This window comes from Ursus americanus, chromosome X (genome assembly GCF_024610735.1).
Source record: "Ursus americanus isolate L20-20 chromosome X, mUrsAme1.1.p, whole genome shotgun sequence".
NCBI lineage: Eukaryota > Metazoa > Chordata > Mammalia > Carnivora > Ursidae > Ursus > Ursus americanus.
Genome location: NC_142164.1, coordinates 46,235,339 through 46,307,427, shown reverse-complemented (window position 1 = coordinate 46,307,427; position 72,089 = coordinate 46,235,339).

Here is a 72,089-nt window from a genome sequence, read left to right as displayed (position 1 = left end):
TCGTGCAGAGTATTAAGTGATGCTTTACAATGTTTGCAAAACTTTCAATTGAGGACTTTTTTTTCTAAAATGCAAATGTCCCTGCATTATAGCTTTTCACAGAAACCTTATTTATGAGCATTTGCTTATCTTCTCCCATCTCTATACTCTGCCTAGACTCGGCATGATTGTGATATGAACATAGATGGCAGATGGACTTTTGATGTAGTTAATCATGACTGGAGGCATTCCAAGATATTGGTCCTGAAGAAACATGGCAGGGCATTTGTGTAATGATATATAAAGCAATGGAGTTCCTGCACAGTTTCTCTTCTCATTAAAGCCTTTGAATTTCACCCTTACTGCCTTTGAATAATTGCTATTAAGTAGATCTCTTTAATAATAGTGAGAGAAAGAAAAAAGCTATTTCTGAATAATATGTTTATTGTTGCTCAATACTTAATCACTGGAAAAGTCAATTGCCTGTTTTCTATACCCGATTGTAGAAAATTATTTGGTTAATTGTTTTTATATGTAAAATGTTGATAAATCATCAAAACCACTTCTGCAAGTATTAAATGTTTTCTTAATCCTGATAGTGAGAGAATAAATTTATAATAAATCCAAAAATAGAGGGAAATATAGTGACTGTTCTTCCTGAAATTAAAACAAGAATAACAATCAACTTTAGACGATTCTCATTTATGTAAAATCTCATTTTCTTGAACAATTATATTTAACCAGTTAAAATATTCATCCATTATCCTAATGTAATCATTCTTCCCATTAACTGACAGACCAAGTCTCCCTTTAAGGAAGCCAAAAAGTCAGGCTTTCCTCTGAATTTCAGACTTTTCTATGAAAGTTAGCAATATTTATGGTCAAACCGATAACAGAATAGAAAATAGAGGATTATAACACCAAAGTCAGGGACAAAATTCTTAGGGGAATAAATTCAAAAAGCAAATGTGTACTGAATAAAGTGGAGATATTCCTGCTAAATCAGTGGCATTAATAGACATTATTTCAAGCTTAGTCCTTTTATACAGCAAACATCCTGCAAGTTGCCTTTTGGAGCATTCCCTATCTCATAAAAAAACTGTGTGATTTCAAAGACTGAAACAACAAAAAGGCCAGAGCAACTAATGTAAAATAGAAGACTAATGTACAGAGATGCCACTTCACTATGGAAATATCTTAAAAAGAAGTGTCAGAAGCTGAGAAATGAATAATAAATATTGTTCAGTGAATATGACCACCAAGCCATGACTTGCCAATTTCAAGAAGTTTCGTATTCTTCAAAAATAGGGTCAATCTGCTGCTAATTGATTTGGAAGTTTCCATTTCTCTAAGTCACATTTCTTTCTTCATCTGATGTACAGTTCTTAGTGTATTTACTTTTTTTCATTTGTAATAAAAAGCTCTGATATTAAAAACAAAACAAAAAGCTTATTGTTTCCATTGATCCTTGATGCACTAGCTTAATATTTGTTTCTATTCTTTTAATATAGATTTTTCTTAGAGCTATCCTCCTGCTTATCACTTTGGTTCCTGCTAGAGCAGCCCTTTGCCTCTGCCTTCTTCTCTGGTTGTTTGTTTAACATTTGTTAACGCTTTCCTCTTTGAAAGATATAGCTGCCTTCAGGATTCAAATTAAAGGAAGTATTATTTTAAGAGTAACTTATCTTGAAGGCTATGATCTACATATTTTCACCTGGCACATTCTGGAGTATCAATTTCATATATCTATGCACTTAGTAATTTCAATATTCTTCTCCTTTGAAATATGACTTTATCCAAAGCTTGGAATTTAGGACAGAGTTTGTCTATGTAGAGATAGCTGTAGTATAGAATTGACATGCTTAGCACAGTAATAGATGATACAACTTCACTATGCATAACAATGTAGCACTGAATAAGTGGTCTCTTTTCACTTGTCAAGCTAATTATTTCTCAAACCTTCCTAATTGTCTTTAAAGACACCAAGTGATGGGTATTAAGGAGGGTATGTGTGGTGATGAGCACTGGTGTTATACACAACTAATGAATCATTGAAAGCTAAAATAAATAAATAAAATAAACAAATAATAAGAATGAAAAATAAAGTAAAATGTTAAAAAAGACAAAAATGGTTATAAAACTAAGTCATCTGTTTAATTTTCTCATAATAAAATATGTTATATAATCAGAAATATTTTTCTTAAATCTATTTCCTGGAAATTTATGTCCCCTTCACATTATGATCCTATAAGAAAATGAAACATAAAAATGAAACATAAAAAGTTCCGTAGGAAAGATTTGTTTGAATTCTAATATTGTTATACTATTATGTATTCTATGATTGTACACCCAGTAGTTGCCCTGAAATCTGGCTAAGAACCAAGAACTAATGTCATCCTACCATTGAGAGGAAATGGAACAAAAGTTTCAACTCCCTTTGATATAACTTATCAAGTTCCTTCCTCAACTGCCCCCAAGTGAGAATCCAAATGTATTCTCCATTACACTCCTCTCCCCCCCACACATATATTTAGCACAGATAGCTCTTTTCCTGTCCTCCATAATATTAAACTTAAGTTTAATTAAAGGTCTGCCACACATTGAAGGAAAGACTGTTTGGTTTTCAAAATGGACTTGCCTTTTCCAAAAATGTCAGTAGTTCATCTTTGTTTCTGAAATTGGATTTTCATACTTCCCCATTTGTTACCTCTAAATTAAACTACTAGGACATAACATATATTGAATTCTGTTCAGAAACATTCTTTTATTACTAAAGTGTGATCCTCTTTTTAAAAGGTAAAAGAAATCATATGCATGAGTGTGTATGCACAAACAAAATGTATGTGGGAGTAAAATGTGCACCGTAGAGTTTGCCTGCCAGCATCCCATTAATTGAAGCTTCCTTGTTTTTCCAAATTCTGAATAAGTCCCATCTGCCTTGCCTCTCTCTGAGCATGAAATCCAAATCCCTAATGTGGGAGGGGGGAAAGCTGCAGACTAAAGAACTGAGACAGTTTAAGAATGTTAGTTTTGCTCCATGGGGAATACAGAGCAAAGGTTTCAAAGGACTTTTGGAAATACTTGCCTGTCCCCTAAACAACATACAATTACTAATGTTACATGATAATATGCTGCTCTGATTATCAACTATGTATTTGCACACATGGGTTTGTTTTGTGCAAATATTTTCTCCCCAAAATGGTACAGGTGTGCTGTAATCTTTTGCTACATATGACTAAAAATAGCTTTAATTTTTGTGCCGCTGTTATAATTTAGTTCCTGTATATAACAGTTTGTCACCTCCATTCATATAAAGTTCCTCAATTTTATATTCCCAGGGTTATCTTATAAAATTTTACCACCCCTCTCTTCAACCACCCTATTTGCTTTTTCCTTGAAAAGAATATGGGATCTCATTCTTAAGTCAGCAGCTTTTTAATTCATTATTTACCCTATTGGACTTTCAGGTTTTTAGCAATAATAGCTCTTCAATTCCCATACACAGAGAAAATCGGTGCTTTGTGCTCATTTCTTTTTGGAGCTCTACATGAGTTTATGAATTTCCAAAACTTAATACCAACAGATAATGACCCACTATTACTTTACTGCTCATTATAGGTGAGTTTTCAGGACCACTGGTCTTTCAACTTTCTCTTTTCAACAGCATACTTTATGTAATACCCTTTCCATCCAAATTGTATATTTCATAGCCTTTTGCCTCTAAAATCTTGCTCTATAATAATATGCCATACTGATCATATATCTTCTTAAAAGTGGGTTATGCTTTGGATCACTCACCTCTATCAAAACACATCATAGGTATTTCTCTTGTATTCCTCTACTTTTCAACTTAAGAAAATTGATTTTTGCAAAAGAAAATATTTTTCCCATGAAGACTATGGAGGTTTGCCTTAAGTTCACTTAGAACATAGTTAACATTTATAAGCATATAACAACATCCTGCACTAGGAACATGAAGCATATAACGTTATTTTCTTTAAAAATGTAGTCATTCTGGTCTTTTGCTCCTGAATTTATCTTTCCCTCTTCTCCCAATTCTCTCCCCACCTTTATATGTGCTCTCTTCTGATATTGACATAGTCTGTACTTGAGTTAAGAATATAGTATTATTGCAGTGACTCATACTTAAGGAGCTTGAAGAGGAGAGATGTCATGCAAAAGAAGAGACTTTCTCTTAGTTGAAAACAAAAGTAGCTATCAAATATGATACTTCCAAGCAGTGTTCCATTAGGCTTTCTATAACAGGCTGGAGACTCAAAATCTTTTCAAGGATACTAAAGTGTGCCATCAAGGGGAAAAAAAAGGTTAATGCCATTCTTTTATTTGCTTCAAATGCAAGTTTTTTAGTACAAAGTGGGCTTTGTGTTCTATGAAGTCGCCAAGTGGGTTCTACGTTCTATACAACTTCAGTATAAATAATATTATAGGTTCTAGTTGACATATGTCTCAAATGAGGTGGGGGGCATAAAGAGGACTCAAACTGATCTGAGAAGTGAGGGTTTTTGTTCTGGTTTTGTTTTGTTTGTTTGTTTTTTAAGGACACACTGGCAAAGGACATGCTAGCCTCTTCTTATTTCCTCTTTCAAAGAATAACATTTAGAGTAGGGAAATCTTCCAAATGAGAAAAATTGGGATTGTACAGTTAAATCTCTAGCAATATTAAGGTGAAAAAAAGTTCTACTGTGATAGAGAAAAAATTATGATCCTTGAAGAAGTTTTTCAGACTGGATTTCACCAACAGTGTAGGGACAACATTGTTTTGCCCTGTGTACTCATTCAAAGTGTAACAAGTCATAAACAGTTAAGGACTTAGCTGAGGAAAGTTAGCTACCATAGAGGTACCTATTGGAGTAAACTGATTACTTACAAATGAACACTCTGAATTATTTCTGAAATTATATCTGTCTTTTGTGTTCTTCTTTATTATCCAGGTATTTGCTATTTTATTTCTAATCACATATGAGAAAAGGGGAGTAATAAAAACCTTAATAAAAGCTATAGAAGTCTTCCCTGTAAGCAGTTGAAGACTCATTATTGGCTTGCATTATCCCTGCACATAACCCTGTTTGGCCTACTCATTTCTATTAGGACTGGTGTCATAACATCAAATAAAGTTCCTTTTTGAGGGGAGCAAATGGAAGTAATCCAGATCTCTAGCTGAGGAAAGCTAATGTGGAATACCACCTACATCCAGGAACTGGCAAAAGATTGTAATCTGATGCCATAGCTTTTGTTTCTACCTCTTGTTAACTATTTAAAAAGTTCATTTTGTTAAGTACTTTGAAGGGTGTCTGGCATGTAATGACTTCTATTAACAGCTTGCTGCTGCTGCTGTTGATATTATTATTATTATTATTATTATTATTATTATTATTATTATTAAACTGACCTAGCTTACTTTGTAGAAAGTACACTGGGGTGCCTTAAAGGGATCTAAGGAAATTATAATCAATCTGGAAATTATTGGGAGACTATTATTTTGCCTTTACAAAGATGATGGAACATCTAGTTGACATTAAGGACAATGTTGTCTTCATAACTTGTCTCCATTTTTTTCCTTTTCAGTGTGAATTCTGAGGGTGAGTAGGTTACAAAGAATTACTTGAGATTGGGTTGAAGGAACAGAGAGGAAGCAATGAAGTAATGTTATTAATATTATGAGCTTCAGATGGAAGCTCTATAGCTGAAATAGTTCATATCAAATAATTTGAACTGAGTATAATTTGATTTAAACCGCTCCAGGATAAAGTTGAGATCAAAGCAACCTCTTGTTTCTATTACTCAATGTGCTAAAATACAGCAAGAGCCTGATTACAATTCTTGAGCCCAGGAGACATAACCTATGACCTGGGTTAAAGCTGTGTTTTTAGAACAGAGTAAGCTTTCAATTGATCATTATTCTTTCTATAAATTGATCTTGGTTAAATTTAAAAAAAAATTAGGTATATTTTATTCTACCACTAAGCATTTACACAATAGGTTGGAGAAACCATGAAAATGGTAGCCACAGAAGATCAGCAAGAGGAAAGTATAATTTACCTTTAGACAAAAATGACTGTTTGAAATTTTTAAAAGGCACTGCTTCTGACACTTAGAGAATGAATCTTTTATTTTCATCCATTGTTATACTAATTTTTAAAATGTTCCCTTCCCAAATAACTCAAATTATTTATTCTCCTAAACTAATTTATCCTTCATTCTTCATTTTCTAGCCGTGATCAACAGTTTCTACCTAAATATTTGGTCTCATTCTTTGAGAAAGGCCTAGAACTTTTTTTTTAATTGCTCTATCTCAGAAAGTATTATCTTAGGGGAAAAAAAAGAAAGAAAAGCCCATTAGTAAGATGTCCAGAAATTGTCAGAAGTTTTACACAATTGACCTTCTGTTTTTTGTTTTTTGGGTTTTTTTTTTTTTTGCTTTTTTTTTTTTTTTGTTTGTTTGTTTTTTGGTTTTTGGTTTTTTGGTTTTTTTTTAAGCCAATCTGCTGCTAGGAAACATCCATGTAACTAGGAAGAGGAGTTGTCTACAAATTATAACCAATCGTTAATTGAAAGAAAGACAGATTGGTAAACCATCTGTGGCCTGACTAGCATTGAGAAGAACTAGATCAGCTGGTTCTCTGTCATTGCTCTAATTTATAATTCCCAGCAAATAACCACACTGCCATTTCCAGGCCAGTTCTTATGACTCGCCATCTAATTACTGCCACTATAGGCAAGTCATTTAACCCCAATATTCTTTGCGTTTCAGTTTTCTTATCTGTAAAATTTTGGTAATGGACATACCTATCTCACATCGTTGTATCAAAACTTCCTGAGATAAAGTTGGTATGATTCTGTAAACAATAAATAATGTACCTGTTAAAATGCCTAGCATAGTACAAAATAAATATTAGGTGCTGGTATTGTTTTAGTTACTATTAGTACCTAATATTTAATCTAAAGTAGTCAATTAATCTTGCTGTATTTACTTCTTTATTTTACTAGATATTACATTTTTGTTAATAATTTTTTTCTTCTCCTGACTATAATCAAGGTATGTGTCTTGCTAAATCACACATTCTGATAAGTTTCACTTTTCATTTCACAAGCCTAACATATAGGTGTTTCTACAAAAACAGTGCTTTATATCCTAGTTTATTTAATACTTATGACTATCATCAAGATATAAAGTAAAATATTTAGTCAATGATTAAGATAGAAACAACCCATACTTGTGTGTGTGTGTGTGTGTGTGTGTAAGGGGAAGAGAGAGAAAATGATTTTTTGTCTGAATAATCCAAATCTGTCTCCTTAGTTATGTAAATCAGTCTTTTCACCTGTGAATATCAACCATGCCATATAGATTTCTAATCTGAGAAAGAACTCCTAAATCTGCTTCAGCATACAGAATTCTTTCATTTTTAGTTTGTTTCTGTAGTCTATTCCATTACATATCATAATCTGTTGTTTCTGATCTGATCAGCCAGGCACTAAATGTAACACAGTTGTTTGCATCACATATTTGAAGACCCAAAACAAAACACAAACCAGACATGTCCCTAGTAGCTGATTATTTAACATGGACTAGTGGAGAAAGTCAAGCACCTAAGCTGACAAATAGCTGTCATCAGTGTGCACAGCAAATGACAACTATTTGGTACTTACTTACTATTCAATTCCATAAACAATGTTAGGTTTCCAAAGTATGTTACAATGAGAAACCTTTAAATGTAGTAAAAAAAATACCTTTCTATTACCTCCCTTCAAACATTACAATGCTACCATATCATCAAATCCAGCTGCTGCTTATTCATGACTTATTTAAAAAGAAAATTCCTAGGGGTACCTGGGTGTCTCAGTCAGTTAAGCATCTGCTTTCAGCTCAGGTCATGATCCCAAAGTCCCAGGGTGGAGCCCACATTGGACTCCCTGCTCAGTGGGGAGTCTGTTTCTCACTCCCCCTCTACCCCTCCCCTAGCTTGTGCTCTCTGGTGCTCTCTCTCTCTCTCTTAAATAAATAAATAAAATCCTTTAAATAATAAATAAATAAATAAATAAATAACTCCTGCATAATACAAAGCACGTTCTAATCACTGCATCTAATTATCAAGAACAGTAAATAAATTTCACACTAATTGTCTTAAACATAGAAAAATGAATAATTAACAATTACAGAATGAAACTTCAACGAGGCACTGTCAAACAAGACAAAAGCCCACAAACTGTGACCCTACCTACCCACTGATTCAACCTACACTCTCCATGGACATTTTGGAGAAAACATCTGTTATTAGATATGCCTGTTTCAGTGAGATTTCACTGGACTTTAAGCTAATGTTTGTAATATATTCTGAATTAAAAGGATGAACAGTATTAAATATTAATAAAATATCAGCAGTATAAAAGTCTTAACCTTATTAACTATCCTTTCCATTAGCTAATTCTCTCTCTCTGTATCCCACTTTGCTCTCTCTCTCTCACTACATCTCATTCTTTTCTCAAAGATCAGAAAACATGTGTATTTGGAATTCCCTGATTTTTTTTTCCTTCTTAATTCTCAAATGACAACCCATTCTTCTTTGTTAACTAAGCTGAGTTGAATAACTACATTTGGAGCCTAGTGAATATATCTGAAAGGACCAATCAAGGAACAGGTTTTGAACAGAAATATCAAAAGTTGGAAAGTGGTACTATTTTGTCAAAATGCAGACGTTTATTTTCTATTTGACATCCTCCTCATTCCTTAGTGAGATGGATTTCTTAAAAGTTTGCCGTCACATAGGTGTACTCTTATCTTAAAAGCCTCCATTTCTTGAGAATTAGAGGAAGATGGCAATGGAGTAGAGGGACCCTAGGCTTGATTCATCCCATTAACACAGCTAGACAACTATCAAATCATTCTAAATACTCCAGAAATTGACCAGAAGACTACCAGAACAAATTCCACAACTAAACAGGGAGAAGAAGCCACATCAAAGAAATAGGAAGTGAAGAGATATGGTTTAGTGGAGAAACGGATCATGGAGGCTGTGGAAGGGAGGGAGCCATGGTTGCAGAGGCAGGTGAGAGAGAGAGAGAGAGGATCACACAGGGGAATACACAAGGAGAATGTTTCCATAAAGCCTTTGGCTGGGAAAATGAGCCGGGCTGATTATGGTGAGTTTTTGCAACCAGCAGGGCTTAAAGACTGGAGTTCTAAAAGTCAGCTGGCTTGGTTAGATAGAGCCCTGATAGCACTGCACTGCTCCCGGGGAGAGGGAAGGCAAACAATGCAGGGGCAGACAGTGTGGAAATGGAGATCTGAGGAGATGCCTGAGGCACACGGAGGGGGAGGGATTTTTTTTGCTCTTCTTGGAGTGTGTCCCTGACAGGCAGCATTCACAGAGATGCCTCTCTAGGAACAAAGGAGCTGGCTTGTGAAATTTCCCTCCCCTGACCCTCAGCATAAACACAGAGTGAACAGTGGAAGCAGCATAGCACTGACACTGGTTTCCTAACATGCTTATACCAAGCCCCACAATCATGTACTTTGGTGGCACTGCTCTTCTCTGTCAAGCTTGCTTCAGTCCCAGCACAGCAGGACACACCCCCCAGTAGACCAGCAGAAACTCCTGCCCACATGCCATGTGCCAATCAGAGAGTTGTGCAGGGCCTTATTTCCAATGGAGGTGGTGACAGGTCTCATTTCACAAGCAGACCAAAGCACACCAAGTTAAAACTCATCACATTCAGGCCAGGAACCAAACACTGCCCACAGCAGGCAAGGGGAATCTTTGCAGAAGACTGGCCTGAAAGATAGAGCACCCAGAACACAACAGCAGAGAGCATGAAGCACACACCAGGGACAATCCCTGAAGAGCCAGGCTCTGGGCACCACAAGACCTCTTCTTCATAAGGCTATTACACTCAGAAGCAGGAAACATAACTGCCTTTTCTAACACAGAGAAGAGGCAGAGACTTAGACAATTTGCCAAAGTGGAGGAATTTATCCCAAATGAAAGAACAAGGTATGGTCTCAGACAGAGATTGAAGTGAAACAGATACAAGTAACATCCATGATGAATTTAAATACTCACTGGGCTTAAGAAAATAGTGGTAGACATCAGTGAGACCCTTACCACAAAGATAAAATAGTTAAAAAAAGAATCAATCAAAGATGAAGAGTTCAATAGATGAGATTAGAAACAGACTTGATGGAATGAACAGCAGGCTGGAAGGACAGAAACCAATAAGTGACCTAAAAGACAAAGTAATGGAAAGAAATGAAGCCAAACAAAGGAGAGAAAAAAGGAATTATGCAACACAAAAATAGACTTAGGGGAACTCTGTGATTCCATCAAACATATAAATACAAATACAATTTGTATTATAGGAGTCCCAGAAGAAGAGAGAAGAAAGGGGGCAGAAAATGTATTTGAACAAACAATAGCTGAAAACTTCCCTAATCTGAGGAAGGAAACAGATATTCATATCCAGGAGGCACAGAGAACTCCCATCAAAATCAACAAAAGCCAACACCAAGACATATTGTAAGTAAATTTGCAAAATAGAGTGATAAAGAAAAAAATCTAAAAAGCAGCAAGACAAGAGAAATCCTTAACTCACAAGGGAAGACCCATAAGGCTAGCTAGAGATTTCCCAAGAGAAACATGTCAAGACAGAAGGGAGTACCACGATATAGTCAAAGTGCTGAGTGGGAAAAATTCTGCAGCCAAGAATATTCTTCCAGCAAAGCTATCATTCAGCATAGAAGGAGAGATAAACAGTTTCTCAAACAAAAACTAAAGGAGTTCATGACCATTAAAGCAGCCCTGCAAGAAATATCAAAGGGAGGGGCACCTGGGTGGCTCAGTCTGTTAAGCAACTGCCCTCAGCTTGGGTCATGATCGCATCGTCCTGGGATCGAGCTCTGCATTGGGATCCCTGCTCAGCGGGGAGTCTGTTTCTCCCTCTGCTTCTCTTGCTCCTCCCCCACTCATGCTGTCTCTTTCTCCATCCTCTCTCAAATAAATAAATATTTTAAATGAAAATATTAAATATTAAAGGGACTTCAGTATTTAATGCAAATAAGAGACCAAAAGTGACAAAGACAACAAAGTATCAGAGAAAATCTCCAGAAATAACAACAAAACAAGTCATAAAATGGCAATAAAGACATATCATTCAATAATTTCTCCCAACGTAAGTAGACTAAACACACCAAAGACACAGAGTGTCAGAAGGGATAAAAAAAAGCAAGACCCATCTCTATGCTGCCTACAAGAGACTCATTTTAGACCTAAAGACACCTGCAGAATGAAAGTGAGGAGCTGAAGAAACATTTATCATGTAAATGGTTGTCAAAAGAAAGCTGGAGTAACAATACTTACATCAGACAAAGTGGACTTAAAACTAAGACTCTGATAAGAGACAAAGAAAGCCATTAAATAATCATAAAGGGGACAATCCAACAAGAAGACATAACAATGGTAAATATTTATGGTCCCAACATGGGCGCACCCAAATATATAAAACAATTACTAACAAACATAAAGGAACTAATTGAAAATAACATAATAATAGAAGGAGACTTAAACACCCCACTTACATCAGTGGACAGATCATCTAAACAGAAAATCCATAAGGAAATGATTTCTTTGAATGATACACTGGACCACATGGACTTAGCATATATATTCAGAACATTCCATCTTGAAGAAAAACAACAAAAACAAAAACAAAAGAAAAACAAACAAAAAAATCCAAATACACATCCTTTTCAAGTGCACATGGAACATTCTCCATAATAGATCATATATTACATCACAAACATAGGCCTCAACAAACACAGAAAGACTGAAATCATACCTTGCATCTTTTCTGACCATAACTCTAGAAGTCAATCACAAGAAAAAATTTGGAAAGACCACAAATACATGGATGTTAAGCAGCATGTTACTAAGCAATGAATGGGCCAACTAGGAAATCAAAGAAGAAATTAAAAAAAAACATGGAAACAAATAAAAATGAAAACACAATGGTCCAAAACCTTTGTGATGCAGGAATAGCTGTCCTCAGAGAGAAGTATATAACAATACAGGCCTACCTTAAGAAGCAAGAAAAATCTTAAATAAATAACTTAACCTTATACCTAAAAGAGCTAGAAAAAGAACAACAATCAAAGGGTAAAGACAGCAGAAGGAAGGGAAAAATAAAGATTAGAGCAGACTAAATGATATAGAAAATTAAAAAAAAGAAAATAAAATTTAAAAAAGAACAGACCAATTAACCTAAGACCTGAATCTTTGAAATATTAATAGAACTTATACACCTCTAGCCTGACTTATCAAAAAGAAAATGGAAAGGACCCAAATAAATAAAATCAGAAATAAGAGAGGAAAAATAATAACAGCCAACACCACAGAAATACAAACAATTGTAAGAGAATATTATGAGAACCTATATGCCAAAAATTGGACAACCTGGAAGAGATGGATAAATTCCTAAAAACATATAAATTTCCAAAACTTGAACAAATAACAAGCAAAGAAATTAAATCAGAAAAAAAAATAAAACACCTCCCAACAAACAAAAGTCCAGGGCCAGATGGCTTTGTGGGTGAATTATGCCAAACACTTATTTTTTTTTAAGATGTATTTATTTATTTTGAGAAAGAGAGAGCAAGAACAGGGAGCCAGGCAGAGGGAGAGAATCCCAAGCAGGCTCTCTGCTCAGTGCAGAGCCCTACACAGGGCTCAATCTCAGGACCCTGAGACCATGACATAAGCCAAAATCAAGAGCCAGACACTTAACCAACTGCGCCACTCAGGGTGCCCCTCTGCCAAACATTTAAAGAAGACTTAATACCTATTCTTCTTACATTATTCCAAAAAATAGACACAGAAGGAAAACTTCCAAATTCTTTTTATGAAGCCAGAATTACCCTGATATCAAAACTAGATAAAGACTCCATTATAAATGAGAAGTACAGGCCAATATCCTGGTGAACACAGATGCAAAAATTCTCAAAAAAATACTAGCAAACCAAATCCAACAATCCATTAAAAATCATTCACCATGATTGCAAGAGTGCTCCAATATTCCCAAATCAATCAATGTGATACATCACATCAATAGGACAAAGGATATAAGCAGCAATCATATGATCATTTCACCAGATACAGAAAAAGCATTTGAAAATGTACAACATCCACTCGTGATAAAAACCCTCAACAGGGGCGCCTGGGTGGCACAGTCATTAAGCGTCTGCCTTCAGCTCAGGGCGTGATCCCGGAGTTCTGGGATCGAGCCCCATATCGGGCTTCTCCACTAGGAGCCTGCTTCTTCCTCTCCTGCTCCCCCTGCTTGTGTTCCCTCTCTCGCTGGCTGGCTCTCTCTGTTAAATAAATAAATAAAATCTTTAAAAAAAAAAAACCCTCAACAACACAGGTTGAGAAGGAATATACCTCAACATCATAAAGTCCATTTATGAAAAACCCATAGCTAATGTCATCCAAAATGGGGAAAAACTGAGAGCTTTTTCTCTATGGTCAGGAAAAGACAGGGATGTCCACTCTAACCACTTTTATTCAACATAGTACTGAAAGTCCTACCACAGCAATTAGACAAGAAAAAGGAATAAAATCATCCAATTTGGCAAGGAAGAATTGAAACTTTCACTGTTTGCAAACAACATGATTTTCTATGTAGAAAACCCAAAAGACTCCACCTGCTAGAACTGATATACAAATTCAGTAAAGTTGCAGGATACATAATCAATGTATAGAAGTCTGTTGCATTTCTACACACCAAAAATGAAGTAGCAGAAAGAGAAATTAAGGAATCAGTACCATTTACAATTGCACCAAAACAATAAAATGTGTAGGGATAAACTTGTGATAAGCACTAGGTGTTGTAGTAGGTGATGAATCACTAGATTCTGCTCCTAAAACTAATACGCTCTATATGTTGGCAAACTAGAATTTAAATAAAAACTTGAAACAAACAAAATCATAGAAAAATAATGATATAAAATGTAAAAGAATAAACAAAAGGAATAAACCTAACCAAAGAGATGAAAACCTGTACTCTGAAAACTATAAAACACTGAAGATGAATTGAAGATGACAAAAAGAAATGAAAAGACACCCCATGCTCATGGATTGGAAGAACAAATATTGTTAAAATGTCTATACTACCCAAAGGAATCTTCACATTTAATGCAAACACTATCATAATACCAACAGCATTTTTTCACAGAGCTAGAACAAACATTCCTAATTTTTTTTAAATTTTTATTTATTTGACAGAGAGTAAGAAAGCACAAGCAGGGGGGACAGTAGAGGGAGAGGGAGAAGCAGGCTCCCCACCAAGCGGGGAGCCTGATGCCGGGCTCGATCCCAGGACTCTGGGATCATGACCTGAGCTGAAGGCAGATGCTTAACCATCAGAGCCACCGAGGCACCCCAACAATCCTAAATTTGTTATTGAACCACAAAGGATCCCAAACAGCCAAAGCAACTTGGAAAAAGAAAATCAAAGCTGAAGGCATCACAAGTCAAGACTTCAAGTTATTTTACAAAGCTTTTGTGATCAAAGCAGTTTGGTACTGGCACAAAAATAGATACATAGATCAATAGAATAGAATAGAAAACCCAATAAATGAACCCACAACTATATGGTAAATTAATCTTTGACAAAGCAGGAAAGAATATCCAATGGAAAAAAGAAAGTTCAGCAAGTGGTGCTGGGAAAACTGAACAACAACATACAAAAGAGTGAAACTGGACCACTTTCTTACACCATACACAAAAATACATTCAAAATGGATTAAAGATATAAACGTGAGACAGGAAGCTATAACAATCCTAGAAGAGAGCACAGGCAGTAACCTCTTTGACATCAGCCATAGCAACTTCTTTCTAGATATGTCTCCTGAGGCAAGGGAAATAAAAGCAGAATAAACTGTTGGGAGTACATCAAAATTAAAAGTTTCTGCATATCACAGGAAACAATCAACAGAACTAAAATGCAACCTAAGAAATGTGAGAAGATATTTGCAAATGACATATGTGATAAAGGGTTAGTATTCAAAATACATAAAGAACTAATCAAACTAAACACCCAAAAGACAAATAATCTGGTTAAAATATGGGTAGGAGTCATGAATAGACATTTTTCTCCAAAGAAGACATACAAATGGCCAACAGACACATGAAAAGATGCCCAACATCACTCATCATCAGGGAAATACACATCAAAACCACAATGACCTACCACCTCATGCCTGTCAGAATGGCTAAAATTAAAACACAAGAAACAACAGGTGTTGGCGAGGATGTGGAGAAATAGGAACCCTTTTGCACTATTGGTGAGAATGCAAACTGGTGCAACCACTGTGAAAAACAGTAAGGAGGTTCCTCAAAAAATTAAAAATAGAACTACTTTATAATCCATCAGTTGCACTAGTAGGGATTTATCCATAGAATACAAAAACACTAATTCAAAGGGATACATGCACCCTGATGATAATAGCAACATTATATGTAATAGCCAAATTGTGTGTATACACACACACACACACACACACACACACACTAGAATATTATTCAATCATAAAGAAGAATGAAATCTTGCCATTTGCAATGACATAGATGGAGCTAGGGAGTATATGTTCAGAGAAATAAGTCAGAGAATGACAAATACCATATGATTTCACTAATATGTGGACTCTGAGAAATAAAACAAATGAGCAAAGGGACAAAAAAAAAAGAGAGAGAGAGAGGCAAGCCAAGAAACAGACGTTTAACTATAGAGAACAAACTCATGGTTACCACAGGGGAGGAGGGTGTAGGGTGGGTTAAATAGGTGATGGTAATTAAGGAGTGCACTTATGAGGAGCACCAGGTGTTTTATGGAAGTGTTGTACACCTGAAATTAATATTGCACTGTACGTTAACTGGAATTTAAATAAAAACTTAATAAAAATAAAAATAAAAAAAATACAGGCGCCCTGGGGGGGGGACGATACCTGCACCAAAAAAAAGGCTTAATTTTTCTAATTATCATAGTTGGCCTTTATTTGTAGCTGGTTGATGACATATATATAGGAGCTGGAAAAAGTAACAGGCAAAGTTTTTCATATTTACCCTTTGCCCAAGCACGATCATAGTTGAGCTCATTCTAAATCATTATTCTATTATAATTTAAACAATGGAGACTAGTATCAGAGGATATAATAGTTCCCTAATTGTAACTCCCACAGCTATAAGCTTGATGGCAGTTCCAAGTCTTTAGTGAGTTAATATGAAAACATAATTGATACCGTGCTTTATTGTCACCAATTGGACATCTGTATCTTTGTCCTACTTTTCTCAGGTGTGTTTTCCTGGATATTGCCTTGACATAGTACAACAATAGCTTTTTCTCAATCACTTCCAGTTCAATGAATTGAATTCTTTGTTTTCTTTAACATAAATCCCAAAGGAAGAGCATGAGAAACCTCTTATATAAAACTGAGATTTTAATGCTTCTGTTCAAAATGTTTGAAAATTCCAGAATAGAAGGGGGACGAGGGAGTGGCTAATGTTACTTTAGGAGGTCTAAGGACTAAAATATACAGGAAAAAAATATTCTGGCTTGAGGAAGTTATTATAATACATTAGCTATTTATTATACAAGAGTACGAAACTACAGAACCAAGATAAGAGAAGCTTACTAACCCAAGCTTCAGTATTGCAAGGAAGGAATAGTTGAACTGTTAGCATAAATATTAAGAAAATTGATAGTCATCTTAGCCTTTTTAAGTTGGAGAAACTCATCGTGGGGGTAATTCCTGATAAATGGCTAGTCTATTATTATATAAACTTCTGTTCACTTCTATTTTTTTTATTTTTAAAGATTTTATTCATTTATTTATTTATTTGAAAGAGACAGAGCAGAAGGAGCAGAAGCAGTGGGAAGAGGCAGAGGGAGTGGGAGGCAGAGAGAGGGATGCGGGGCTCCATCCCGGGACCCTGAGATCATGACCTGAGCTTGAGGCAGGTGCTTAACTGACTGAGCCACCGAGGTGCCCCCTTTTGTTCACTTTTAAACTCTAGACAACACCATTTATAGAAGGGACCCTAGTAGAGGAGACAGGACTAGAAAGGGTCACTGAAGAGAGCAATTAGATTTAATAATAATCAAAAGTTTGATAATGGATTTGTGATGCCAGCCAATTCAGGACCAGAAACAGAATCACTTGTGGGGCTTTGCAGTCTGCAACTCATGGCTACATTCAAATACCAAAAAGCTTGATGGCATCCTTAGATACTTTGGGTTGCATCAGGACTAGAAATTTGCATATAAATTTTAGAACATAAAGTGCAGCCCCTCCTTTTCAGATGAGGAAACTGAAACCCTATGTTATATGGTGGGGAAAAAAAGCACTGAACTAGAATTGGGAAGACCTAGGTTCTAGTTCCAGATATTTGTACAAATTAGCACTGTGAGCTTAGAGTAATTATTTAACCTCCCTAGATCTCACTTTCCAAATTGCAAACCAAGGAAATTGAACTAGACAGGGTCTGTGATGGCTAATTTTATTGTCAGCTTGACTGGGCCATGAGGTACCCAGATATTAGGTGAAACTTTATTCTGTGATGGTGTTTTTGGATGAGATTAACATTTGAATCAGTAGACTGAGTAAAGCGAATGGGCTTCATCCAATTAGTTTAAGGCCTGGATAAAACAAAAAGATGGACCCCCCCCCCACAAGACAAAATTCTTTTTGCCTGACTGTTTTAAGCTGGAATATCAGTTTTTTTCCCTGACTTTAGACTCAGACTGGAACTACAGCATCAGCTTCCCTAGGTTTCCTGCTTAACAACTGCATGCAGATCTTAGAGCTTATCAACATCCATAACCGTGTGAACTTATCAACCTCCTTACACTCTTTCTCTCTCTCTCCCTCCCCCTCTTCTTTTCTCTCATTATATATATATATATATATATATATATATATATATATATATATATATATATATATATATGTTGAGATGGAAGAGGGGATAAATACACACACACACACACACACACACACATCCTATAGGTTCTATTTCTATCAAAAACTGGGACTAAAAGAGTATCTAAAGACTTTTCCATCATTTAAAAAATTCTTCCTGTATACATATTCTCAGAGAAATAACCACTGATGTCCTCTGTGCACTGATATCCTCTTTCCCCTCCATCCAAAGTGAACTTTGAGATCCATGAAAATACATATTTAAAAACCATCTTCCTCAGGAATCAGTGTAGTAAGCAATTCTTTTTTGAAAAAGTGAGACACTGAGGTCAAAGAGAAAGCTGAGTAAAAATCCTGAATTGAGCCCACATGAGAAGCTCTGCAAGTATAGACAGCCAAATGCTTTTGGTATTTTTGCATGTTTCCGTGTCTTCTGCAATTGTTATATATCTTCGTTCCTTTTAAATTGCAAGTTTTTCAATGACAAGCACTACATCCTTTATTTCTTAGATATGCCTTCTCCTTCCTTTAGTGTTACTGGTTAGTTTAGGGACTTGTCCTCATTGGGTGCTTAGTGCTGACAGAGAAAGGATTCAGAGTCATCATAAGAAGCTAGAGTGTATTATGCTAAGGGAAATGTCAGTCAGAGAAAGACAAATACCATATGATTTCACTCATATGTGGGACTTAAGAAACAAAACAGATGTATATGGGGAAATTTAAAAAATACAGGAAAACCATAAAACATACTATTAATAGTAGAGAACAAATGGAGGGTTGATGGAAGGAGGTGGATGGGGTTTGGGGATGGGCTAAATGGGTGATGGGTATTAAGGAGGGCACTTATCACGTGAACACTGGGTGTTGTATGTAAGTGATGAATCACTGAATTCTACTCCTGAAATCAATATTGCATTGTATGTTAACTAACTAGAGTTTAAATAAAAACTTGAAACAAAAAATAAATAAAAATTAAAAGAAAATTTAAAAAGAAAAAAGTAAAGGAATGCAACTAATTAGGAAATCCATGGAGTCTAAAGGTAGGCAATTTGAGGTCTGAAATAAGACATAAACCCATTATAGTCAATGAATACCAGAGAAAATATTGAAGCATAGTGAGAAAGGTTTTCTTTCAACACACCTCTGCTGCTGATTCTTTGTCTTTTTTAGTATTCCTTGAATGTGTTTGTCAACAATGTTTGGTTGCAGGTGCCAGGATTCCTACCTGAAAAGGTCTGAGCAGAAAGGAGAATTTATTGGCTCATTTAACTAGGAAATCTAGGATTAATTCACATCTAATAAAACTGCATTAGGGACTCAAGCAACATTAGGACTCTTTTGAGCTCTACTTTCTGCTTCTAGCTGCATGCCAGAACAACTGGCCATTTTCACAGACCAGCTTTTCCAAATAGTAGGGGGTATGTAAAGCAGTAATTCAGGGCTCCCATACTCACAGTTTGCAGGCTGAGAGATAAAGAAGCCATACCACCAGCACCACTGATAAAAAAATCTCTGGGAAAGACACTGATTGACTCAGTTGGAATAATTTTCATCCCTTATCTAGTTATTGTGGCCAATAACCAGGAGAATTGGGTACTATTACTGGTGCAGCATAGGCTATATAAGGAAATTGTCTTGTTTCTCTAGGACTCAGCTTTCTCACTTGCCAAGTGAAAGAGTAGAATGTGACAAAGGGAATTCTGCCAGTTGCATCATCATCAAATGAAGCCCACCTTATCTCAGAATGTGGCACACTTGAAAATTTTAGCAACAAAAGAAGTCATACAAAGTAGTTTTATTTTCTAATTATATAACAAACTCCATTGAACCCATTATTTGGCCTGGGATCCAGAACATTGACAATAACTAGCATCTGCCTTTGTGCTTCTCTGGTATCCCATCACCTGCTCCCCTCTACTTAAGATAAACACTATCCTGATTTTTAAATTATCATTCCCTTACATTTTCAAATATCATACTTATGTGTGCCAAAGATATACATTGTTTAATTTTAGTTGTATTTGTGTTTTATAAAAGTGCACCATCCTATGTAATCTTCTGGGTCTTGTTCTTTGCACTGAATATGTATTTATTCTCCTGATGATGGGTTTTTAGTAGTTTCTACACTTTTGTTTTTCTTTTTTCTTTTTTTTTTTAAAGATTTTATTTATTTATTTGACAGAGAGAGACAGCCAGCGAGAGAGGGAACACAAGCAGGGGGAGTGGGAGAGGAAGAAGCAGGCTCCTAGCGGAGGAGCCCGATGTGGGACTCAATCCCAGAACACCGTGATCACGCCCTGAGCCGAAGGCAGACGCTTAACGACTGCGCCACCCAGGCGCCCCTACATTTTTGTTTTTCTTATTGTGACTGTTTTGTTTTACTTTCTTTTTTTGTACCACTCCCCTTAGTATTACAAATAGTGCTATTATGAATAATTCGGTGATTGTACAAGAAATATGGGGGGTTATATACTTGGGAGTGTTATTGCTGAGTCACGGGGTACATGAATATTCAATTTTACAAGATAATGTCAAACTGTTTTCCAAAGTGGTCATATCAACTTATACTCTCACCAACAACATTATCAAGATCCTATAGGGCCATATCCTCTGGTATTGTAAAAATTCTCAACATTTTTTTCCATTCAAATGAGTATAATATAATATCTTTGAGGTCATTATATTGTCATTATTATATTTTTATCATTTATTATTATGTTATTAGTGAGGTAAAGCCTTTCTGTATATGTTTACTAGCCATATCCATTTTTTCTTATCCTTTGTGAAATGACTTAATATCTTTTTACCTGTTTTCCTGTTTATGTTCTTTGTCCTTTCCCTGTTAATTTATAGGATTGTTTGTATCAGTCCTTTGACAATTGTATGTGTTGCTAATGCCTTCTCTCCATTTGTGTGTTGTCTTTTTACTACATTTCACTATATTTATTTTAAAGAAAATAAGTTGCTAATATACTCAAAATGATTAATGTTTTATTTTATGGTTAGCACTTTTTACAATTTGATCAAGAAAATTTTCACTTCTCTTAAGGTAATAGTCACTTAAAGTTTAAAAGAAATGGTGCTAAAGTTTTCTTTATACATCAAAGCACTTAACTCACCTGGAGTTGTTGTTTTGTATATAATTTGAGGTCGGGATTCAATTTTATTTTTTCTGTATGGAAAACCATTTTTTTTCCTAGCTCTATTTATTGGTTAGTTCATCCTTTCATCACAGATCAGCCCTGATATTGCTAACAAATATCAAAGTTTCCATTATGTATGTTATACTGAATATTTAACCACCTGCCCTTAGACAATTTGAAAACATTGTTTCAAACATATAAAGCCTGGATTCACTTTCTATAGATTAAGCATTTACAAAAGAAGGGAACATTTCAACAGTTCGTTTATGTGAAAAAGGAAAGAAAGATTCTGTACATAATTTCCACTCTATCATTTATCAGGCAGATAGAGTGACATGTGAAAAAAGTAATTGAGACTGAATTTTCTCTATGTTTGTGCTAACAATAGTCAGTTTATGAGATATTTGGAAGAAGCCAAAGAGGAAAAGATATTTAATTTTCTCAGGTGTTGTCTGATGGCTAGGTCATGAAACTTGCTAAAGAAATTCACTGAGCATGGATTTTTTTTTTGGAATGAAAGACCTCTGAGGGGCTAAGCTTTTTGGACTCCTGTGATTCATAATATTGTACTTACAGATATGACAAGATATCTGACCACAGTGAACTTGAAACCAGGAAAAAAAGCAAAAGCACTTTTGATACATTCAAAGGTGTGTAGGTATTTAAAATGATTATGACTTTAGTAGATATTATCTGAAGACTGCATGCAATTCATATTGTTGAATGATACAGAACTCTTTTTTTAATGCAGAACTATTTGTGGAAAGAAAGATATAGTTTCTGGAGAGTCAGGAGTTTTAATAAGTGCAAACCAATGCTTGAAATTATTTGCTGCTAAAAAAATAAAGTTAAAAGACAGCAGAAAGGTATATACGGTATGTATTTGCAATACATGATATATAATGTGTTTGTATTTCAATATACTAAGGTTACCTCTAAATCAACAAGAAAAAGATAAAAACATCAATAGAAAACTGCACAAAGGACATGAAAGGGCAATTTACAAAGAAGAAATATAAATGGTAAACATAATCATCAAAATATATATAATCCCACTAGTAAGAAATTAAAAATTTTGAACATAAAGTGCCATTTTTCTCAATCATAATAGCTAAAATTTAAAAGGCTGACAGAGAGGAGAGGCAAGGTGGCAGAGAGGTAGGGGACCCTGTTTCAACGAGTCCCCTGAATTTAGCTGGATATCTACCAAATCATTCTGAACACCCACGAAATCAGCCTGAGATATAAGAATATATATCTGGATCTCTACAAGCAGAAAAATGCCACCTGTTGTGAGGTAGGAAGGGTGAAGTTGTGAATCTGTGGGGAGACATCAGAAGATAAACAGAAGGGGAAGGGAGCCTCCATAAGCTGGCACCTGGTAAGTGATATAACACCAGAGAGCAAAAGCATCCTGCACTGGGACCAGCAAAAACTCAGAGGGCAGTAGTGGCTGCTAAAGAGCTTTAGAGCAGCACTCAGGATCCAGGAGCTGTGGGTGCATGCGTGCATGCCCGTGCAAGCCCGGGGCCCACTTGCGGTTTTAGAAGCACAAAGGGCAGAGACACACTCAGGCCCTGGGGTCAAACTCTGGGAGAGTTGCTGTGGGTGTGCAACACTGTAGGAGCCTGCAGTTTTCAGTGGCACATACAGAAACAGAAACTGTTTGTCCTGGAGGGCTCAGTGAAGAGCAGACTGCAATTTCTCTGCTCTGGGACAGAGGATTAGGTCCAGCCATTTTTGCTCTGACCCTCAGAAGAGGTGTGGAAATCCACCAGAGAACAAGAGCTCAAAACAAAAACTCTGCCCAAGCAGGGTTCCCTGAGAAACAGTGCAGCAGGCCCCTCCCCCAGAAGACAGGCTTGAAGACCAAGAGGACTACAACCCTAGGGTCTCCATAAAACAAGTGCGTCTTGCTTGGGTCATGGTTATTACTTTGGATGTTGTACATTCCCTCAACCACCCCTCAACAGAAAGAATAGGAGGAGGAATTCCCACAAAAGAAAAGAACCAGAGACAATGGCCTCTACCACAGACCTAATGGACATGGATATAAGCAAGATGTCAGAGATAGACTTCAGGGTAGCAATTACAAAGTTGATAACTAGGCTTGAGAAAACCATTAGAAACAATATAGACTCTCTAAGGGCAGAAATGAGATCTAAGCAGTCCGCACTTAAGAATGCTATGAATGGGATACAGTCTAAATTGGATACTCTAACATCCAGGGTAAATGAGGCAGAAGAATGAATTAGTGAGCTAGAAGATAAGATGATAGAAAGGAAGGAAGCCAAGGAAGATTGGGATAAACAGTTAGAAGCCCATGAGAACAGACTTAGAGATCAATGATGCCATGAAACATTCCAGTGTTAGAATTATTGGGATCCCTGAGGGGGTGGAGAGAGAGAGGACTAGAAAGTATATTTGAGCAAATCGTAGCTGAGAAATTCCCTAATCTGGGGAAGGAAGCAAGCACTCGTGCCCAAGAGGAAGAGAGGACTCCTCCCAAAATCAATAAAAATAGGCCAACACCCCAACATATAATAGTGAAGCTTGTAAATCTTAGAGAAAAAGAATCTATCCTAAGAAGAGCTAGGGAGAGGAAGTTCCTTACATATGGAGTGAGGATATAAGAATAACATCAGACCAATCCACAGAAACATGGCAGGCTGGAAAGGGCTGGCAATATATATTCACAGTAATAAATGAGAAAAACATGCAGCCAAGAATACTTTATCCAGCAAAGATGTCATTCAGAACGGATGGAGAGATAAAGAGCTTCCAGGACCAGCAGAAACTGGAAGAATATGTGGCCACCAAGCCAGCCCTGCAGGAAATATTAAGGGGGATTGTACAAAAGAAGAAAGACTCGAAGAATAATATAGACCAGAAATTTACAGAGACAATCTATAGAAATAGGGATTTTACAGGCAATATGATGGCACTAAATTCATATTTTGCAATAGCTACTCTCAATGTAAAAGGCCTAAATGCTCCCACGAAATGGCACAGGGTTGCAGATTGGATACAAAGACAGGACCCATCCATATGCTGTCTACAAGAGACCCATTTTGAAATTAAAGATATCTCCAGATTGAAAGTGAGGGGATGGAGAGCCATTTTTGGTGGCAACAGACCCCAAATGAAACCTGAGGTAGCAATTCTTATGTCAGACAAATTAGATTTTAAACTAAAGACTGTAGTAAGAGATGTAGAGGGACACTGTATCATACTTAAAGGGTCTATCCAATAAGAAGATCCAACAATTGTCAATATCTATGCTCCCACCATGAGGGCAGCCAACTACATAAGCCAACTGTTAACCAACATAAAGAATCATATTGAGACTAATACATTAATAGTAGGAAACCTCAACACTCCACCCTCAATAATGGACAGATCATCTAAGCAGAAGATCAACAAAGAAACAAGTTCTTTGAATGACACATTGGACCAGATGGACATTCCGCCCTAAAACAACAGGATACTCTTTCTTCTCGAATGCACATGGAACGTTCTCCAGAATAGACCACATACTGGGTCACAAAACAGGTCTCAACTGATACCAAAAGATTGAGATTATTCCCTGCATATTTTCAGACCACAATGCTTTGAAACTGGAACTCAATCACAAGAAAAAATTTGGAATGAATTCAAACACTTGGAAGTTAAAGAGAATCCTGGTAAAGAATGCTTAGGTCAACCAGGAACTTAAGCAATTCATGGAAACTAATGAGAATGGAAACACTGCTGTCCCATACCTATGGGATGCTGCAAAAGCAGTCATGGAGGGGAGGGGGGCGGGGAATACATAGCCATCCAAGCCTCACTCAAAAAAGTAGGAAAATCCCAAATGCACAAGCTGGAGAAACAGAAAGAAAACTTTCAAACTCCTTCAATGGGACCAGCATTACCCTGATCCCAAAACCAGGCAAAGACTCCATCAAAAACGAGAATTACAGACCAATATACCTGATGAACATGGATGCCAATACTCAACAAGATCCTAGCCAATAGGATCCAACAGTACATTAAAAAGATTAACCATCACAACCAAGTGGGATTTATTCCTGGATTGCTAGGGTGGTTCAACATTCACAAATCAATCAACATGATAGGGCACATTAATAAAAGAAAAGACAAGAACCATATGATCCTCTCAACTGATGCAGAAAAAGCATTTGACAAAATACAGCATCCTTTCCTGATTAAAACTCTTCAGAGTGTAGGAATAGAGGGAACATTCCTCGATATCATAAAAACCATCTAGGAAAAGCCCACCTCAAATAACATTCTCAATGGGGAAAAGCTGAGAGCTTAAGGTCAGGAACCCAACAGGGATGCCCACTCTTGCCACTATATTCAACATAGTACTAGAAGTCCTAGCATGAGCAATCAGACAACAAAAAGAAGTAAAAGGTATTCAAACTGGAAAAGAAGAAGTCAAACTCTCTTCGCAGATGACATGATACTTTATATAGAAAACCCAAAAGACTCCACCCCCAAATTACTAGAACTCGTACAGCAATTCAGCAATTTGGCAGGATACAAAATAAATGCACAGAAATCAATTGCTTTTCGGGGCGCCTGGGTGGCACAGCGGTTAAGCATCTGCCTTCGGCTCAGGGCGTGATCCCAGCGTTGTGGGATCGAGCCCCACGTCAGGCTCCTCTGCTATGAGCCTGCTTCTTCCTCTCCCACTCCCCCTGCTTGTGTTCCCTCTCTCGCTGGCTGTCTCTATCTCTGTCGAATAAATAAATAAAATCTTTAAAAAAAAAAAAGAAATCAATTGCTTTTCTATACACTAACAATGTAACTATAGAAAGAGAAAATAAGGAATTGATTCAATTTACAATAGCAATAAAAAGCATAAGATTCTTAAGAATAAGCCTAACCGAAGTGGTAAAAGAGCTATACTCTAGAAACTACAGAACACTTATGAAAGAAATTTAGGAAGACACAAAGAGATGGAAAAACATTCCATGTTCATGGACTGGAAGAATAAACATTGTGAAAATGTCTATGCTGCCCTGAGCAATCTACACTTTCAATGCCATCCCTATTAAAATATCATTGGCATTTTTCAAAGAGATGGAACAAATAATCCTAAAATTTGTATGGAACCAGAAAATACATATATTGCTTAGCATAATACTCTTTAGCTCCATCCATGTCATTGCAAATGACTAGATTTCATTTTTTAAGGGCTGAGCAATATTCCATTGTATGTATGTACCACATTTTTATCCATTCATCAGTTGATGGACACATGGGGTCTTCCCATAATTTGGCTAATGTAGATAATGGTGTTGGTTGTTATTTTTCCTCTCTCATTTGTGATTTTGTTTGTTTATTTTTTTTCTTTCCTTGATAAGTGTAGCTAGAGGTTTATATATATTTTTTAATTTTTTCAAAGCACCAGCTTCTTGTTTCATTGATGTGTTCTATTGTGGGTTTTTTTTTTCAATTTTTTCCATTCATTTCTGCTTTAATCTTTATTATTATCCTTCCTTCTGCTGGCTTTAGGCTTCCTTTGTGTTTTTATTCTAGCTCTTTTAGGTATAAGGTTAGGTATTTGAGATTTTTCTTGCTTCTTGAGGTAGGCCTGTATTGCTATAGACTTCCCTCTTAGAATCACATTTACTGCATTCCAAAGGTTTTGGATCACTGTGTTTACGTTTTCATTTGTTGACATGTGTTTTTTAATTCCTTCTTTGATTTCCTGCTTGGCCTATTCATCATTTAGAAGCATGTTGTTTAACCTCCATGTATTTGTGGTCCTTCCAATTTTTCCTTGTGATCGACTTCTAGTCCAATAGAGTTATGGTCAGAAAAGATGCATGGTATGATCTTAATCTTTTGTATTTGTTGAGGCCTGTTTTGTGACCTAATATGTGATATATTTTGCAGAATGTTCCACATACAGTTGAATGTGTATACTGTTTGTTTTGTTTTTGTTTAGGATGGGATGTTCTGAATGTATCTGCTAAGTCCATGTGGTCCAGTGTATCATTCAAAGCCATTATTTCCTTATTGATTTTCTGTTTAGATGATCTGTCCACTGATGTAAGTGGGGTGTTTAGGTCTCCTTCTATTATTACATTATTATGAATTAGGCCCTTTATGTTTTTGTAATTGTTTTATATATTTGGGTGCTCCCATGTTGGGGGCATAAATATTTACTATTGTTATGTCTTCTTGTTGGACTGTCCCCTTTATGATTATATAATGTCCTTCTTTGTCTCTTGTCAGAGTCTTAGTTTGTTTTTGTTTTTTTGTTTTGTTTTGTTTTGTTTTCAGGGTTTTTTTTCTTCCCTGATCCCAACTGGCAAATTTTGTTTATTTTATCTAAATTCAATTAACTAACATATAGTGTGTTATTAGTTTCAGAGGCAGAGTTCAGTGATTCATCAGTTGTATATAACACCCAGCGCTCATTACATCAGGTGACCTCCTTAATGCCCATCACCCTGTTACCCCATCCCCCACCCTCTCCCCTCCAGCAACCCTGTTTGTTTCCTAGATTAAGAGTCTCTTTAGTTTGCCTCCCTCTATGATTATGTCTTATTTTATTTTTCCCTCCCTTCCTCTATGTTCCTCTGTTTTATTTCTTAAATTCCACATATAAGTGAAATCATGTTAACTGTCTTTCTCTGATTGACTTATTTTACTTAGCATAATACCTTCTAGTTCTATCCACGTTGTTGCAGATGGCAAGATTTCATTCTTTCTAATGGCTGAGTAATATTCTATTATACATAATTATAGATCATTATCCATTCTTCTTTACCCATTTATCTGTTGATGGACATCTGGGCTCTTTTCATAGTTTGGCTATTGTGGACATTGCTGCTATAAACATTGGGGTGCAGGTGCCCCTTTGGATTACTACATTTGTATCTTTTGGGTATATACCTAGTAGTGCAATTGCTGGGTATAGCATAACTCTATTTTTAACCTTTTGAGGAATCTCCATACAGTTTTCCAGAGTAGCTGAAGCAGCTTGCATTCCTACCAACACTGTAAGAGGGTTCCCCTTTCTCCACATCCTCACCAACATTTGTTGTTTCCTGATTTGTTAATTTTAGCCACTCTGACTTGTGTGAGGTGGCATCTCATTGTGGGTTTGATTTGTATTTCCCTGATGCCAAGGAATGTGGAGAATTTTTTCATGTGTCTGTTGGCCATTTGTATGTCTTCTTTGGAGAAATGTCTGTTTATGTCTTCTGCCTATTTCTTGACTGGATTATTTGTTCTTTGGGCGTTGAGTTTGATAAGTTCTTTATAGATTTTGGATACTAGCCCTTTATCTGATAAAACATTTACAAATATCTTCTCCCATTCTGTCAGTTGTCTTTCATTTTTGTCGACTATTTCCTTTGCTGTGCAAAGGCTTTTTCTCTTGATGAAGTCCCAATAGTTCATTTTTGCTGTTGTTTCTTTTGTCTTTGGAGAAGGTCTAGCAAGAAGTTGCTGCAGCTGAGGTCCAAGAGGTTGCTGCCTGTGTTCTCCTCTAGGATTTTGATGGATTCCTGTCTCACATCTAGGTCTTTCATTCATTTTGAGTTTACCTTTGTGTACTGTGTAAGAAAATGGTCCAGTCTCATTCTTCTGCATGTAGCTTTCCAATTTTCCCAGCACCACTTATTGAAGAGACTTTCTTTTTTCCATTGGATACTCTTTCCTGTTTTGTCAAAGATTAGTGGGCCATAGAGTTGAGGGTCCATTTCTGGGTTCTCTATTCTGTTCCACTGGTCTTTGTGTCTGTTTTTGTGCCAGTACCATACTGTCTTGATGATTACATCTTTGTAATAGAGTTTGAAATCCGAAATTGTGATGCCACCAGCTTTGGTTTTCTTTTTCAACATCCCTTAGGTTATTCTGGGTCTTTTCTGGTTCCATACAAATCTTAGGAGTATTTGCTCCAGCTCTGTGAAAAATGCTGATGGTATTTTGATAGGGATTGCACTGAATATATAAATTGCTCTAGGAAACATAGACATTTTAACAATATTTGTTCTTCCAATCCATGAGCATGGAACATTTTTCCATTTCTTTGTGTCTTCTTCAATTTCTTTTATAAGTGTTTTATAGTTTTCTGAGTACAAATCCTTTGCCTCTTTGGTTAGGTTTATTACTAAGTATCTTATGGTTTTTGGGTGCAATTGTAAATGGGATCAACTCCTTAATTTCTCTTTCTTCTGTCTCATTATTAGTGTATAGAAATCCAACTGATATTTGTGCATTGATTTTATATCCTGTCACTATGCTGAATTCCTGTATGAGTTCTAGCAATTTTGGGGTGGAGTCTCTTAGGTTTTCCACATAGAGTATCGTGGCATCTGTGAAGAGCGAGAGTTGGACTTCTCAGAGTCTTAGTTTTAAGTCCACTTTGTCTGGTATAAATATTGTTACTCTGGCTTTCTTTTGACATCCCTTTGCATGATAAATGTTTCTCCACACCCTCACTTTCAATCTGCCTGTGTCTTTAGGTCTAAAATGAGTCTCTTGTAGGCAACATAGAGATGGGTCTTGCTTTATTATTATTATTATTATTATTATTATTATTATTATTACTTCTGACACCATATCTTTTGCTTGGTGTGTCTAGTCTACTTACATTGGAAGAAATTATTGATCAATATGTCTTCATTGCCATTTTATAACTTGTTTTGTTGTTTCTGGAGATTTTCTCTGATACTTTGTTGTCTGTGTCACTTTTGGTCTCTCCTTTGCACTCAAAGAGTCCCCTTTAATATTTCTTGCAGGGCTGGTTTAGTGGTCATGAACTCCTTTAGTTTTTGTTTGAGAAACTGTTTATCTCTCCTTCTATGCTGAATGATAGCTTTGCTGGAAGAATATTCTTGGCTGCAGAATTTTTCCCACTCAGCACTTTGACTATATCGTGGTACTCCCTTCTGTCTTGACATGTTTCTCTTGGGAAATCTCTAGCTAGCCTTATGGGTCTTCCCTTGTGAGTTAAGGATTTCTCTTGTCTTGCTGCTTTTTAGATTTTTTTCTTTATCACTCTATTTTGCAAATTTACTTACAATATGTCTTGGTGTTGGCTTTTGTTGATTTTGATGGGAGTTCTCTGTGCCTCCTGGATATGAATGTCTGTTTCCTTCTTCAGATTAAGGAAGTTTTCAGCTATTGTTTGTTCAGATACATTTTCTGCCCCCTTTCTTCTCTCTTCTTCTGGGACTCCTATAATACAAATTGTATTTGTATTTATATGTTTGATGGAATCACAGAGTTCCCCTAAGTCTATTTTTGTGTTGCATAATTCCTTTTTTCTCTCCTTTGTTTGGCTTCATTTCTTTCCATTACTTTGTCTTTTAGGTCACTTATTGGTTTCTGTCCTTCCAGCCTGCTGTTCATTCCATCAAGTCTGTTTCCAATCTCACTTATTGCACTCTTCATCTTTGGTTCTTTTTTTAAGCTTTTATTCATTTATTATTTTATATATAAAGAGAGGGAGCTGGGGGAGGAGCAGAGGGAGAGGAATAAGTAAACTCCACACTGAGCACAGAGTCCAACATGATGCTCTATTCCACAGCCCTGAGATCATGACATGAGCCAAAACCAAGAATTGGACACTTAACCAACTGAGTCACCTAGGTACCCCTGATTGATTCTTTTTCAACTATTTTATCTTGTGGTAAGGGTCTCACTGATGTCTTCTATCCTTTTCTCAAGCCCAGTGAATACCCTTATGATAATTGCTTTAAATTCTCCATCAGGCATTTTATTTATATCTCTTTTTTTTTCAATCTCTGGCTGTGGTCTTATCTTGTTCTTTCATTTGGGATAAATTCCTCCATGTTGGCATTTTGTTTAAGTCTCTGCCTTCATCTCTGTGTTAAAAAAACAGTTATAGGGGCGCCTGCATGGCTCAGTCATTAAGTGTCTGCCTTCGGCTCAGGGCGTGATCCGGGAGTCCTGGCATCAAGCCCCATGTCAGGCTCCCTGCTCTGCTGGGAGCCTGCTTCTTTCTCTCCCACTCCCCTTGCTTGTGTTCCCTCTCTTGCTGGCTGTCTCTCTCTCTCTCTCTCTGTCAAATAAATAAATAAAATCTTTATTAAAAAAAGTTATATAACCTGCTTCTAAAAGTAACGTCCTTATGAAGAAGAGGTCATGTACTGTCCAGGGCCTGGCACTTCAGGGATTGCCTCTGGTGTGTGTTCTTTGTGTCTCTGCTGTTGCGTTCTGGGTGCTCTATTGTTCAGGCCAGTCTTCTGCAGAGGCTGTCCTTGCCAGTGTACTGTGGGCAGTGTTTGGTCATTGGGCTGAATGTGGGGAGTTTTAAATATGTATGCTCTGGGCTGCTTGTGAAATGAGACCTAACACCAACTCCACCAGAACTGGGGACCTGCAGAACTCTCTGGTTGAGAGACATGGTGTGCCTGGGGTTTGGGCTGGTCTTCTCAGGGGGAGGAGTGCTTGCCATGCTGTGACTAAGGCAAGCTTGTTTGAGAAAGGCAGTCCTGCTAGAGAATAGGGGGTATAAGCAAGTTAGGCAGCCAGCATTAGCACCGCACTGCCTCCTACAAGTTGTTCTGTGTTTATGCTGAGGGACAGGGGAGGGAAATGTCCTAACCAGCTCCCTTTTTCCCCAGAGAGGTTTCTCCATGAACACTACCTCTCAGGGATCCACTTGGAGAAGGGTGAATAACCCCTTTGTGTCTCCCAGACATTCTTCACATCACTGTTTCCATGTTGTGTTCCCCCAGGTTGTTTGCCTGCCTTCTCTCCAGAAGCAGGGCAGTGCCCTCCAGACTCTATCTCAGACAAGCCCCCTGACCTTTAAAAGTCCAGGCTTTAAGCCCCACTGGTTGTAAGAATTTACAAAATTCAGCCCCTCTCATTTTCTAAGCCAATGGCTTTGGGGAAATCAACTCTTTGTGCATTCCCCAGTGTGCTCCTCTCTCTCCCCTTCTCTGTTACTATGGCTCCCTCCTCCTGGAGTGCCCATGATCCATTTCTTCCCTAAACCATGTCTCTTCACTTCCTACCTTCTTCAGTGTGGCCTCTTCTTTCCCTTTAGTTGTGAAGTTTGTTTTGTCAACGTTCAGATCATTTTCTGGGGTATTTAGGATGATTTGATAATTATCATGTATTTGTGGGACAAGATGAGCCTAAGGTCCTCCTACTTTACTGCCATCTTCCTCCTTCCCCCAGTTTCATTGAAATATATCCGGTATTACCAAAATTCTTATATTTTTAAATATCCAACATTCTATTTCAAGCATTTTTACCTATTATTGTGCTATTCTTTCTAACTAGAGCCTACCACTTTTTTTTTAACTGGGCTAAATTGTTAATAAGATTCAATTCAACCACCATCCTTTCCCAAAAGCTCACCCCAAATCACCAGCTGTGATCTGCCCTCTTCTCTGATCCCATAATGCCTATCATACACTTCTGTTTATTTATTTAATATTTATTGAGGATTTATTTTGTGTAAGAAAATGTGCTAGATGATCAGGATATAAGTGAGCAACATTAGGCATAACTACCGCCTTCATGGAGCTTATAGTTCACCTTGTCACCACATTAAAATGTAATTCACTATTTTGCTTTCTACCATCTCTAAATCATAGAATATTTAGTACCAAGGCCTATATATATTCACATTGTTACCCTTAGTTCCCAAATGTCCTAAAATGTAATAGGCATACACACACAAAAACGCTTGATGAACTGAACTTTCTGATTAGACCAAAGTAAAAAATGTCCTTTTTCCAAATTATCAGGGCTGTGACCTCTTTTTCTAATCTATCCCTACTTTCTGTTACTGGTGTAATATCACAAGGATAAGATAACGCATCCCACTGAACAATTAGTATGGGGAGAAAAAAGTTGAAGGGAAAGAATGTATAACTCAGATATACAAAGAGGTTGACCAAAACTATTTGTAGCACTTTTTCTATTTGTTCTGCTTGCATTCTCCCCATATTATCTCCCTGTTACAATATATTCTGAAAGCGTGTCTTCTCTCACGTAACTGAGTTGAAGAAAATGTGTGTGTGTATTTTCTTATGCTACACAAGAATAGCTCATTTTTTAAATGAATGTGCTATTTTTTAAAGATTTTATTTATTTATTTGACAGAGAGAGACAGCAGGAGAGGGAACACAAGCAAGGGGAGTGTGAGAAGGAGAAGCAGGCTCCCACCGAGCAGGGAGGCTGGGATCATGACCTGAGCCAAAGGCAGACGCTTAAGACTGAGCCACCCAGGCACCCCTGAATGTGCTATTTAAATGCAGGAAGATCTGACATTTTAAGATTGTCATCAATTCTGAGAGAAAGAATCACGTGTTACTCTCCTTGTTCCTTTAGAAACTAATTTCATTCAAGGTCTCTCCCCTCCCCATCCCAGAATTTGGCATTGGAGTTTTAAATGAATCCTATCAATGGCACTATTAAACAGGATTGCATCCCTGTTGACCAAGGTTCATGGTAGGATCTTCTAACTTTGAAAATGCAATTCTTCAATTATACTTCACAGATATAAATGAAATTACCTTGAATACATGGTCTAGTGGACTTACGCCTGATAATACAATGCTAAGTGATCAAATCTTTATAGCAAAGTGGATCTATTGAAATAATTTAATGCATCATAAAAACGGAAAAAGCTAAATGAAAAACAAAAGACCCAGGAACTAGTAAAATGTGATCTCTCAGATATCTAAAAAAAAAAAAAAAACACGAACTAATTCCTTTATGATGATGGATATAATTATGTGCTTATTTGTTGAATTTATCTTTTTCCTACCTGTACTTGGTCTTCACCAATATATTATAAAGAATATTTATTGATGCTGACCCTTTGCTGCTTTGAAGGCTTTCAGATTTTTAAAGTATTATTCTCTTTATGTCTACTGAGTTTTAATGAATTTTGAATACCTCACTGGTTGTAAGTAAGCTCTGAATGGATTCATATTATGTTTTTTAATGAGATTTTCATGGAAGAATTAATTTCAGGAATTAAATATAAACATTCTGAATCATTATTTTTTTCCTAAGAAAATACTTCTTTTTTAAAAATTTTTATTATGTTATGTTAGTCACCATACAGTATATCCTTAGTTTTTGATGTTCTATGATTCATTATTTGCGTATAACACCCAGTGCTCCATGCAATACGTGCCCTCCTTAATACCCATCACCAGGCTAGCCCATCCCCCCACCCACCCCCTCTGAAACCCTGTTTGTTTCCCAGAGTCCATAGTCTCTTGTGGTTCATTTCCACTTCTGTTTACCCCCTCTTCATTATTCCCTTCCTTCTCCTACGGATCTCCCTGCTATTTCTTATGTTCCACAAATAAGTGAAACCATATAATTGTCTTTCTCTGCTTGACTTTCTATTATTGAAAGAAAATAATGATTCATGAGTGGAATAAGTCATGAATCACTTTTTTTTAAATAATAGAAAGTAGCACATAGCCATTGTAGAAAATTTAGACAATACAGAAAACCTAAGAGAAAACATAAGAAAAATAAAATTTACTAAAAATTCCACCATAGATATACACTGTTAAAAATTGTATGTACTTAGTATTTTCTATATATTGAGACTGTAATTTGTTTGTGATAAGGATTATCTTTGCCAAAGTAATGCATCAGAGTTACACTGTTATGCTAGCTATGAAAATGAACTTTGTGTCCTTGAAGAGGTAATTCTGGTAATATAAATTTTATTTTATTTTTATTTTTGTTTTTATTTAAAGATTTTATTTATTTATTTGGCAGAGAGAGAGAGACAGCCAGCTAGAGAGGGAACACAGACAGGGGGAGTGAGAGAGGAAGAAGCAGGCTCCCAGTAGAGGAGCCTGATGTGGGTCTCGATCCCAGGACTCTGGGATCACGCCCTGAGCTGAAGGCAGACACTTAACGACTGAGCCACCCAGGCGCCCCTAGTAATATAAATTTTAAAAGCACAGGAATTTCCAGTTTCTTAAGGGTTTAAGACAAACTAGCCATAAAACCATTTGGACCTAAGACATCTTTCAGGCAATTCCTTTAAACTTTTCTTTTCCCAACTTCCTTTATAGTTATTGGTTTATTTTGTGTTTTTATTCTGGAAACACTTTAGCAATTTATATTTTCTTCCAGAAAATTGCCCATAATTTTAGCATATATTTATTTTTATTTTTTTTAATTCTCCATAAATCCTCATTTGCTTATGTATACATAGATATATGTATATATCTATGTATATGTAAAAAAAACAAAATGTCAGAAAGAGGGCAAGAATTTTATCTAGTTTTATTAGTCTTTTCCTAGACTATTGAATGAGATTTTGAGGAAATTTTTGAGGAAAGTGATGTAAAAGAATGACAGTGGTAGAGAAGAATAGTCCAGGTAGTTTGAAACTAATGAGCCAAGTACTTTCACAAGTTGGATTCACATGAAGAAGGAACCCCTATGAAGTAAAAATGGTTTGGAAATTATTTATCCTAATAAATATTGTTCTTGGGAGGGGAAAATACTTAAATACTGTCTTCATTAAACTAGATTTCAATGGCCTATTACCAATAAGTTACTTGGCTGGAAATTTAAATAAATTACCACCAGTTAGTTGGATGTGTTAATTGTACTCTCTTTGCCAAAGAGCAATGCTTACCATTGCCAAGGTTCTCGCAGAGAGAAAATGTAAGTGATGGCATAATTTTTAACCTTAATATTATGGCAAATGATGGACATCTTCTTAAAATACATAGGCTTAACCACTAACATGTGCTGAAAATCACATTTTTAAAATGGTGATGCACACATAAAATTTAAATAAATATAAAATTATATCTAAGATAATATTCCACTCATTGTTAGTAATCCTGGACCAATAGGCTAATTTTTACTTATGTTCCCTTTGCTCTTACTCTCAGGATTGAGAATGAGAATTCTTAATTTAGGATGAAAAAAAAATGTTCACTGCATTACAACCTTTTGGGCCTGTGTAGAAAAAAATCTTGCAAATATGGCTTTCTAATGAGAGACCAGAATGCTTCCAAATCCTATTAAAGAGAAAATATGAAGTTGTTTTCTATCATCCCCGATCATTATTATGAATTCCCACAATTTTTCTCTACCATTGAAAAATGAAATAGAGAGGAAAGGTTATAAATAAATGTGTTTGTTGCTGTGACATTCTTTCATCCAAAAAAGGGTGATTTTCCCTTTCTCAGTACTAACTTTTTGTACTTTAAGATACTATTTTTTTAAAGATTTTATTTATTTATGTGACAGAGAGACAGCCAGCGAGAGAGCGAACACAGCAGGGGAGTGGGAGAGGAAGAAGCAGGCTCCCAGCAGAGAAGCCCAATGTGGGACTTGATCCCGGAACGCGGGGATCACGCCCTGAGCCAAAGGCAGACGCTTAATGACTGCACTACCCAGGCATCCCTTAAGATATTATTTTACATATATTTATATTTTTTGAATCAAATTATCACTTAACAACATAACACACAATATTATAAATGCACAAAATTTCAGACTATGTTTTGAGAAAGTTTTATATTAAAAACCAAGTTTATCATAGTTTACTTTAAAAATTACATTTAGGGGTGCCTAGGTGGCTCAGTTGGTTGAGCATCCAACTCTTGAGTTTGGCTCAGGTGGTGATCTTGGGGTTGTGAGATCCAGCCCTGCATTGGACTCCATGCTCAGCGGGGAGTCTGCTTGGGATTCTCTCTCTTCCTCTCCCTCTGCCCCTTCCCCCATTCCCTCTCTCAAGCTCTCTCTCTTAAATAAATAAATAAATCTTTCTAAAAAATTGCATTTAGACACAACTGAAAAGTTTAAAACCTTTTTGGATCTACGGTAGTTTTAACACAGCCCTTAGACAATAGCATGTATAAGGAACTGCAGTGTTTCAATACAGTGTAGGTACATCCTAAGATCCATCTATTCTGTTTAAATCAAATAAAGCATGTATATTTATCTGTTCACTGTTTTTCAGTGTGACGGAAGATCCTTTCAGAGTAGAGATAAGCAATATTTCCAACTTTTAGCTGTGTAGATCTTTTTATTCGGGGGCAGCAGATGAGAGAGAATTGACTGTGAAAGCAAATATTGTTTCACTGGATTATACAAGATTGCTGAAAGTCACATAAATGAATGTCCTACATTTTAAAGCACCAAATATCCTATGAACTTTGACCAATGATATTTCCTTTTTGAACAATGTGTTCTCACAGTATAAAATATGAGTTAATCTTGTTCAAAAAGTACTAGCTGAGTACATAAAGGTTGTGGCACACCACATGAGGGAAGCTCTAATAGGTATATCAGATCAATTTATAATGGAGCTTATCTCTGGTGAAAATAAGATTAACAAAATACACCAACATGAAACAGAACCAATATGTTCAGCTATTGCAAAGATCTAACCCATCACTGATGCTTTAGTTCCATCCACTATTTATTCCACAATCCAAAGGAGAGACAATTCTTATTTGATGTAAGTAATGCATGGTGACCATGATGCTATAACAACTTTGATATCAGCCCAGAGGATTCTGAGTCCTCCAAATTTAGTGTTCATTTACACTGATTCTGAAGTGCTACAGCCTGGCTCTAGAAATCTAAAACTATAAAATCCAGAAGACCACGCATTAACAAGAATCTATGGATTCGCTTTACTCCAGGCCAAGGATGGTAGATAGAAGCATTTCCCCTTAACAAATATTTGGTGAGCACCTGTGATGTGCCAGGCATGTTCTAGCACTGTAAACAAAAGAAATAAACAGAACAGACAAGATCCCTGCCCTTATGAAACTTATATTCTGATTCTACACTGTTATTCTAAAATTAAAAAAAAAGAATGGGAAAAATCACAGCAAGTATTATTTTTTGGCTATTTATTTGTTTTCTGGAAAGATGGTCTTTCTAGAACAAAAATTTAATGATAGGGAGAGATGTGATGTGATTAGGAAAATTTTAAAATGGAAGCAGTTTCAAAGATCTAGATAAATTAATCAATGGCTTGTTTTGGGGGAAAAGGCCTTTTTTTCATAAGAGAAAAAATAAAATAATATAGAATACAGTACAAGAAATAAAATAGGTCTGTATCACTTTTCCAAAGTTAATTTTTGTTCTTGAATTTAACCTAACTGTGTACATAAACCTGAGTGATTAAACTCCAAACACATCATTGAATAATTTCATTTAAATAGTTATTGAGGGCCTGTTCTGTGCCAGGCACTATGCAACAGTAAATAAAACATACATATTCCCTGCTTTCCATCCTGGAATCCAGAATAAAATGTGTTAAGCATAATGATGGAGGGATTGTGAGAGTTCATGTTAGAGATTTCAACTTGTCTGAAGGGTAAAGGAAGCCTTTTTAATAAAGGGACATTTTATCTGAGACTTGAAGGAGAAGTTAGGAAAGGGGAAGACTGTTTCAAGCTGATGGAATAGCATATGTGAAGTCCCAAACTAAGAGAAAGGTCACAGCACATTCCAGGAACAGAAAGAAGTTCAAAGTGGGTGGAGGGTAAAGCCAGATTGTGCAGACTCTAAAACTAAGGTAATGATTCTGGATGTTATCTACTGAACGGAACTTAATGTTAATGTTACAGTATTTACATTTAGAAAAGATCATTCTGTTTAATGTGAAGATGGATTGGAAAAGAAAATGTTGTGGTAGAGGCTCAAAGATGACCCATTTTTAACAACCACATTCAAGGCCATTATATTTGAATTTTCCAATATTGGGGGAAAGGAAAATAGAGGATTTTAATAGAGTTTAAAATTATGGAAGTTACATCAAGAGCTGTTTTTGATACCCTTTCCTTTCCTATGATTCTTGTAGTCTGAGATTGGAATACATCTGAAGCTCCCTCTCCTATATTAGACTTAAGGGTTTTTGCTCCCTCTCCTTTATTAGACTCAAGGGCCCAACCCTTGATCCCAACATACATTAATCTTCTTTTGAACTTCTAAATTGAGGGGGTGCAGTGTCAGTCATTCTTAGAATTTATTTATTCATTCAATAAATTTATGAGTGTCTCTTACAACACAGACACTGTTTCTATGTGTTAAAGATACAGCTGTGAATAAGACAGCAAGATTTCACTTTCACTGGTCTTATATTTTAGTAAAAGGAGACAGACAATACAAAATGATAATTCTCAATAGAAGAAATACCTAACATGAAGAAATATGTGATAGAGAGTGACTGTCAGTGGTTGGTGAGATTAAATAAACATGCCATTAGATTGGGTAGTCAGGGAGGGGCCTCTCTATGGCAACAGTATTTGAGCTGTGACTGAGATGAAAAGAAGCACACTATTCAAGATCAGAGGATGTAGTAGTCCAAGTGGGGAAAATGAAAATTGAAAGGGCCCTTAAGAGAGAATGAGTTTGATATGTCTGAGGGGCAGAAAGGTCCATTAGGTCCTGAGCTTTAGCAAGCAAAGTGTAACATGGTAGGGGATGAGGTTGAAGTGGCATGCAGAAGTCAGATCATCCATGGCTTTGTAGGTTATTTTAAATAGTAGGAGTCTTTTTAAAGTATGATGAGAAGCCGAAACAACTCAATACCAATCATGAAAAATCCTAAGTGTACAGTTTACATCTATCTAATAGATCATAATCCACCCTCACCTTGAAGGTCTTACTTTAATAGGAAGCATATAGCTCCATATCTACATCTAGTCAACCCAAGGTCTTTATAAACAACAAAGAGACCAATTATAGCCAGTTGTGAGGTCAATTTGCAATAGTGACATGTGCATACTTGGGTATGAACTGAGCTTACACTGACTTTATATAAACTCAGTGAACCACCAGAGACCAAATGCACATATACTCACCTACAAATTTGGACTCCTGGCTTGAAGAACTAACAGGGTCCACTTCAAGGAATCCTTGATAAGAATCAATCATCAGAGTAAGCAGAGGCATTTGCTATCTATCAAATGGTATAATTTCAAAATGGTCAGAAACTCCCCTTTAAATTGTTCCCAGAGTTTTGGGGCACAGAGCTTTGACTGCCCAACATTCTGCCCATGGAAAGAGAGGACAGCTTATGTTTCCACAGCAAAGGCAAATATCACCCAAAATAATCATTGTTTAAAAGCTTAGCTCGTTTCTGAGGCAAGAAGAAAAAGAAAGCTTTCTTTTTTGGCAAAATCTATTTTATGACAATGAGCATATAAATCATTTTCTTTCTTGAGAGTAATAATAGAGTGAATAAGCCAAAGCAGAAACAAGCAAAAAGCAGAAATGCTTACAATTGCAATTGTCATGGCTTTATCTTACATTCCTCAGAAAGTTCACTATGTTTAGTCAGTCATTTAAATTCCTTTTCTTACTTGTATTGATTCTTTTCCTTAATGACTATTCTTCATGTGACTGTCAAACCTTTGCACTGTGACAGACTAAATTAGTGTTTTGATAGTTCTCCCTTTGAAAGAAGGCAACAAAGCAGACAACTGCCAAATATATGCCAGGAGCTATATAAATTGGGGATATTGTGCCCCAAAGAGCCAGAATAATTGTTATCTTATTACCTTGTTACTAGTTAATAAGCACTTTACAAACAACTCATTTGGTAGGCTTTGGAGCTGCTTAAACCAGGAAGTTTTGTTTTGCTAATAACATATGCACGTTATTGAGTGCTCAACAAATGTTTGACTAAGCACACATGTGACTGATCAAGTAATTAAGCAATGGGAGGTTAAGGCAAGTGAGGTTCAACAATGTTAACTGACTTGTCCAAATTTTCACAATGAATAAGGGAATAAATGAAAGAAAGAAAAAAGTCCATAAAGTATGTCTACCAGCAGAAATAAAGCATTTTCAGGGGCACCTGGGTGGCTCAGTTGGTTAATTGGCTAGCTCTTGATTTCAGCTCAGGTCATGATTTAAGGGTCCTGTGATCAAGCCCCACATGGGCTCTCTGCTCAGCCGGGCTTCTGCTTGAGGATTACCTCTCTCCCTCTGCCCCTCTCCCTGCTCTCTCTCTCTCTCTCAAATAAAAAAATAAATCTAAAAAAAAAAAAGAAATAAAGCATTTACTTAGATTGGTAAAATTCAGGTTCTCTATTCAACAAATTTTGACGTTTAATTTATCGCAAGCTATGCATACAAAGTACAAGTATTTAATTATAAAAAAAGTTCTTGTTCATGACTAGACTTCTGTCAAAAATTTATTTATATGCTTTCATTTTTATGTCCTACAGATAAGCAAGTTAAAAAAGAGCAATAGAAAGAATGCCAAAGATACTAAGAGACCAGAAAATATTTTTAAATTTTGCCTTTAGCCATTACCTCAAAACCTCAAAACATGGAGAAAATAGTATCTTTAATTTTACGTTACTAATTACACAGATATTTCTACAAATATATATTCATAAAGCTTTGTCATACTCTTCACTTTTTGCACATACTACTTTTAATTCATACACATCTTCATATATAATGTATGTAATTAAATTTGCAGTTCAAGTTTTACAAGTTTAATTGGCTCTATGTGTCTTTGAATGCATGTTTTTATGTTCTGTCAGGAGTTTGAGAAATTTGGGGTTGATAAAGGCAAAGATATGACCACAAGAGACAGTAACACAAAGCAGCATACTGGGTGGCCTTCAGACAGGGTTTCCTGAGAACAGAAGTTCCTCACAGCAGTCTTAGCCAGAGGCTAAGGCAAAGGGATCTTGACTCAGAAGAGGAAGAGAAGGAAGGAACTCCCTGGGCTTAGAAAAGGATCAGGGGAGGGCTTAGGTGTCTAAGTAATGTCACTCAGCAGCATGGTGGAAAGTCTCTGGGTCAGAGAGCTCCAAAGGCCCATAGCAGCTTAGAGTCTTGTAACCACAGATTCCACTTTACCCAAGGCCAGCAGATGTGGGGCCAGGTTTCACAGAGTATACAAATGAGTCAGGTCTTAAATGACTAAAATATGCTTTGGGGGATATTTTTAAAATAATTGAACATGTACAAATTTGAACTTGGCACTGGTAGGCTTTTGAGCTAATAGGTTTCATCCTATTCTAAAGAAACAAACAACCTGGGGCCAATACGCAAAGGTAATCTTTGGCTCATCCTTTTAAAAAAATCCCAGTAACAGTCAGAATCAAAAAACAAACATTTTAATATAATTTTATATAATACATAACTGCTACCATAATTATTCATGATTTCAATATCCCTACAAATACACACATATATATGTTAATATTTACAGAGTAGAGCCACATATAGTCATTTCCCCAAGGACTTCATTCTAAATAAAAAATAAGTGAGTGATCTAAATTAAAAGGTATCTTTAATGCAGTAAATGTTTTTGGTAATTCAAAAAGAAAAATAATTGTTTTGATCAGGAGATAAGCAGCCCATGCAAGTACACAGTTTCAAAGACAGTAGTTCTGACATAAACCAGATATACATATTTTATACGTAAAGTACACATACATATTTAAAGGTGTGTGTGTGTGTGTGTGTGTATCACTATCTGGAAATATTAAAGAAAATCTCAAATAAAAATAGGATCAGGATTCTAACTGCAAACCATAAATATTTTCTCTATCACCCAGGCAGATAATATGAATTTTAATGAACATATTTTTCTAAGAACACCACAGGTTTTTTAGCTTGAAGAAGATATATTTCACCAGAACAATGTTGAGGAAAATAGAGGAACAGAAAAGGATAAAATACACATGGTCTTACAGTACTTGCTCTTTCCACCAGTGTGGAGTGAAGACAATTTGATGGCAACATTCCTCCCACTCTTTAATGTTCACCCTTTGCTCTAGGTACCTCATGTTCCAGGAAAAACAGTACTCTGGTACTACACCACAAAGCATCCTACCTGGAATTCTCAGTATGTAAAATGCTATCCCTGTTTCCCATCTCTATCAAAACACACCTATCATAAGCACTATGCCCTTGAGAACCTAAGTGACTAGAGCTTCTCTGGTGAACTATCCAAGTTAGAACATGAATGGCTTAATGTTTATCTCTAATAACATTGCATTTTCTTTAAAAATTTAATTAAAAAATAGGCAATTAAAAGACATTTAAGGGAAAGGAAATATTTGAGGTCAGGGGAAATTTCAAAGGATTCTCAAAATATGCCATTTGACCCATGGCATACTTCAATTATGCCTAAAGAGATGTTATTTAATCAGGTAACTGAAGGAGTAAGTTCAAGAAATCTCAGGAGTAATCTTTCAATTATATTACATTATTTTTAAAATCATAGAATCAAAGATGTTTACAGTATTTATTTATGGTGCAATAGTGGAAATAATCCAAATGTCCACATAAAAGGTACTGGGGAAATAAATTAACAGCCATACAGTGTACTGCTTAGTAAATTCAGTATGTACAAAAATGTTATAAAAGTATATTTATTGATATGGAAATATGTCCATATGAAATTATAGAAAATGTGAAAATGTAATTTATAAGCCACTGCATATACAATATTTTTATAACCACACACAGACACACACACAAACACAGATAAAAATGCTGGAAGGAAATTTTGATAGTTTTCTCCAAATTGTGGGATTATGAGCAATATTTTATTATCTTGTTTATGCTTGTTTGCATTTTCTAGCTTTTTAGATCAAAAGAAGAACATGCATTATATATATATATATATTTAGGAGCTGATACATTGCTTTAATAAGAATAAGTAACTTGAGGAAAGGATACTCATCATGGTATCCTCGACACCTAGAGCAGAACAGATGCTAAGATTTCCTTTGTTTGTTTTAATTTTATTTATTTAATTAGATTAAAAAACTATTTTATGCTTTCTGGTGTTTTCATTTTCTTATTTTTAACCCAAGTAAAGTTAACATACAATGATATTATTTTCAAGTGTACAACATAGTGATTCAACAATTCTATATATTACTCAGTGTTCATCAAGACAAGTGTACCCTCAAACCCCTTCACTTAGGTCACCCACCCCTCCACCCACCTCCCCTCTGGTAACTGTTTGTTCTCTGTAGTTAAGAGTCTGTTCTTTGGTCTCTCTCTCTCTTTTTTAATTTGTTTGATTTGTTTTTTAAATTTCACATATGAGTGAAATCGTATAGTGTTTCTTTTTCTGACTGACTTATTTTGCTAACCATTATACTCTCTAGATACATCATGTTGTTGCAAATGGCAAGGTTTCATTATTATAGCTGAATATTATTCCATTGTATATATATGCCACCTCTTCCTTATCAGTTCATCTATCGATGGGCACCGGGCTGCTTCCACAGGTTGGCTATTGTAACTAATGCTGCAATAAACCTAGAGGTGCATGTATCTTTTTGAACTAGTGTTTTCATTTTCTTTCATTTTCATTTTCTATATACACGGTAATGGAATTACTGGATCATACGGTAATTGTATTTTTAATTTTTTGGAAGAAACTCCTTACTGTTTGCCACAGTGGCTGTACCAGTTTGAATTCCCATCAACAGTACAAGAGGGTTACTTTTTCTCCACATCATCCCCAAAATGTGCTTTTTCTTATATTTTGTTTTTACCATTCTGACAGGTGTGAAGTGATATTTCATTGTGGTTTTTATTTGAATTTCCCTGATGATGAGTGATGTTGAGTACCGTTTCATATGTCTATTGACCACCTGTTTGTCTCTTTTGGAGAAGTGTCTATTCATGTCTTCTGCCCATTTTTAATTGGATTATTCATTTTCTGGGTGTTGAGTTTGATAAGTTCTTTATATATTTTGGATACTAACCCTTTATCAGACATATAATTTGCAAATATCCTCTCCTATTCAGTATGCTGCCTTTTAGTTTTGTTGATTGCTTTCTTCACTATGCAGAGCTTTCTATTTTGATGAAGTCCCAGTAGTTTATTTCTGCTTTTGTTTTCCTTGCTTCTGGCAATGTATCTAGTAAGAAGCTGCTATGGCCAAAGTCAAAGACGTCATTGCCTGTGTTGTACTCTAGGATTTTGATGGTTTCCTGTCTCACATTTACGTCTTTCATCCATTTTTAATTCATTTTTATGTATGGTGTAAGAAAGTGGTCCAGTTTCATTCTTCTGTATGTTTCTGTCCAGTTTTCCCAACACCATTTGTTGAAGAGACTTTTTTCCATTGGACATCTTTCTTGCTTTGTATAGTTGTGGGTCTATTTCTGGAGTCTGTGTATCTGTTTTTGTGCCGGTACCATAGTGTCTTGATCACAACTTGAAGTCTGGAATTGTGATGCCTCCAGCTTTGCTTTTCTTTTTCAAAGTTGCTTTGGCTATTCAGGGTCTCTTGCAGGTGCATACAAATTTTAGGACTGTTCATTCTAGCTCTCTGAAAAATGCTGATGGTATTTTGATTGGGATTGCATTAAATGTGCAGAGTGCTTTGAGTAGTATAGACATTTTAACAATATTTGTTCTTCCAATCCATGAGCATGAAATGTCTTTCCATTTCTTTGTGTCATCTTTAATTTTTTTCATAAGTGTTCTATAATTTTCAGAGTACAGATCTTTGGTTCTTTTTTATGTTTTCTATCTCACTGATGTCCTCCACTCTTTCCTCAAGTCCAGTGAGTATCTTTATGATTATTACTTTAAATTCTCCCTCAGGCATATTACTTATCTCTGTCTCACTTAGGTCTCTTGCTGTGATTTTGTCTTGTTTTTTCATTTGGGATATATTCCTCTGTATCCTCATTTTGTCTACTCTTTGCATTACTGAACGTTAGGAAAGTCAGCTATGTCTGCTGCTCTTGAAACTAATGGCCATACAAAGAAGAGTAGTGCCCTGCAGTACGATGTCCCCTGTACACCAGAACCTGGCACTTCAGGGGTATCTCCTGTGTTTTGCACGTGCTCTGCTGTTGTGGCTAAGCCACTTTTTCCTTCAGTCCAGTCACCTGCAGTGGCTCCCATTGCCTGTTGTGGGCAGTATTTGGTACCTGTGGAGTTAGTTGGCCAGTCTGGGGCTGCCTTGGGCTTAAGTTGAGTCAGACCAAGCATTTGCCAACATGCACTAGCACGAAACTGCAGGGGACTTGCCCTGTGTTTTCCCTGTGAAGCTTTCATTGGTGGGTGGGGCCTGCAATCAAACCAGTTATTTTCCCCACCCACTGCTGGGAGTGCAGTCTCTTGGTGTGTGTAGTTATCTTTCCCTTTCCCTGAGGGTAGAAGACAGTGCAAGCACTGATCAGGCTGCTTGCACACTGCCAGGCTCGTGGTTTCACTTTGGATGGTCTCTGGCCAAGAAGAGCATATTGAAGGAGGTGGATCTGCTGAAGTGTGGGGGACAGGATGTGCAGTATTAGCAAGTTAGGTAGTGAGTGTCCACATGTGCTTGCTCCTACAGGTGGCCATGTGTTTATGCTGGGGGGCAAGGGAAGGAAATGGTGCCTGCCAGCTCCTTTGTTCCTGGAGAAGTCTCCCAAGGATCTTTGCCCTTCCAGCACACACTCTGAGATTAGTACACAAATCTCCCTCCCATATTCCCCAGGCATTTTTCAAACTGCTGCTTCTATACTGTATCTTTTCAGGCTGTTTATTGTGCTATCTCATTAAGGATGGAGATTTGGTTTCCTTTCATCCCACCAGCTCTCCTAGAGCTGAGCCTCCTAATTTTTAAAGTTCTATGTTTAAAATCCTACTACTTATAAAAACCCACAAAATTCAGTCCCTCTAGTTTTTGAAACCAAATGCTGAGGATTCATCTTCCCCATGTGGGATCTCTGGTATGAGGGTTTGTTTCTCTCCCCTCTCCTGGCCCATGGCATCCCTCCCTCCTGTGGGCCGTCCTGTGAGTCTGTTTGGCTCACATACAGGTCTCCACCTTTCCTATCATCTTCAATGTGGCCTCTTCTCTACATTTAGTTGTGGAGTTTGTTCTGCTAATCTTTGTGTCGTGTTCTGAGTTATTTACACTGGTGTGTTATCTAGTTGTATCTGTGAGATGAGGTGTGTTTAGGTTCCTCCTACTCTGACATCTTCCCCAGAAGTCCTCTAGATGCTTAAGATTTTTAATCAAAAGAGAATCATACAAACTACTGATTTTCAGATTAATTAGCCCTATAGTATTTTAGTGGTATATTCAATGTATCTTACTCCTTTCACCCATTCCTTTGGAAAGTTTTAAGTTAGGTTTTAAATTTTCATTCAGAAACTGTCATATGATCACAAAGAAGATTTGATATTATAAAATACAAAATTAAAAAAATATGCTCTTGGCCATGTGAAGACACAGTGAGAAGGTGGCCATCTATAAGCCAGGAAGCCGGCTCTCACTAGACTATCTATACCTTGATCTTGGACTTCCCAGTCTCCAGAATTGCGAGGAATAAATGTGTGCTGTTTAAAAAATGATAAAACATAAATTTTAGAGGCACTTCATAATGCTCTACTAACTTAATTACTTGAAAGTTTTCATATAACAAAACTACTTCCTTATAATGGTATAATAATGGTTTTAGCTAAATAACTTATATCTCTATCCCACCTCACTTGTCATCTTAGACCTTATTATTTCATGGAATTTCCTTGTTGCCCTAATTATGCTCCTCCTAATTCTCTGATTGTTATATTATCACATTTTAATAACTTGCTCAGTGCCTTATTGGTCTTGCTACCCACCTAAGATCCTGTTCTAAATGTATCAACCACATTCTCACCAATTCCCTGAATTTCCTAAGTTCTTTGACCTTGCATTATACCTACCACGCTGAACCCCAAACTTAAATTAATCCAGGAAACCATTTTAATAATCTCTCCTGATTTGTGCATGTTCCTTCAAGAAAGACTTATCAACATTCTGATTAGATACACTAAATATCCATAACATAAAATTTTAATGTACCCCCAATTTCAATTCTTTCTTCCCATTTCCAAATAATTTACTGAATCCACTACAGCAACTATATAAAGACTTTTCTATTCTCTTCAATCCCTGTAAACCTTCAGTTGTAAAATTTCTTCAATAAGTAGTCTACATTTGCTGCATACTTGCCCTTTGTTTTTTCCCAACTCTCTTCATTCTGAGTTCAACATCTGGTGTGCTATAAATACTAAAAAGTCATTACAAAACACCAGTTACCATGACCTTCCTAATTCTCACCCTAATTGATTTATCTGTATAATTCAGTATCCTTCATTCTTAGGTTTCCTTTTCCAAAAATTTCTGTGATGTTCTTCTTATCCTCTTTTCTTTTATTTTCTCTTTGAATATCCTGTCTTTCCTGTGGAGTCCCCTTCTGTGCACTTCTTAACTAAGGTATACCCCACTGTTCTGTTCTTGATCCTATTTTCATGCTATTCTTCCTAATTTTTAATTGTATCTACTCCCATAACTTCTACAATACATTGCTCAAACCTTAATTGTCTTCTGAAGTGCAGTACCAAATGTATATCTCTCTGATTAGTATTTATTAATGACCCAGAAGCATCTCAAACATAACAGCTATAAAGCACATTACCTCATCAGACTTTCAACTTTTCCATTCCTTTTGTATTCTCTAAGGACATTTATTTTTCCAGACGCTTAAAATTAAAACCTCAGCATCAATATTTACCCTTCCATATTCCTAGTCATTCCCTATATTTAAGCATGCATTATATCCTGTGACAATATTTTTGGGGGGTCATATATTACTCTCTCTAAGCAAAGTGTCTACCATCCACTATCTTATCTCAAACTCATTATTACAAGTTTTCTCTATTATAACTTCTTAGCTAGTGTCTTCCTGACTTTAATCCATCACTCTGCTCTCCTAAATCACAGATATAATTGCATCATTTCCCTACCCAAACAATTTTGTGGCCTCTTACTACTCACAGAAACAAAGTCAAGCCCATAAAACTGATAGGTGAAACCTTCTGTAGTCATCCCCTACTCTACATTTCTAATCTTATCTATCACTCATTTGACCCCATAGATATTAAGAAAATTTGGTGATGCCCTTTGTTTGACTTGTTCACACTTCTTCCCCATACCCCAACCCTAGCCTCTGAGTCCCAGGCTTACTAAACTTTCACTCATTCATTCAATAACCACTTAGGTACTGAACACTATAATGGACAATTAGGAAAAAAATGGGAAAAAAAGAATCCCTCTTTTGAAAGATTTTATAGTCCAATGAAGAAAGAGATAAATATATCATTAAAATATAACATAGTAAGTGTTAAAAGAGAAGTATGAAGGAATCAAGACACAGCATAAGGAAGCCTGCTTGGGTGATCTGAAGATGGCTTTACACATTAGCTAACATTTGAACAGGGTCACAGAGCTGGTTTATCTCTCATCTTTCTACATATTTCAAAATCACTTTATTTCTACCTCTATTTGTAACACTCAATACAATCTTCGTAGTAATAATTCATCCATTCACTGATTCAAGTTTTTATTTTCTACTAAGCACTAAGCACAAACAAAAATGACAAAATCTTCCTATATTCCTGGAGCTTTAATTTTAGTAGTATGGAGAGGGAAAAAATGTAAATTATATGGAATAGAAGAATGTCACAACTACAAAAAGTAAATCCAGGTGAAGAGCTAAGAAGTACTGGTGTAAGGCTGTACTTTTCATAGAAATTATTTATTTTTTAAAAATAATTCTTCTGTTGGGTTTTTAGTTTCTCAGGGACAAGAGTTGTGGCTTATTTCGTTTTCTATTATGGATATTTGATCGTTGAATTGAATTGGTTGTGAGAAATTTCCTTGAAACTTCTATAGTTTTTTTTCTTTTATAAAAATCTCAGAAATAGTCTCCCTAACAAAAGCTATACTGTTTACATGGCAATAGGGAAGATGATTGTTGAGATGTTCTACATGATCTCTTTCAGTTCATATTCTGTCATACATGAGCAATTTCTCTTTATCTTCCCTTACTTAAATTTCTCACACTAAACTTCAGATTTCAGGTTGTGGCAAGATGGCAGAAGAGTAGGGACTGCGTTTCAACCAGTCCTCTGAATTTAGCTGGCTATCTACCAAACTATTCTGAACACCCATGGAATCAGCCTAAGATGTAAGAATATATAACTGGGTTTCTACAAGCAGAAAAACAGCACCTATTCCAAGGTAGGAAGGGAGGAGTCATGAATCTGTGGGCAGATATCGGAAAATAAGCAGAAGGGGAAGGGAGCTGCCATACCCCTGGAAAGTGATATAACACCAGAGCACAAAAGCATCCTGCACCAGGGGACTGGCAATAACTTGCAGAGTGGTAGTGGCGGGCCAGGAAGGGCTTTCTAACAGTGTTCAAATAGGATCCAGGAGCTGCAGGGCCCCACACACAAACCCAGGGCCACTCACGGTTTTAGAAAGACAAAGGGCAGAGACAAGTGTGGCTCCTAAGTTGACTGCTGAGAAGGCCGCTGGGGGCGTGCACCACTCGCGGGAGGCTGCAGTGTTCAGTGGCGCATACAGAAAGGAGACTGTGTGTTCTGGAGAGTTCAGAGAAGAGCAGACTGATTGCTCTGGGTCAGAGGTCTGGGTGCAGACATTTTCCTTTGCTCTGACCTTCAGAAAAGGCATGGAGAGCCACCAGAAAACAAAAGCTCAAAAAACCAATTTCCACAGAGCCCAGCCTCCTGACAGGGGGCAGGGCAACTCTGCCCAAGTAGGGTTGCCTGAGAAACAGCATGGCAGGCCCCTTCCCCAGAAGACAGGCTGGAAGAACAAGAGGATGAGATAGGGTTCCCATAAAACTCTAAAACCCCAACACCAGGGTAAAATAATATAATGAGCTCTAGCCATTGCCTCACAGCTTGTGTATTTTTCAGATACAACTTTTTTTCCCTTTTTATTCTTTCTCATATTTCTTCTGTTTTTTTTTCTTTTTACCTTTTTCTCATTTCAACTAGATGTTTAATATATTTCATAGTAGATTTTTAGCTTGTACTTTTCACACCTATATTTTTATATAGATATGTTTCAATGTAGTCCTTTTCTCCCTACTCAATATTCATTTATAAATATACCAGTTTTACCTTCCCTGTAACTCTGGGAAGTAGAGTCCTCTAACAAACAGAACAAAATACACCCAGGAAGAACTGAAACACCCTACCTTGCCCACACTGAGAACTTAGAGCACCCCCCCTCCCCCTCCTTTTTTCTCTTTCTTTTTCTCTTCTTTTCTTAAACTAAAATTTTTAATTTTGTTTAATTTTTAGTTTTATAAATTTTATTCTTGGGTTTCATTTTGGCTTTTTTTTTTTTTTTTTTTGGTGGTGGCTTCCCAGCACTCTGGATTTTCCTAGGGTTCATCTTGCCTGGGTTGTGGTTGATTTTTTGTCTCTGTACATTCCATCAACCATCCCTCAACAGAATGAATAAGAGGAACTCCCAACAAAGAAAAGAACCAGAGGCAATGGTCTCTCCCACAGAACTAATGGATATAGATATAAGCAAGATGTCAGAGATAGACTTCAGGGTAGCAAATATGAAGTCAATAGCTAGGCTTGAGAAAACCATTAGCAGCAATACAGAACCTCTAAGGGCAGAAATGAGAGCTAATCAGGCCGAATTTAAAAATGCTATGAATGGGATACAGTCTAAACCGGATACTCTAACAACCAGAGTAAATAAGGCAGAAGAATGAATTAGTGAGCTAGAAGACAAGCTGATAGAAAGGAAGGAAGAGGCATGGGACAAGGAGCTTAAAATACATGAGAACATACTTAGATTAACAACACCATGAAACATTCCAATGTCAGAATTATTGGGATTGTTGAGGGGATGGAGAGAGAAAGAGGACTAGAAGGTAAATTTGAGAAAATCATAGCTGAGAACTTCCCTAATCTGGGGAAGAAAAAAAAGCATTCATGTCCAAGAGGCAGAGAGGACCCCTCCCATGATCAAGGAGAATAAACAACCTGGCATATAATAGTAAAACTTGCAAATCTTAGAGCCAAGGAAGCCATCCTGACAGTGACTAGGGGAAAGAGATTTCTTACATATGGAGGGAGGAACATCAGAATAATGTCAGACCTGTCCACAGAGACCTGGCAAGCCAGAAAAGGCTGAAAGACATATTCAGGGTACTAAATGACAAGAACATGCCATCAAGAATATTTTATCCTGCAAGGCTGTCATTCAGAATGGATGAAGAGATAAAGAGCTTCCAGGACCAGCAAAAACTGGAAGAATATGTGACCACCAAGCCAGCCCTGCAAGAAATAATAAGGGGGATTCTATAAAAGAAGAAAGACCCCAAGAGTAATATAGATCCGAAATTTAGAGAGACAATCCATAGATACAGGGACTGTACAGACAATAGGATAGCAAAACATACATATCTTTCAGTAGTTACTCTCAATGTGAGTGGCCTTAATGCTCCCATTAAATAACACAGGGTTGCAGATTGGATACAAAGATAAGACCCATCCATATGCTGTCTACAAGAGACTGATTTTGAACCTAAAGACACATCCAGACGGACAGTGAGGGGATGGAGAACCATTTTTCATGCTAATGGACCTCCAAAGAAAGCTGGGGTAGCAATTCTTATATCAGACAAATTAGAATTTAAACCAAAGGCTGTATTAAGAGATGCAGAGGGACACTATATCATTCTTAAAGGGTCTACCCAACAAGAAAATCTAACAATTATAGGGGCCCCTGGGTAGCACAGTTGTTAAGCGTCTGCCTTCGGCTCAGGGCATGATCCCGGCGTTCCGGGATCGAGTCCCACATTGGGCTCCTCCACTGGGAGCCTGCTTCTTCCTCTCCCACTCCCCTGCTGTGTTCTCTCTCTTGCTGGCTGTCTCTCTGTCACATAAATAAGTAAAATCTTTAAAAAAAAAGAAAAAAAAGAAAATCTAACAATTATAAATATCTATGCCCCCAACATGGGAACAGTCAACTACATAAGCCAGCTGTTAACCAAAATAAAGAATCAGATTGACAATAATAGTAGGAGATTTTAACACTCCACTCTCAGCATTGGACAGGTCATCTAAGCAGAAGATCAACAAAGAAACAAGAGCTTTGAATGACACATTGGACCAGAGGGACGTCTAAGATATATGCAGAGCAGTCCACCCTAAAACAGCAGAATACTCATTCTTCTCAAAGCACACAGAACTTTCTCCAATGTAGACCACATACTGGGTCACAAGTCAGGTATCAGCCAATACCAAAAGACTGAGATTATTCCCTGCATGTTATCAGACCACAATGCTTTGAAACTGGAACTCTATGACAAGAAAAAAGTTGGAAGGAATTCAAACACTTGGTAGTTAAAGAGCAACCTGTTAAAGAATGATTGGGTCAACCAGGAAATTAAAGAAGAACTTAAACAATTCATGGAAACTAATGAGAATGAAAACACTTCTGTCCAAAACCTATGGGATACTGCAAAGGTGGTCCTAAGAGGGAAATACATAGCCATCCAAGCCTCTCTCAGAAAATTAGAAAAATCCCAAATGCACAAGTTAACCTTACACCTAAAGGAGCTGGAGAAAGGACAACAAATAAAATCTAAACCAAACTGGAGAAGAGAAATAATGAAGATTAGAGCAGACATCAACGAAATAGAAACCAGAAAAACAGAACAGATCAACAAAACTAGAAGCTGGTTCTTCGAAAGAATTAATAAGATCACTAAACCCCTGGCCAGACTTATCTAAAAGAAAAGAGAAAGGACCCAAATTAATAAAATCATGAAGGAAAGGGGAGAGATCATGACTAACACCAAGGAAATAGAAACAATTATTAGAAATTATTACCAGCAACTATATGCCAACAAATTAAGCAACTTGGAAGAAATGAATGCCTTCCTACAAACTTATAAGCTACCAAGACTGAAACAGGAAGAAATAGAAAATCTGAATAGATCAATAACCAGTAGCGAAATTGAAGCAGTAGTCAAAAACCACCCCAAAACCAAAAGTACAGGGCCAGGTGGCTTTCCAGAAGAATTCTACCAAATATTTAAAGAAAAAATAATACCAGTCTACTGAAGTTGCTTCAAAAAATAGCAATGGAAGGAAAACTTCTAAACTTGTTCTATGAGGCCAGAAATACCTTGATCCCAAAGCCAGACAAAGACCCCATCAAAGAGGAGAATTACAGACCAATATCTCTGATCATATGGATGCCAAAATATTAAACAAGATCCTAGCCAATAGGATCCCACAGTACATTAAAAGGATTATTCACCATGACCAACTGGGATTTATTCCTGGACTGCAAGGGTGGTTCAACATTCACAAATCAATCAACATGATAGATCACATTAATAAAAGAAAATACAAGAACCATATGATCCTCCCAATGATGCAGAAAAGCATTTGACAAAATACAGCATCCTTTCCTGATTAAAACTCTTCACAGTATAGGGATAGAGGGAACATTCCTTAATATCATAAAAGCCATCTACAAAAAGCCCACAGTGAATATCATTATCAATGATATCAAAAGCTCTCAGCTTTTCCTTTAAGGTCAGGAACACCACAGGGATGCCCACTGTCACCACTATTGTTCAACATAGTGCTAGAAGTCCTAGCCTCAGCAATCAGACAACAAAAACAAATGAAAAGCACTGAAATTGGCAAAGAAGAAGTCAAACTCTCTCTCTTCATAGGTAACATGATACTTTATGTAGAAAACCTGGGAGACTCCACCCCCAAATTACTAGAACTCATACAGCAATTCAGCAATGTGGCATGATACAAAATAAATGCACAAAAATCAGTTGCTTTTCTATACACTAACAATGTAACTGTAGAAAGAGAAATTAAGGAATTGATTCCATTTACAATAGCAACAAAAACCATAAAAAACCTGGGAATAAATCTAACCAAAAAGGTAAAGGACCTATACCCCAGAAACTTATGAAAGAAATTGAGGAAGACACAAAAAGATGGAAAAATATTCCACGCTCATAGAATGGAAGAACAAATATTGTTAAAATGTCTATCTTGCCCAGAGCAATTTACACTTTTGATGCCATCCCTATTAAAATACCATTGGCAGTTTTCAAGGAGCTGGAACAAACAATCCTAAAGTTTGTATGGAACCAGAACAGACCCTGAATTGCCAAAGGAATGTTAAAAAAGAAAAACAGATCTGGGAGCATCACAATGCCTGACTTTAAGCCATATTACAAAGATGTGTTCATCAAGACAGCATGGTACTGTCACAAAAACAGACATGTAGATCAATGGAACAGAAGAGAGACCCCAGAAATGGATCCTCAACTCTATGTTCAACTAATCTTTGACGAAGCAGGAAAGAATGTCCAATGGAAAAAGTCTCTTCAATAAGTGGTGCTGGGAAAATTGGGCAGCTACATATAGAAGAATGAAACTGGGCCATTCCCTTAGACCATACACAAAGATAAACTCAAAATAAATGAAAACCCTCAATGTGAGACAGGAATCCATCAAAATCCTAAGGGAGAACATAGTAACCTCTTCGACATCGGACACAGCAACTTCTTTCAAGACACAACTCCAAAGGCAAGGGAAACAAAAGCAAAAATGAACTTTTGGGACTTCATCAAGATAAAAAGCTTCTCCACAGCAGAGGAAACAGTCAACAAAACAAAGAGGCAACCCACAGAAGGGGAGAAGATATTTGTAAATTACATTACAGATAAAGGGCTGATATCCATGATCTGTAAAGAACTTCTCAAACTCAACACTCAAAAAACAAATAACCCAGTCAAAAAAAGGGGGCAGAACACATGAACAGACACTTCTCCAAAGAAGACATACAAAAGGCTAACAATCACATGAAAAAATGCTCAACATCACTAGCCATCAGGGAAATACAAATCAAAACCACAATGAAATGACAACTTATACCTGTTAGAATGGCTAAAATTAACAAGATAGGAAACAACAAATGTTGGAGAGGATATGGAGAAAGGGGAACCCTCTTACACTGTTGGTGGGAATGCAAGCTGTACAGCCACTCTGGAAAACAGTATGGAGATTCCTCAAGACCTTAAACATAGAGCTACCCTATGACCCAGGAATTGCACTTCTAGGTATTTACCCCAAAGATACAGATGTCATGAGAAGAAGGGGCACATGCACCCCAATGTTCATGGCAGCAATGTCCACAATAGCCTAACTGTGGAAGGAACTGAAATGCTTTTCAACAGATGAATGGATAAAGAAGATGTGGCATGTATATATAATAGAATATTACTCGGCCCTCAGAAAGGATGAATACCCACCATTTTCATTGACATGGATGGTACTGGAGGGGATTATGCTAAGTGAAATAAGTCAAGCAGAGAAAGACAATTATCATATGGTTTCACTCATATGTGGAACATAAGCAATAGCGTGGAGGATCATAGGGGAAGAGAGGGAAATCTGAAGGGGGAGAAATCAGAGAGGGAGATGAACCATGAGAGACTATGGATCCTGGGGAAAAAAACTGAGGGTTTCAGAGGGGAAGGGGATGGGAGGATGGGGTAACAGGGTAATGGGTATAAAGGAGGGCACGTGTTGTGATGAGCACTGGGTGCTATACGCAACTAATCATTGAACACTACATCAAAAACTAATGATGTACTGTGCAATGGCTAACTGAACATAATAAAAAAATAGAAATAATTAAAAAACAAATTTAGACTTCAAGAACACAACAATAATAATTGAGGGTGTTCATGGAGTTTTTTGTAATAAGGCATGTTCTTTGTGTATAGCAACCCAAAAGCATAATAAAAAAACCAAATAGTTTGTGTTTCATAACAAGGATTCATAACAACTTTTAACCTGTGAAAGATACTGAACTATAATTACAAACTGCACATCTACAAAAAGAATTTAAAGCTCTTGATAGTTCCTCTGGAATAGCATTTTTGACGTCACATTCACTATGGAGAATCATTGATATAATTTTTGTCAAATAAGATTTTTATTAGCTTGTGCATATCATAACTCAGTGAAGATGATGTTTGAGTCAGGGCAAATCTTTAACTCAAATCTCAGTTTTCACAATTATCCACTTAACTTTTGTTTAAATAACATCAAATCCATCTGCTTAATGTCTTTAAACTGAAATCAACAATATCACTTTGTTTAGGATATGAAAAGTGGAGCCAACACTGAACAACAACTCCCAGTGATTAATTCATGTTGGAGTAATAATCTGCACTGCAATTTCCCCAAGAATTGTTGAAGCATTAAATCACTCAATAAGAAAAAAAAAACACTATGTAGAACTTCAAGATAAGTTATATACATTTTACCACTAGTAACAGGATCTTGAAGAAGATCAATATATGTCACTTCTGGTACCATGAAGGTAAATGTCATAGCATTTCTAACCACAATGTTACACAAAGAAAAGCCCTCACAATTTTAAAAAGGTAGGTTATGTGAAATATTCCCTATTTCCTTCCCACTGTAAGTTTGGTTCTAATTTGGTAAGTAGAAACTCATAAAGCTTTCAGATTCATCTTCCATATAATTTCTGATTTGTCAAATTTTATAAATGAACAAAAAATGAGAATTTCCAATGTACCAGTCATTTTCTTTCTTTCTTTCTTTCTTTCTTTCTTTCTTTCTTTCTTTCTTTCTTTCTTTCTTTCTTTCTTTCTTTCTTCTTTCTTTCTTTCTTTCTTTCTTTCTTTCTTTCTTTCTTTCTTCTTTCTTTCTTTCTTTCTTTCTTTCTTTCTTCTTGTTTTTATATTAGTCATCTTGAGGGGCCCTTGTGTGGCTCAGTTGGTTAAGCATCTGCCTTCAGCTCAGGTCATGATCCCAGAGCCCTGGGATTGAGCCTTACATCGGGCTCCCTGCTCAGTGGGGAGTCTGCTTCTCCCTCTCCCCCTACTACTCCCCCGCTTGTGCTCTCTCTCTGTCTCTCTCTCTCTCTCTCAAATACATAAATAAAATCTTTTAAAAAAATATTAGTCATCTTGATTTTCTCCTTTCATTTTTACAGGGTATGTATTTTCCCTGTACAAACTGTACAAGTGATCAAATGCTCTTCTGCAACCATTCCAGGAGAGAGTGAGGTATTTATTCCCTTATTTGCTATTTCATCCAGGCTACCTACAGGACCCTGTAAACCCACCAGAAAATTCCTTGGCAGTTGACAACAAACCAGCCTCTCACCTGAGGTCAGAGAATAAGATTGAATAAGAAATTTTGTCTGGTGATTAACATATACTATTAACACTGATAAGGCTTTCCAGAGACAGTTTTGGAATTCATCTGAATGACCCAGAATAAGAACAGGCAAAGCACTGTGTCAGTCAGACCGAGCTATGCTTCAGGAACTGTGCATATTTAAATTGCTTTGATGATCTCAAAGAACAAATTGTGAGTGTAGGCAATTTTCCTTGTTGGAACTATGTATACAGCACATGACAATCTGAATTCCCTTTTTATTTCTTTTTTTAGACATGGAATTAAATGTTTCTATCTAATTCATATATATAATGGTAACTGTACATATAATTACACTTAATTTACTTACCTTCAGAGCCCCCACAAACATGCCTCCCACTTGGTATTACCCACTTCAGAGATATGTAAAAAGTGTTTGTTAACACTGAAAGGAAGTTCAGTACAGTCAATGTCTTCCTCCCATTTATTAGATGTTCACTAGCAAGGTCATTTATTCTTAAAATGTGTTTACTAGAAAAATGCCCTTGTATTTGAATGATTGTTTGGGGAAAGATAAAGCCTTTGTGTGAGTCATAAGTGAAAATAAAAGGTCGTTTGAGAAGATTTCAGTTGAAGAAGAAATTGATGACGAATATGGAAATGAATTCTAATTAGACTAAAAGTCTCCAAGAGTGCACCCTGTAGTGAAATTAGTGTCTTCAATAGACAATACGCTTCATTAACAATAGGAATCTGACTTTTATTATACTTTTCTTGAATTTTTCACTTCATGTTATAACACTTAAATATGCATTAATGACCAGAAGGATGAATCTATTTGCTGTGGCTATTCTGAGCCCCTTAAATGAGCAAGACATCTAGCCTGAACCTTTTAAAGAATGTAGAATAAACTCTGTGATGTATAATCTGGTCACAGATAATGATCTGATGAGAAGGGTCACCTTTTTAGAAAGCACAAAGAATATTAACAATTAAGTGAAGGACCCACTACTATGCATCTTAAGTCATTTAATATCTTCCAAATAAAGACATAATGTTGTTCATATCGATTCTGTGTATCTGATAGTGATGTAATTCAGACTTGATCAGAAATCTCATGACAAGGTCTAACATGGGAGATCCAAGAGCCATACCAAAATGGGAAGTAAGTATCCCTAAACTCTGTTTAATAGCACAACTTTTTCATTCTGGGAAGGAGGGGCTTAAATAATTTCTTTAATTGTAAAAAGTAAGAGAAAGTGAGGTGTTTAAAAAAAACCTAAATATAATGTGCTTAATTGCATAAGAGTCTTTCCTCACTATACTTTATTCTATAATTTTTTAAGTCTGGCAAGTTTAAAATTTGATAAAATAAGGAACTAGTGTTTAGGGTCTATCATTTTACTATCAGAAAGATTTTAATCTAAATCAAAGTTGGCTCAAAATATTTTAATCTAACTCAAAGTTGGTTCAACTGGTTGGGGACTTGAAGGTGGAGAGAACAAATTGTGGTCACTGTTTCATGTACTTAATAGGTCCTAGCAAAATGAACAAGGAGAATAATAAGGGGAAACAACCAGGTACAACATGAATTATCTCTTGAGCCAGTGGGATGTTTGTCTAACAGTGGTGTATCCAATTTCCCAGATAACAAATTTTTAATGTAATAAGATTCCTAAATCCAGGAATAATATTCTGAGGAGAGAAATTAAAAATAGTCCTGGAAGAGGGGGAAATTAAGCAAGAAAATATATTACTTTAGTAATTCCTAGTTATTTTAACCAATTTATATACTCAATATAAGGCAATTCATTGACATATAATGGTTCAAACATTATGTCTTCAGGAATACGGACAAAGCTGCTAGTCCTGCAAAGGCCTCACAGAGAATGGGCCATGTAACTTCTCTTACATGTGGGACTAAGTGCCTCTTCCCAATTACTCTGGTAAGTTCTGAAGTGTAGGAGGTGGTAGGGAGGGGAGGGTTGCATTTGCTAAAATGCAATGTTTTGACCTTTAGGGTTGTACTTGATGAATTGAGCAAAGACGATTAACATAAAAAAGACAAATATTCTGCAACTAGAGAAATGTGAAAACTATTTGCTTCTAATATATTTTTCTGACAATCAATGAATAAAAGGGAAAAAGTTATGGAATAATTTTATACTAAAAAACATCAAGTTGGATAAGGATCAGGAAGCTGCATGAAGGGAAAGCATCATCTGTACTTCTTGCCAGACTTTTTATTGCTAAAACCTTACTCCTTGTTAATTCTTTAGTATTTATTTTATTCCCTGGAGATTTTTTATCCTCACTATTGGAGTCCTAATCTGGGGAGGTGAGATGTGTGTAATACAACCTACAGTACATAGTTGGAAGCATTAAGCAAACTTTTTACCAGTAATAAAAAGTAAAAAATCAACCTTTCTTACTATACATGTACTTAAATCATATATTATTAACCACATGCATATGGACAAGGAACTATTTTCTAAGTTACTCTGATGACTTATTTATTTTATTTCAACTTTGCAGAATGATTTCAGAACTCAAAAAACAATTAAAATATAATTGTCCAACATCACTCTGGCTCTTTCCCAATTGCATGTGTTAGACAACTAGAAGAAATCATCAAAGCAGAAGGAAGAAACAAGAAACAAATGTCAGGAATCACAAAAATTATTCCAGCAGAACACAGACAGCAGTCAATTGCAGGCTAGGTACTTTCAACAGTGGGGTAGTTTGACAATTGCAGGCACCTAAATTATTAAGTGGGAGAGGGAGACATTTAAAGTTTTTTTGAGACAAGTCAGGTAAAATGTTGTGGTTTCTGAACATCTCTGTTTCATTTAACACCTATAACCTGATGACCCATGATGATCAATATTTCCATCCCCAAAGTTTTCCCTGAGCTGCAGATATATAGATCTTACTAGATAGTAACCATTTCTACTTCAATGTCTCAAAGGGTACAAAAATTCTCAAATTTGATCCTCATCATCTGTTCCTTATTGCAAGTCAATATACCTACTCAAGCTTGAAGTCTGACATTATTGCATTTTACTCATCACTTCTCAAAATGAGGTAATATATTCTCCTCTAAACTAAAGCTATCAGAAAAATTTCTAGTTCTAATTCCATATTTTCCCTGAGGAAACATCACCAATATTTTCCTAATAGCACAAGCAAGAAACTTGATGGTAATCAAAGATTTCTTCTTCTTCCTGCCTCTGGCCCCTATTCAACTCAAACACACACACACACACACAAACACACAGACTCACTATGAAAATTCTATCTTCCATACCTCTTTCCAATTTTTCCCCTTCTTATCTCCTCAGCTGCTAATCTAGACCAGACCCTGAATGTCCCTCTCTATGATAACAGTTTTCAAACTTCACCATTGACATCAGAAGTGTCAACGTCTAACACAAAATATTTTATATCATGCCCTCCAAAATGAGATGAAAAGGAGGTTTATGAGAAGAGCCTATTAGGGGTAAAGAAAACTGTGAAGCACTCTCCAATTATATTATAACTCTTAGAGTATGAGTGTCATCATTGAGTCCTCCTTCTCCTCATGCTCCTCCAACTCCTGTTCATTCTAACTCCAGACTGTCTCTCACATTTACCATTTCCTTTCCATCCCTACTGTCACACCTTAATCCAGCTTCTCATTATTTTTATAGTATTTCCTCTTGTCAAAATATAAATATTTCATTTCTTTTTTTGCTTATAAAAGTAACACAAACTCATTATATAAAAAAATTTTCAGAAAAAACAGAGTTTAGTGAAAAAAATTAAAATCATCTGCTATCTCACTTTTAAGAAATCACCAACCACCATTGTCAAATATTTTGATGTAAACCCTTCCAGACTTTTTCCATATGAGTTTTTCTTCCTCCCTCTTATGTTCTCTCTTTTTTCTTTCCTTCCTTTCTTCTACCTCTTAACTTTTTATGAAACTTTTATTATGTACCAGGCACTGTGTTAATTGCTAGGGATATACCTGTGAATAAGACAAATTTACTTTCATCAAACTTACCTTCTAATGGAAGAAATAGGCAACAAAAATAATTATAGATTGTGATTAGTGCTATAGGAGATAAGCTAAATAGCATGCTGTGATGAGAAATGACATGGGGTATTAAGTGGCTATCATATCTGAGGAGGTGAGATTTAAACTGAGACCTGAAGTATCAGAAGGAGCCATTTGGGGAAAAAAAGTGAAAGTGGCTACCCACAAAGGAGCTTGAGGTGAGGGGAAAAACATGGGAGATGGGCTTATGATAAGTATGTTTTTCTGTAACCTGTTTTTCTTCATTTACTATATGGTGAATACCAGTAAATGTAAATCAACATTATTTATATCACCTATTGATAGAGATGTAGATTTTCCCCTATTTTAAAATTTTATTTTAATTTCAGTATAGTTAACATATAGTGGCATATTAGTTTCAGGTGTGCTAGAATTGTTCAACAATTCTATGCATTACTCAGTGTTCATCATGACAAGTGTACTTTTTAATCCCCATCATCTATTTCATCCATCCCCCAACCCACCTTCCCTCTGGTAAGCATCAGTTTGTTCTCTATAGTTGAGTCTATTTCTTGGTTTGTGCTTCTCTCTCTCTTTTGTTTCCTGTTTGCATGTTTGTTTTATTTCTTAAATTCCACATATGAGTGAAAATATATAGTATTTGTCTTACTTTGATATTTCTCTTAGTATAATACGTTTAGATACATCCATTTTGTTGTACCTTGGGAAACTGTGGCCACTTGTAAACCACACCTCAGTCTTCTTGAATAGCACATGTGTATATAACATTTTACACCTATCAGAATTTTCCTGGGATAATATTTCTATAAATGAAATTTTTCTTTTGAAATGTGCACACAATTTTAAGGATTTTGATATATATTACCACCATCCCTTTCAGAATTGTGGTACTGATTTTCCTGCCAGGAGTAATTAATTGAAGTCTCTCATATTCTTGTCAGTACTGTGTATTATTTTTTTTTCTTATGACTTTCTGGAGATGGGGTCTGATATCTTGTTTTAATTTTCATTCCCTTGATAATTACTGAGATAAAATTTTTTAATATGCCAATTTTTCATCCTTCTATTGGGATATTTTTCTTTTTGATTTAAGAATTCCTTGTATATTAATACCATTAACTATCATATATGCAAAAATAGCTTCCTACTTCTTTCTTAAGTTTGGTTTATTTTATTTTGACATACTTTTAATTACTATACATTCAAATCTGTCATTTTTTTCATTACAATGTGTTTTTTTAACATTCTTAGAAAGCCATTCCCCATGACAGATATTTTCAAATATTGACATATATTTTCCAATAGTATGATTTTAATTTTTGCCTTTAAATAGTTCTTCCATCTGCAATATTTGGATAAGATATGATATAAAGATCTGTGGCAGAGATAATAGTGACCACCAAACACTTCAACTATTTTCCCTCATTTTCCAAACTGTTAGGGAAATACAACTATAAGATATTGGTACCTCTGTCAACAGAGGTCCACTGTCAATCATCAATTGACATGTACTTTAAGTGAGAAATAAGCCTTAGGGTTTTTTTCCTTAAGATTTTATTTATTTATTTATTTATTTATTTATTTATTTATTTATGCATTTATGCATTTATTTATGCATTTATTTATGCATTTATTTATTTAAGAGAGAGAGAGAGAAACAGAGTGGAACACAAGTTGGGTGAGGGACAGAGGGAGAGGAAGAGAGAGAATCTCAAGCAGACTTCATGCAGAGCCCAATGTGGGGCTCAGTCTCACAACCCTGAGATCGTGACCTGAGCTGAACTCAAGAGTCAGCCACTTAACCAACTGAGCCACACAAGCACCCCAAGCCTTAGTTTTTCTAAGCCACTGAAATCTCAGGTTTGATTTGTGACTGCAGCAAAATATAGCTCAGTGGTTCCCAAACCTTAACAAGCACCATAATTGCTTTGATAGTTTGTTTAAACACAGATTGCAGGGCACCACCCTCAAAACTTCTGATTCTGAGTTTCTAGAATAGGGCCTGAGAATTATCACTAACAAGTTCTCAGGTGATACTGATGGTGATGGCCATGAACTCTACCTTGAGAAATACTGCTCTACTTCACAAATATAAATTAATTTATTTTAATTTTTCTAAATAGAAATTTGTTCCAAAAATGTTAATTTTGATGCTGCTTTTTAAATATTCCCTTATCATAAACTAACATATAGTTAAGCCAATTTCTATTATTTGATTGATTTTCTCACAGTGATTTACTTGCCTATTCAAGCACTGGTAGCACACTTCTAATTATTATAACTATATATTTTAATATGCAGTAGGATAAGTTCCTCCTCTTATTACTCATTTCAAATGCCCATCTTGCAAGGATATTTTTATTTTCAGATAAGGTTCAGAATGATTTTACTAAGATATAAAGTAAAAAATTCTACTGCAAATTTCCTGGGTTTGTGTTAAATTTAAAGATTAATTTCGAGAGAATTATATTTTTAGTCATCCAAGGCAGGAACATGAGATTTTTCTCTATACAAATCTGCTTATATGTACTTTAGTAAAGTTTGCTTATTATCTCTTGCCTGGACTATTGCAATAATCTCCTGTAACTCTCCTACCAATTCCAGTCTGATATGACAGCCTTCACAGATCAATCTGCCAAAAGCAAGGCCCCCAACATGAAATTCTGCTACTTGAACACTTTTGATGCAATCTCACTACTAAACAAATAAGATAAAAACTCCTTAACCCATGTTCTAGTTCTTAGTTAAAATCTCACAATTGAGAGAAACCTAATGGTATTGACAGTCAATATACCCAATGGCAAAGAATTCTTAAATTTTGGAATTTAGAGCTAGGTGGGGGGGGCGGGGTAGATATACTAAATTCTGATTTAATACACCATTTATCACACAAGATAAATTTGTTCAGGTAAAAAAGGACTACCCTTCCAAATTATTCAAAATATTTTTAGATTCTGGACTTGGAGTTTTCTCTAATATGTTTCACTGTTTTATCCTGCAAGTTAAAAGGTCAACAATTGAATTTAACCAGCTTCAAAATAATTTATTTATTTTAAGAAGATTTTATTTATTTATTTTAGAGAGAGAGTTTGAGTGGGGTTAGAAACAGAGGGAGAGGGAGAGAGAGAGAGAAGCAGACTCCCTGCTAAGCACTGAGCCCAACATGGGGCTCAATCTCACAACTCTGAGATCACGACCTGAGCTGAAATCAAGAGTTGGATGCTTAACTAATTGAGCCACCCAAGTGCTCCAAGTCAGCTTCAAAATAATTTAAAATAAGTTAGGAGCCTGAAGGGTTAGGTGGATAATCATTATTGCCTCCTCTTCTTTTAGACTCACTTATTATTAGGTAAATACAAGTGGAGGGGACTAATGCATTTCTTAATTATATTGAATAATGGAGCATTGGAATCAGTGAACAATTAAATCCCAGGTTACTATTAGATGGCTTGTTTGTAAAGACTCTTGTAAAACTTAGTGCTCATATTATTTAGGGTAATCTTAATTGCTGTAATAAAAAAAAAAAAACCCTGAAAGTTCCAATGGCTTAATGAAATAAAAGTTTATTTTTCACTAATGAAAAAGTAATGCAGTTGTTCCTGGTCAGTGTATAGCTTTCTTCCACATGGTGATACAGGAACCTAGGTACATTTCTAAGTCTTTGGAATTCTTTGTATTCAGCTGGCAGGTGGAGGAACTGAGTGCACCAAAAGCACACCAACTTTATCAAGATAAGTTATTCCCAAAGTGACCTACATATTTCTCCTGATGTTTCATTAGTGAAAACTAGTCACATGGTCACAAAAGAATGCAAAGTTCACAGTAGGGAGGTTTTGTATTTGGCTGGACAGCTATCTTTAGGTGGTAACTCCAAACTATGGAAATGGAAGAGCATAGATTTTTGGTGAACAGTCAGCCATTTCTGTCACAGTGTCTTTCACCATGTTTACAAAGGAATGAAATGTCTGTTTTGGTAAGATATTATGGCCAAGAAATTTTCCCCCCTCACCACCTTCTAGCCCATGCCATATTGTAGTATTCATTATCTGGAATTCATACTTTGATATTTGATCATCTGTTTTGTGCACTAATTGTCTCATGTGCAGATTTCTTGTATCCTCAAACAGATTATAAATTCATCAAGGACAGATAATATGTAGCACAGAATAGGTGTTAAATATTACTAAATTCAATTGAGTCCTGCTGCTGTTCTGCAAACTCTGTAAGAGCTTTTCATAATATTCCACATGAAAATTAAGCTCCTTAGCCCTTGCTGTTATTCTTCCAACCACTCAATCACCTACCTCTCCCCTCATACTCCCTAAATCAATTCAACCAACTCTCTGAAAACATTGAAAAGCTTAAGGCTTTTCAAAGGCAGCAAGTTAAGATAAGCAAAATTCCTCATATGTTTTAATTCAAGGCCTAGATTATAAATTGTTCCAAATTTATATGGACTAGGAACATGTAGATAATTGATGGCTAAAAATAGATGTCCTGGAAAATAATTGCTTAAGAGGAAGTCAGAATAGGGACTGGTCTTTGGTGATTCCTAAGTGCTATCCTAAAAGTAGATAGGGTGACATTACTTGTGTATGCCTTAGCCACATACATCTTAAGCCACCAAAAACCTAGATAATGATTATATTGTTGTTGATTCTGTGCCTAAATCCAGAGAATTTATTTGTCCTCCAATTCAGGACTGTAATATGCCCCAGTTAGCCTAGGAAGTCTTAGTTTATGTCTGTTCTACTAGAATAATTATTAATATGCCCCTTCTACTCTTAAAATGTATCCTACTTTAAAGAATAAATTATATGATCATCCTATTTAAATCATTCAAATCCTCTTCTTGTACTGTCATGATACTGCTTCAGTGACTGCTGAAGCTTTTCTGATGCTTTTCAACTTCCTTATAATTTTTATTCCACAGTACTTCTATATTAGGTGACCTTTTCTGAGGCTACATTGTCTGCCATTGCCAAGATAGCTGACAAAATGTGAGCAATACTACTGCTGATGGAATCTTCATCACATCAAATATACAGCTCCAATTGCTGGCTACATGGTCTCCCATTTTCAGTGTCACTAACCTTATTGCTCACTATTTCAGCAGACCTTGAAGTTAGGAAAAGTTGTTTCTCCAACCAGTAAGTGCAATTAGGTATCCCAAAGTAGCTTGTTTTTTATGAGTTCTGTGCTCTTAAACAGAGCTAAATCAAAGATGCTTATTGTCAAATGCGAAAAAGCCTCTCCTCACATTCATAAGCCCTTCACAAATGATTCTGTGTTTCTGGATAGCACTCATAGAAATTGGGGATGGTATTTTTCTTCTTATTTTCTCAGAATTGTAAATCCTAATGTATCAAGGAATGTAACTTTTAGTCCTCAAAATCTGTTCCAACATTTCCCCCAGAAAGCAAGAGATATACATTCAAACAATTCCCTTTGATTGGTTCTTTTGATATCCCATTGTTGGATAAAGTTGGAATGAAAATTAGAGCCCCATTCAGAAGCAATCTCTTTTTATAACTATTTTATGATGCCGTGGTGTTTTATAAAAATACTTCTTCTGATTTTTTAAATTAGATTATTTTAGAATTGAGATCTTCCTGTGTACTACTCAATATCTTCATTCCCTTGTTTGGTTGTTGTTTTTGTTATTTAGTTCAGTTTAGTTTAGCTTTTGTAATATGATGTTAAGTGGAAATGCTTAAGTCTGATTTTGGCCTGAAGCCCTAAAATATTTGGTATCACGTATAACAGGTGAAAGTCCACCAGGTGGGATTTACAAAGGTGGTTGAATACTGGTTTGAACATCTTAACTGAATAAGCTAATTTCAGCTTTTTTAGATCTAAATTTTAGTTAGTTAACATACAGTGCAATATTGTTATCTGGAGTAGAATTCAGTGATTCATCACATACATACAATACTTCATCACAACAAATGCCCTCTTTAATACTCACTACCCCTCTAGCCCATCCCCCACCCAATCCCTCCATCAACCCTTAGTTTGTTCTCTATCATTAAGAGTCTTTTATGGTTTGTTTCCCTCCTTCTTTTTTTTCTTTCCCATTCCCATATGTTCATCTGTTTTCTTCCTTAAATTCCACATATGAGTGAGATCATATGGTATTTGTTTTTCTCTGACTGATTTATTTCACTTAGCATAATACACTCTAGCCATATCCACATTATTGCAAATGGAAAGATTTAATGTTTTGATGGCTCAGTAATGTTAAAATGTATATGTATATATGTATACACATTTGAAATGTCACTGCTTTATCCATTCATTAGTTGATGGACATTTGGGCTCTCTCCATAGGTTGGCTATTGTTGATAATGCTGCTATAAACATCAGGGTGCTTGTACCCCTTGGAATCTGTACTTTTATGTCCTTTGGGTAAATACCTAGAAGTACAATTGCTGGGTTATAAGGTAGCTCTATTTTTAACTTTGTGAGGAACCTCCATAAAGTTCTCAAGAGTGTCTGCACCATTTTGTATTCTCACCAACAGTGAAAGAGGGTTCCCCTTTCTCCACATCCTCACCAATATCTGTCGTTTCTTGTGTTGCTAATTTTAGTCATTCTGAAAGGTGTGAGATGGTATCTCATCATGGTTTTGATTTGTATCTCCCTGATGGTTAATGATGTTGAGCATTTTTTTCATGTGTCTGTTAGCCATCTGGATGTCTTCTTTGGGAAATTTTTAATTCATGTCTTCTGCCCATTTCTTAATTGGATTATTTGCTTTTTGGGTGTTGAGTTTGATAAGTTCTTTAGATTTTGGATAATAACCCTTCATCAGATAGGTCCTTTACAAATATCTTCTCCCACTCTGCAGGCTGCCTTTTAGTTTTGTTGATTGTTTCCTTCACTGTACAGAAGGTTTTTAACTCAATGAAGTCCTAATAGTTCACTTTTGCTTTTGTTTCCCTTGCCTCCCACAATGTGTCTAGTAAGAAGTTGCTACAACCAAGGTTAAAGAGGTTGTTGCCTGTGTTCTCCTCCAGTATTTTGATAGTTTCCTGTCTCACATTTAGGTCTCTAATCCATTTTGAATTTATTTTTGTACATGGTGTAAGAAAGTGGTCCAGTTTCATTCTTCTGTATGTTGCTGTCCAGTTTTCCCAATACCATTTGTTGAAGAGACTTTTTTCTATTGGGTCTTCTTTCCTGCTGTGTCAAAGATTAGTTGACTCTATAGTTGTGCATCCATTTCTGGGTTTTCTATTCTATTCCATTGATCTATGTGTCTGTTTTTGTGCCAGTATCATACATTTAATGCAATCCCGTCTTGATCACTACAGCTTTGTAATATAGCTTCAAGTCCAGAATTGTTATGCCTCCAGGCTTGCTTTTCATTTTCAAGATTAGCTTGACTATTTGAGATCTTTTGTGGTCCCATACAAATTTTAGGATTGTTTGTTTTAGCTCTTTGAAAATGCTATTGGTATTTTGATAGGGATTGCATTAAATGTGTGAATTGCTTTGGGTAGTTTATGCATTTTAACAATATTTGTTTTTCTAATCCATGAGCATGGAATGTCTTTCCATTTCTTTGTGTACTCTAATTTCTTTCATAAGTGTTCTATCATTTTCTGACTATAGAACTTTTACCTCTTTAGTTAGGTTTAATCCTAGGTATCTTATTGTTTGTGGTGCAATTGCAAATGGGATCAATTCCTTCATTTCTTTTTCTGCTGCTTCATTATTGGTATATAGAAATGCAACAGATTTCTGCATATTGATTTTACATCCTGTGACTTTACTGAATCCATGTATTAGTTCTAGCAATTTTTTGGTGGAGTCTTTCAGATTTTCTACATAGATTATCATGTCATCTGTGTATAGTAAAAGTTGGACTTCTTCCTTGCTAACTTGGATGCTTTTTATTTCATTTTGTTGTCTGATTCCTGAGGCTAAGAATCCCAGTACTATGTTAAATAGTAAAATAGTAATGGTAAGAATGGACATCCTTGTCTTTTTCCTGACTGTAGGGGAAAGGCTCTCAATTTTTCCCCATTTAGGATGATATTTGCTGTGGGTCTTTCATATATAGCCTTTATGATGTTGAGGTGTGTTCCATCTATCCTGACTTTGTTGAGGGTTTTTATAAAGAAAAGATGAAGCATTTGGTCAAATGATTTCTCTGCATCTATTGAGAAGATCATATGGTTCTTACCCTTTCTTTTATTAATGTGTATCACATTGATTGATTTGTGAATATTGAACCCCCCCTTACAGCTCAGGAATAAAGCCCACTTGATCATGGTGAATAATTCTTTAAATGTACAGTTGAATTTGATTTGATATTATTTTATTGAGACTTTTTGTATCCATGTTCATCAGAGATATTGGCCTGTGCTTCTCATTTTTAGTAGGGTCTTTGTCTTGTTTTGGAATCAAGGTAATGTTGGCTTCATAGCATGAGTTTGGAAGTTTTCCTTCCATTTCCATTTTTTGAAACAGTTTGAGAAGAATAAGTATTAACTCTTTAAATGTCTGGTAGAATTCCCTGGGAATCCATCTGGCCCAGGACTTTTGGGGGAGATTTTTTTTATTACTGAGTCAATTTCTTCATTGGTTATGGGTCTATTCAAATTTTCTATTTCTTCCTGTTTCAGTTTTGGTAGTGTGTAGGTTTCTAGGACTTTGTCCATTTCTTCCAGGTTGCCCAGTTTCTTGGGAAACAATTTTTCATGGTAATCTCTTGTAATTGTTTGTATTTCTGCAGTGTTGCTTGTGATCTTCCCTCTTTTATTCATGATTTTATCTATTTGGGTTCTTTCTCTCCTATTTTTGGTAAGTATGGCTAGGGCTTTATCAGTTTTATTAATTCTTTTGAAGAACCGGCTCTTAGATTTTTTAATCCATTCTGTTTTTTTGTTTGTTTCTATATCATTTATTTCTAATCTAATCTCTATTATTTCCCTTCTTCTGCTGGCTTTAGGCTTTATTTCCTGTTCCTTTATGAGAGCCTTTAGGTGTAAGTTTAGGTTGTGTAATTGAGACCTTTCTTGCTTCTTGAGGTAGACCTGTATTGCTATATACTTCCCTCTTAGGACCACCTTTGCTGCATCCCATAGGTTTTGGACTGTTGTATTTTCATTTTCGTTTGCTTCTACATATATGTTTTTAAAATTTCTTCTTAATTTCCTGGTTGACCTGTTCATGCTCTAGTAAGATGTTCCTTAATCTCCATGTGTTCGAGGTCTTTCCTAATATTTTCTTGGGGTTAACTTCAAGTTTCATAGCATTATGGTTTGAAAATATGAATGGTATGATCTTGAATTTTTTGTACTTGTTGAGGGCTGATTTGTGACCCAGGATGTGATGTATTCTGGAGAGTTCCATGTGGACTCAAAAAGATTGTGTATTCTGCTGCCTTAGGAGGAAATGTTCTGAATATATCTGTGAAGTCCATCTGGTCCAGTGTCTTATTCAAAGTCATTGTTTCCTTGTTGATTTTCTGCTTAAATGTTCTGTCCATTGCTGTAAGTGGGGTGTTAAAGTCCCCTACTATTGTTGCATTATTATCAATGAATTCCTTTATGTTTATTATTAATTAATTTCTATATTTGAGTGCTGCCAAGTTGGGGGCATAAATATTTGCATTTGTTAGGTCTTCCTGATCAATAGACTCCTTGACTATGATGCAATGCCTTTATTCATTTCTTGTTATAGTCTTTGTTTTAAAATGTGGTTTGTCTGATATAAGTATGGCTACTCTGGCTTTCTTTTGACATCCATTAGCATGACAGATGGTTCTCCATCCCCTCACTTTCATTCTGCAGGTGTCTTTAGGTCTAAAATAAGTCTGTTGTAGTCAGCATATAGATGGGTCTTGTTCTTTTATCCATTATGATACCTTATGTCTTTTGATTGGATCAT